General features: G+C 36.9%; 2 protein-coding genes across 4 annotated transcripts; both read right to left on the reverse strand.

The window, feature by feature from the left end:
* Positions 1–832: 832 nt before the first annotated feature.
* SLC30A9 (solute carrier family 30 member 9) lies at positions 833–43574 on the reverse strand. 3 transcript variants are annotated; one of them, XM_042807799.1, is made up of 19 exons: positions 43287–43574; positions 41561–41737; positions 37997–38059; positions 34077–34176; positions 32589–32681; positions 32114–32196; positions 30652–30710; positions 29818–29885; positions 27170–27190; positions 25029–25131; positions 22025–22080; positions 19970–20105; positions 19518–19557; positions 18999–19070; positions 18419–18526; positions 17012–17177; positions 11306–11435; positions 8712–8825; positions 833–7215 (listed from the first exon to the last, which is right to left on the reverse strand). In XM_042807799.1, the coding sequence occupies exons 1-19, from the start codon at positions 43381–43383 to the stop codon at positions 7171–7173; spliced, it is 1731 nt and encodes a 576-aa protein (XP_042663733.1). In that variant the 5' UTR covers positions 43384–43574; the 3' UTR covers positions 833–7170. The 3 variants fall into 3 exon arrangements, 2 of the variants coding, with proteins under 2 accessions (XP_042663733.1, XP_042663734.1); XR_006167010.1 differs by lacking the exon at positions 11306–11435 and having other exon boundaries at positions 43287–43477; XM_042807800.1 differs by lacking the exon at positions 27170–27190 and having other exon boundaries at positions 43287–43504.
* Positions 43575–53731: 10157 nt separating this feature from the next.
* On the reverse strand, positions 53732–62782 carry TMEM33 (transmembrane protein 33). Its single transcript, XM_042808081.1, has 7 exons — positions 62584–62782; positions 61475–61569; positions 60845–61032; positions 59827–59894; positions 58895–59028; positions 56893–56976; positions 53732–55524 (listed from the first exon to the last, which is right to left on the reverse strand). Exons 1-7 carry the CDS (start codon positions 62638–62640, stop codon positions 55395–55397), a joined length of 756 nt encoding a protein of 251 aa, XP_042664015.1. The 5' UTR covers positions 62641–62782; the 3' UTR covers positions 53732–55394.
* Positions 62783–72089: the final 9307 nt, after the last annotated feature.

Raw genomic sequence — 72089 nt, forward strand, 5'->3', positions numbered from 1 at the left:
CTTTCCTGAAATATGATGCTTGACCACCTTATTTCTGACATCTGATACTATATAGACAAAAACTCCAGTTTTTCAAGTTTCTCCACTTTATCGCCCAGACTTCTTGCATTTTTCTCTTCTTTCCAGCCACGTATAGATTTTTTTTTTTTTTAGCCCAATTAATTCTTTCCATAACTGGATAAATCACCAGTTTTCAGCAGTATTAGTGATACAAAGTGGCACTTTAATGAACCGGACAGTATGTTAAATCCTTTCAAAGCTGATTAATTTCAAGTGAACAATAGCTAGCTTTTTCTTAAGAGGCTGGGACAGCTTTGCTGGGATTGTCAAACTACAGTTATTATGCAAGTCTAATACATAAACCCAGCCCCTTCAAGAAATTCACCACACCCTTGACTATACACCGACATGCAACCCATCTGTCTTACTACCTTTCTTCACATCGTCCTTACATCTGGATCAGGACTGGTAGATCAAACTGGAGCCAGTCAGAGAGAGCTCACTCTGTACTGGGGAAGGAACTGCGCTCTTTGGGGGGAAACAGGACAAAAGGCACAGTTGCCAATGAAGTACAGAGTATAAATACAGCTTGGCTATCCTAGACAAGGATAGCTCACGTACTGAGTGCATGCTATTTAACAGAGTGTGTACTGTCAACATCATAAACCAAATAACTAGTACAAATAGATCGATAAAAACTTTGTTTTGCATCCATAAAATACTGTTACGTCTATTTTGAATTTGGAAACGTAAGAAATCAACTGCTTAAAACCAGTGTTATTGCTTACCTTTACAATATACATATAATCCCTTGAATTAACAGAACAGAACCTTTACCAGCTATGTAATATTTTACTGAGTAATTACAACTTCCAGACGTTTTACAGGATGCACTGTATTCAAGTATAATTACAAAAGAAAGAACATATGCGGAGAAATATTTCAATGTCTGCACCTCACAAATCAAAATTACTTCCCCACACTAATAGGAAGTAACCAAGACACAGAATGCAAAAGCCAAAACAACAAAAAACACTGGGGGATGGGGGAAAGAAATACATTTGACTAAAAGGCTGCATGGAAAAACATACTTCATACTTTGAGATTGCCCTTTGAAAGTTCTACCACCAGTCAAAATCCTCACCATTGACTTTCAGATATAATACAATTTTGGCAATAGCCAAAATGCTTTCCAAATGCTTTAAGCATTTTCCAAGTGTTTCTTCTCACATAGTTCTTCAGCATCTTTAACTTGAAGAGAAACTTACCAAAAAAACTTTATATTACATCATTTATACAACATCTTTTTTTTTTTTTTTTTCATCTTCAGATTTGAAGCAGCTGATCACAACCTCAAGTTTTAAATACAGGTTAAATTTAGGTGACAAAAATCAAATGTATCCTAGAGTGTGGAGCTGTATTCCACTATTTTAACAGACACCTTCTCCCCATAACAGCCCTAGGAGCGCTAGCAATACAAAAATTTGACCAGGCTTACTATTAGTGTAACACTTATAAAAAGTAACCAAGACATTTTATTTTAATTGGCGGCTTTGATTTACACAGAAAAACTTGTCCTCAAGAGCCTCATGTAATAAAGGATAGAATGACAATTTTCTGCCTATGTGTTATAATCTGTTATAGTGGCTGTCTGTGGTATTTAAAAAATGTACATCCTTTTCACATTACGTTTTCTTTAACTCCTTTTCAGAATGTGATGATTTAAGTAGAAATCTTGCTTATCCACAGACATTTAAGCAACTTGAAAAATATGGACTAACATTCACCAATTATTACAGTCCATTGCAAGAATTCTGTAGACCTGATAACACTGCACCTTTTTTTTTTTTCCACAACATCTTCAGTATAGTGCTTCAATCATTTTCTGGCTGAAAGAATCAATTCATTTTCTCTTCAAGTCACTCCAGCTCCCATTTCCACAATTAAAATTACTCACTCTCCACTCACCAAATACGTACCTCACCAACAAAGCTCCAGACTGAAATTACACCATCACCCTTTGCAACAAGACTAAGTTTTCAGAGGGCAAATAGGTTTATACCTGCCAGACTGAATGTCATATTAAGGAAGAGCTAAATGGAGGTACTGATTTTCATCACAGGAAAAAAAAAAAAAAAAAAAAAAGATGCGTTTTTGCTGGGGGTGGGAGGGAGGCATCACACAACTATCTGAATATTGCTAAAAGAAAGACATACTGCATAGTTTTGTGCATTCTAATCAAATATAATTTCTTACTGTTCTTTTCCTCTCCCATCATCATTTCTTATTTCTGGCCACATTTTTTAGATTGTGTTCGTCTTTTCCTATTCCCGAGTGCTCAACACCTTCATTTTTTTCCTTCCTTGTATTCCTTTCTTTTTACCACACACTTTGTTATGGTTTCTTTTCTTTTGCTTCAGCAAATCCTGATTGACTGCAGTTTCTATAGTCCATACAACCACTTCGAGCTCCTGGCACATTTTATTTTCCTCAAAGGACATGCATTTCAAGAATGTGACTATTGTGCTTTAAAGCTTGAATTCCTATTTCTTTTAATATGTAATAAAGATATAGTCTACTTTTGATCTTAATTATTTGTGTCTCACTAACAAAAAAGTAAAAATTACTTAAGCTACATAACCCCTCTACAAAAAAATCTTTTTGGTACACTTCTACTTCTCATTTACATTAAGCAGGGAAACTGCAAAAGAGATGTTAGTTGTACTCTCTATTCAGAGCTAACAATAAGAACAGAAGCAGCACAATACTTAAGATAGAAGAAAAAAAAAGCACAGTCATTTTATATTCAATTCTGCAATGTAAGCCTTTAGGCATTCACGTAAGTTCAGTTTTTGAACTTTTCGGTTTAAAGAAGTCAATATTAATCAATTGCTCTATTCTACCAAACCAAAATGCCTTAAGAACATATGACCATAAAATGAAATACTTTTCTTTCAAATCTTAAACAATATGTCTCTGTGGGTTCTTTTGTAAGAAACACACCTAAATCAGCTTTAGAAAAAGGATTACTTAATTGACAATTTTCAAAAATTGCCACACTTTCAATATACAAAAGCCTAAAAACTCTTTGCAGGAAGCCTGTATTTGATGCATTCATCATTAGCAGAGGTACTTCCATAATGTGTAATTTTTTCTTTGTTAAGGAAAAAGATAAGTCAGCTAAAATGGTAACAAGTAAGAAGAACACAGAACTGCAATCAGTGAGTTATCTAGACAAAACATACCTAAAACTCTTCCCTGTACTCCCCTTTATCAAAAAGGGTCCAGTAAAAATTTCTCAATAAAAACTGAGTCTCCAGATATAGCTGAAAAAAACACACCTGCCAGAATCAGAACACTCTAGTAGCTTTGGCTAACATGATTTGTAGCTTTCAAAAGAGCAATCACTGTTGTCAACTATCAATGAACAAGAAGTACAGTACAAAATCCAGAGACCAAGAGTAACATCTAGCCCTGCTATTAGAAACATAAGATGCTCATAATGGCTTCCTTCTCTAGAAGTCAGTTATTAGAAAAAAAAAAAAAAAAAAAAGAAAAATATCTGTGTGAGTTCAAGGAAGGAGAAGAGGCTAAAAAACCTTCAGCTCGAGTATGAGTCACAGAGGATAAAGCAAGCAACTTGTCCTTAAAAAAATATGTACTCCTGTTGCCTGAGTCCCTGCTACTTCTAGACCAGAACACACAGCAAACAGTCTCTGTAATAGAGTAATCCACTGAAGTATTTACTACTACAATATGCTTAATAAATGCTTTAGAAAGTGGAGGGGTAGAGGGGCACTACGTCCAATACTTAATTCCACAATATATAAAGGCAAAAATTTAGACTTGAAATTGATTCATGGGGGATTCAGAATTTTATCTTCTATGGAAAAACAAGTTCTACAGGAAAACACGTATTGTTAGTGTCCAGCCAACTTTAACTTAAAATACATTAAGATCACTCAGTATATTGGAACACTAAGACAATTTTTTTCAAACATTGCAAGTTTTACAGAATTATGAGACATTGTGCACCACGTAAGCAATCTTTCATGAAGCAGAGGACAGTAGTACTTTGAACACAATGTGAAAAAACAGAACCTGCAAAGCCAGTCTACAAAAATAATTTTAAAAGACCACACCTTAATTGAAAAAAATCCTAGAATATAACTTTATTGTTAGCCAAATCCTCACTCCTTTTCCTTAAAATCAATCTAAAAGAAACATTACGTAATTTCATTTGTGATAAAGAAAAAATCCACTCCCCCATATATTTATTTTTTTTTTTAATTCTGAGGATTCTGTCATGTAAATGTATTAGCTAAACATTTTCTCCAAAAACACTAAAAAGTAAACTAAGTACTACTGGACCCACATCACCTCAAGTTTTAGACCATGAAGACAGTTAAGAAAAAAACAGCAGTAAAAATGTCAAAATTGTTAAAAACAATCTGCAAATTAGAATATATATTAAAATGTAACAGCTTGGAATTACTTTTCCTTTCCAGCCTGACAGGCTCAATTAATCGATATTTTCATCCAACTGCAAGACTCGTAAACTTTCAAGGTACTCCAAAACCAGTCTGCCTGCCTTTTTGTGGCACATCACCATCCAGTTCATTTTTTAAAATGGAACTGGGTCTGCGAACTATGCAACTGCTATGTACCCAAAACCATTCGAGTTCTGGCTTCTTAAACTTAACATATTGTGATGCTATAATCAACAGCATAACTGGGAGACAAGGATCTGAATTTTATCCTGGAATACAAACAAAAGGTGTATGGATGGGATGCTTCTGACTCATATAAGGAAATTAAGATCTGAATTCATACGAATTACATGCCTGATAAATACAAAAACATTCTTACAGGCTTTTGGAGCAGATGCCCTGTAAGAATATAAACTCATGTCTCCTCTTAACTGAGATAACGTTTACTAACCTCTCAGTGAAATTTCTGCCCTACAAAGTGCATACTGACACTACTCATTCATCAGTAATTCCAGCAAACAAACCACTTAGGTCACACCGGCTGTCTCCACTAACCTCCCTGGTAAGAGCATTTTCTCTTTTACTTCTCTTCAGGTTTTTAAGATTTCTGGAATAACGGGTTTATTAAAGTGTTTATTCAAATTCAAAATCCATATAAATATTCTAGGAAGAAGGAAAGAGGTTATGCATTACCAGATTCCAGTGCTCTTCATGAGTAAGGCTAACATCAGCAGAGTGCATACCGAGCTGAGATTAAGTTTACATGGAAGGGTGAGGAGAAAGGTAAATACCTTATAATGTGCTAAAATATGCCTTATTTACTTGATACAGTACACTTCCAAATTACCTTAAAACTGCAATTCAACTCATCAGGCTTAAATATACTAACTAGTTCTACAGCAGGAGAAAAGTAAACCTTCTTTTGGATTAGCCATAGTAAACTAATATGCTATAAAGAAGCCACTGGTGAATAGGGATAATGGACAAGGGTACTAAAGAGACCCCTTCACCCACAATTACTGTATGTGAAGTCCTGTCTGTAACTAAACTCTGGAATGTCTTTCGACTTAAAGTGACCAACACGCAAAGTGCAGTTGTCAAAAATATTTTAAATTCTCATAATTCACTGGTAAGTGACTCTAAAATGAAAAAAATTCTACAAAGCTTTTAGTCAAATCTGGACATACTGGTCTCCACAATTTTTATTTGCTGCAATACTTATAATTGAATCTTAAATTGATTTTTGAGGACCTGTGTTTCATATCAACAATTATTCTTTCAGCAAGTCAGTCATTACTCAGCAACTGAGTCACTAGGAGGGTCTTACTACCACCTCTCACCCATGAGCAATTCTCATTTTACTTAACTATGTTAAAGTGCATAAAGGATTTTCCTCAGAGTTACTTATATGCCGTTGTTTCACTTCTATTTCAACTTGCATGGTCAGTACTCACGGCCTTTATTAATAAAGACTGGTCTCAAAGAATCCGGTACAACTTGGGTGCCTATTGCAGAAAGCCTTGATGCTGATTATATACAGTGGTAGAATTGAACATTTCAAAGTTATAAACTCCAAGGACTTATTTCAGGATTGTGGAAGACCACTGATAGAATTACTTTACTTTCCAAAAAAGCCAGGTCAATTCTTAGAAAACACAAAGTAGGCAGTTTAGAATTCAGATAATAGATAATGCCTAAAGGTAAATAAATTAAAAATACAATGTATTCATTTGTTTAATTATAAATAGTTCTAATACATTTTTTACTATTATATCTTCCAACTACATCTCTTATACCTTCTAGCAAAGACCATAGCTGGCAATATAGTCTATTAGAAGTATAAATAGCCAAAAATGCCAGGTAACTTTTAATAAGCACTATCATAAATATCTCTCAGATTACATCTGAAGATATTTACAAATAAGAGAACAAGTGTCAAAGTAGAGAAAAAAGAACAAAATTTAAACAGAGGAAGTTCACTGAAATCTCTACACAGCAACTTCTTCACAGTAAGTTGACATACTCTGGCTAACCACATACAGCTGACGCCACTGAGGAGAAAAACCTTATTTTTCTGAAGTGCAGCTGGTAATCACAATAGTGGCAAAAAGAAGGTTTCCAGGTCATGGTACTTGAGAGAAGGCCAGTGCCTGTTTGAAAGAACTTATCTCATAAAAAAAGAAAAACTGTGAAACAATCACACAGTTGAAATATTACAATTAGTTTAAGGTTGGCAGGTTCCACTGGAACAAACTCTTCCTAGCTAATCTTAAATATCTCCCAAGAACCTTGAATGATATCTTGAAAGAAACTAAAGAAGTGCAAACTGACTGCAAAGGGACACAAATGGAAAAACTAAGTGTGTTGTATATTTTCAGGCAGCTATATTTGCCTAACTAAACCTCAAGTCTTAAGTTCTGGATTGCAGTAAATATACTCTGACAGACTCTCCTGTGGAATTTAAGTCAAGCAGCTTTTTCAAATTCATTTTGCCATGGAAATTTTTGTCTGTGAATCTAGAGCTCTTCCAGAAACAGAAGCAGTGCTAACAGTCCAGGAAGCCTACAGCAAAAGTAAGCGAGGTATGGTGCTGAGGTCACTGCAATTTCAGAAGCTTTTTCAGCCCTTTACACGACTTCTTTCTCAAATGGCAATAATCTGAAGATTTCTTCTGCCACGTCTATAGTATCTCCAAATCCACATGACGAACATCAGGATTTCGTTGCTGAAATAAAATTTTTTAAAAATACTTTTTATTGAAAATATTCAAACACATTTTCATAAATGGATACAAATGTCTTTCTACAATGATGTTAGCAACTAGATCACAAATCCCCTCTTCTGGTAACATAGGGACTATTTTAAAATAAGGAATAGCTTCAACAAACATTGCCCATATTATAAGCAATTTCTGGAAGGCTAAGTCATCTTTTTATCTGACAAATACTTTTCAACATCACAGATAAATTAGTTCGTATGCCTTATAAAGTATGGAGCAGCTCTCTTGATTTTAAAAAGGCAGTTTTTATATAAAACAATCGAAGCAAACATATATATCTCTCACTTTAAAAAAGTTTTAACAGATGCTTTCCTGAATAATGGATAAAACTGCTGAAATAATTTGTTATATGTCACTGAAGCTATTTATAAAGACTCAACATACTGCTTCTATTAAGAAATATGCATTTTCTGATATTGTAGAAATGTTATCATCATTACATGGACAGTATAATCCATGAGAGGTTTACTGAAAGTCACTGACTTCAAAGTCATCCATCTAGTGAATCTAGTAGTGAATCTGATCCAAGTAGTGAATCTGACTAGTATATTTAGTAAAGCATATTCAACAGCAATATAATCACTGAAATCCCTGCCTATACCAACAAACAGTATTCATGTTTACAAAATAATTAGTCGTGATCCTTCTCCTCAAAAATCATGAAGAACTGAATCTGCTGGTGCCAATGAAACCCAAAAATCCTATTTTTCTTTTTAAACAGCACCACTCTAGGGATAGAAACTAAAAATAGAATGTTTATCAAATATAATAATCAAGGACAGACATACTCTTGATGTGTCTGTCTCCTGATGACCGGAAAAGGCAGTCACAACAAGATTGTTTTTGTCTGGCAGTCAGTACACTTAATATTTCTGTATTCATGCCAGAAAAGGTAAGATTAAAAATGGAAACAATCCTTTGTTGTACCTACCAAAGTGTATTTAAATTACAGAATGAAAAAAAAAGTAACGATAAGAAAGTTACAACAGGCTTATGAAAGTAGTAAACACTGTACTGCTTCAACAAGAGCAAAAAATGTTGAGTAAAGCCCTCATCACACATTGATATATTTGATACAGTGTTAAGTACCAGATTTAAAAAAAAAGAAAAAAAAAGATTGAAATTTGCTTCTTTACAACCAGTCTACAAATAACCACATTCTGAGAATACTGTAACAAAGACACAACCAGGTCTCATTTAATGAAAATACTGCTCTGCAGTGATGTAAAACTGAACAAAATACATAACAGATCAATGGCAAAGTAAGGGTCTGCTGATGGTCAGAACTTAGTTAATGATACTACACCAAGAAGATGTGCATTAAGATTATCAACCTCTTCCCCTCTCCCATATTTGTAAACAAAATTCCAAAAGGTGGGTGCAGTGATATTGTTTAAAATACATCACAGAATAAGCACTACCTAATACACAGCTAAATTTACCTTTAGGTCCTTCTCAAGTCTGTCTACTTCAGCTCCCAGTGTGTCAATGATATTCTCACCATGTTTAAGCATGAAGGCTTCTAATTCTTCAAGGGTTTTCACTTGTTGAATTTCCTAGGAAGAAATCAAATTTAAGAGGTTGAGATGATGGAAAGAAAAGAAAGGAATAAGACTGCAGACAGTCAGGACGTTTCAAGTGGGAAAAACTAACAAACAAAACAAAACAACAAAAACCAAACCAACCATCCAAACAAAAAGTCAAACCCACACGCTTTTCAGCTTTTGCCATTTCCTTTCAAAACATCATCTGTTCTTATGTCTCAAAGACACAGAAGAGTAGCACCTATTCAATGAAAATAGCTGGCTTACTATTATACCTGCACTTGACAGAAAATCTTCTTCTATCTTTAATGGATTTCTTCCTTCATTTTCCAAGTAAGTTTAGAGAATTTCATTCATTTTCAGAATTTTCTGGGGTATCTCTTGCTCACAGCAAGGCAGAGCAGGGTAACCCCGTGTATTCATTCCTCATTTTCATGCTACATTTCACATTCTTGCTATTGCATTACATTGTTTACTCTGGGTATCACATTACTAACTCATCTGAAAATCCACAAGGATTACTATGAATGCTTCTGTAAATACAGCTCCTCTGTAATTTCAAAAAAAAAATTAAAGATAGTTGATAGGAAGTCAGACTAGGAGACTCATTGCCTATGAGACTGAAGGAATAAGGTTAAGGAAGGTAGGATGCTATGCTCCTCCCTCCAAAAAAACACAGACATCAAAAGCACCAAAGCAGGTATTACAGCATTGTCACGAGGTTTCCTTAGAGGTCTCACACCAAGATGTCCAGAAGTCATTTGCCCTGTAGTATCTCTGCCACAGTTAAGGTGACACAACTGCAGTATGTTTAGGACAAATACATTATTACTAACAGACAGAGTAATTCTTAAATAGCTAATTCTTATTATGCATACAACTACAACGCATCAATTTATTCCTCACCCCCATTACTCTAAAACCGAAGAGGAATAATAAAATTGAGTGAGCTTAAAAGATAGCCCAACCACAATAACCTATAACCACGATGATGGCAAGTCTAACAAGAAATGAGATTAATCTAAATGACAGCATTTCAGCCAATATTTCACAATTTTAGAAAGAGTAATGCTGATAGCAACCCTAGTTGAATGAGCTAGTTATTTGAAAAACTATACATCAAAAGGCAAGCACTATGCCTGCCCTTGACTTAGGTGGCTGAGTCCTGCTGAAAACCAAGATCCTACCTGATACAATGTTATCTATAAAACTACAATGACCTGTGTAAGAAACAGTTGCCTGCCTAGAAACAATCAGGAAGAACTTTCCCAGTAATACTAGTTGGAAGAACCAGCAAAGGCTGTATGCAGTGACCAAAAGGAATAGGGGGTAAAGAACAAAAGCTAACAAGGCCTTGAAAAGAAACATAGTACACTAAACAGCTGCAACAGCAGAGCAACTGAGACTTGGCAATATAAAACCAAGCAGCACCTCAGCCGTACAAAGCTGATATCGCTGTTCCTCTCAAAAATGTATTGAATTGAAATCGAATACATGAACTTATTGCACTATATATATATAATATACACACATCCTTATTTTGACATTAAAGGGTGGTACTTTTTAAAAACTGGGACACTGACTGATGGTTTAAAAGGTTTAAAAAACTGCAGTAATTTAAATGTAAACTCAGATAACTTCCAAGTCATGTTTAATGGACAGACATAAAATGCAGACATCTGAAATCTACTTTTCATTTTGAAAGTGTAGCAAAGAAAGAAATCTTGTACACAAGCAAATGTATACAGGTGAGTTACTGGTGAAAATTGGTAAGCAAGGAAAACACTTTGCCCACTTAAAACTCTCCCTGTACTTAGATAAATTATTCTTTCCTTCATATTGCATAGCTTTGCCATGTAGATTCCAGCCAAAAGAAGTTTTGCATTTCTATGTTAAAAGAGACCAAGAAAAGGTACTCTGAATGACACTAAAATAAGAGAGAGATGCTTACTTAAGGGTGGTTAATTGTTAAATGCTGTCAAAATGCTAAGTCATGTGATGCAAGCAATCCATATTCAAGCCCAGTCTAAACAGCAGGATCTGTAAACCTGCATCTTCACCTTCTAACACTGCACCTTCAGCACCTAAGGCAAATGGCTCTGCCAAAACAGATCCATATTCTCAGGTGACAGGCTTCCAGTTTTAAGTAGAGATCTTGTAATTCAACAAAAATTTATTGGAAGAATTACGTTCTCATCAAAATTATTTTGGACAAATCTGTATTTTTCTAACAAAAAATTGAATAAAAAAATTCTGCCCTCCTCCTACCCAGTTCCTACTGAGCCCAGAAGTGGCTCTATTTCAGCAGCTCACACTACGATTCCGTGTACAGATATTTAACATGCTAACACGAAGTAAAAACATCTGCAATCCTTCAAAATGAAGAAGTGGAATATACCTCACCTACTTGAAAATCTTGGGTTTAGACATACTTGAAATTGGAAAGTAAATACCAAAGACTGGAAGTTACGAAATCATTTTTTTAAACATACTTGTAGCAGCTGTTCAATGTCTTGTTTTTCCAGGTAAGAACGAGTAACAACCCGTCCATCAAAGTCTACTTCTGCCTTGAATCTCACTTTGCTCATTCCCATGTCTGTGGCTTTAACATCATGAATTGCTCTGAAACACATAATTTTTAAAGAAATGTAGAACAAGATAAAACAAACAACTACCTAGTTTGACTTCTGAGGTTAACAATATCGTCACAGTAAAATGATCCTATAATTTCAAAAGGCCGCTACCTTTAACTAACAAATCCTTGTTTTGCCACCACACACTTCTGTTAAATACTGATTTATATTTAACTGGTTACACCACTTCCACAGGTATCTACTATACCAACACGTCTATAAATTGCTTGCTGCAATAAAAGACAGACTACAAGAAGCATCACACATTTAGAACTAGACTTATTTAAAAAAAAAAAAAAGTGATAATTTCCCTATTCTGAGTTAAAACTTTTAAATTCAACTTACTTGCAACTGCACAAAAGTTTCTGTGCATATACATACACAACACTATTTACCAATCTCTAAATACCCTCAAATCTGAGGTAAGGAACAATAACCTATTGTCAGTTGCTGAAAGCACACAATGCAATTACAGAAGTGTCCTTTCCTAGGTAACTACAATTTGTAAAGGTGTCATCTTTTAGAGAATCTTCTATTCAAAGTTACATTTGTTATAAGAAAAAGTTATGGATATTGTGTTTGGAACCAATTTTTGATTGTACTGAATTATTGATTGCAAATAATCACAATACAGCTGTTTGTAAATGCTGAAAATGTATATTCATTTAAAGGTTCCTAATAGATGCTAGAACATGAATGTTGCAATATGCTTATATTTTGGTCCTTTGAAAACTTCTGTTTTCCTATAGCATAGTTCTGTTCCAGTTTGTTAGATAAACCCCGTGACATATGAATACAGGTAATGAACAAAAAGGCCTCTATTTTTCAGGGATAATAAGACAGGAGGCAAACTCAGAACCCAGACATATTGTGGTGCATTTCACTGGTGGAATAAATATAAAATAAAATCATAAAATAAAATACTCTAAGTTTTTTCTAAATAGATTAACACAAATTTAGTTTATCTTTAAAGCCCAGTAGACTTTAAAATTGCCATTGCAGAGAATGCTTCCACATTTTTCCAGCTATGCCAGGAAAAAAGTGGAGACTAAAATATGGAGCATAAATCACAAAGAAGTTTCAAATTTTTAAATTCTTTCTTCTGACATTTCCAATGGAAAATAATTATCTGAGGTCAACTATAAAATACTCCAGACTTTGGTTTTATTAACAGAAAAATGCAATCTCGACAATTTTTAAAATTCTAACACAAAATTTAGAATCGGCAATAAAGCTCGCTTGATGGAAAGTGCTAAACTTTTTTTCGACCTTCATTTTACTAAGTTGTGCAATTTCACAGCATCTTTAAATTTAGTATGCCCTTTGTCTTAAGCAAATTTACTCTTCCCAACTAGAAATGTTTCTTCTCATCTGAATGTTTAAAAATCAGAACTAACTTCACGGGCAGTGCAAGAAGAAAGCGGAAAGCATGTATTTCAGACATACCCTGCTAGAGTGAACAGCCAACAAAGAACACAAGGCAGAAATTTAAGATGAACAGTCACAGGGAATGTTTATGGAATATTTCTTGTAATACTTTGGGTGGAAGAGGGGTAAACACATTAAAAAAAGAAATAGAACATGAATTAAATATAGAGACACCAAAAAATACATCTCAGTAAATATTTAAACAGATTAAAAGAACTATTGGCTTACTGGTAGCAATAAAGAATTCCAGCTCCAATCAAATTTACACGGATATTCTGTGGGAAGCTACCAAATCAAAACAGTATTAACTGGAGCAACTTAACCAGCATCAAACTACCTCCTCACACAAGAGGGTATTTAAGATAACGGATGTGGCTCATTGAGAGTTATTGAAGAGAATTTGAATCCATGTGACTCAAAAATGTTGAAGATACTTCAAGTGCCTATCAGAGCTAAGCAAGAAGATAACAAGAGATATCTGAGATTCTCATTAAGCAGTAACCTGATAAAATTCTGTGGAATGATGCATATACTGTAAATGTGAAGAAAAGAAGTCTACCTTACTGCTTATATTCTGTCCAGGAAAGATAAGACAGTGAGTCAGGAGGAGAAAAATCACTAACAATTCAAAAATATAAATGTGTATGCTAAAACTTAAACTACAAAGCTTGCTTATGGAAGCTTCTGGATGGCTAGTAGACACCATCAATTCACACTAGGGAAAAGAGCAAGTTTCACGTTAAAGAAAAATTTGTCAGAGGACATCAAGTTACTGATTTTGAGCCATCAGTTATAATACTTTTTTTTTTCCTCCAAATGAGAATGACAGATTTTCCAGCACAACAGTAGCACAATTACTGAATAGTTGTTACAATGAAGTAAAAATTAAAGATTAAACTGTCACTTAGAATAGTTTATGGCCTAGGAATCCGAGATTACATTCCACAAGAACTGAACCAGGACATTCTGTACCACATGATATATTTGATTTCACAGTTCTGAAAGCCTAATCTCCTACACTTCAGTTAAGCTGAACACAAGAAAGATTTAGGCAATCACAGTGTGAATAAGAATTAAGAATGGAATGTTTGTATAGCAAAAAATAAAATTAAATACTTTTCCAACTGAGAAAACTCTGACTGAAAGTCCATTCTGGATCACAAATTAAATAAGGGCTACAACTAGAAATTAGCAAGCAAAGTTAAAGGAAATGGGAAATAAATAGCCATGAGACTAAAAAAGAAATTATGAAGTCCAGCAAATTAATAGGAAAAGAGTAAAAAAGGGCACTGTGTGTGATGCAAACCAACATTTTTTAAGTATAGTAAAATCAAAGGATAACCTGGAAACAAGCCTGCTACTAGATGGAAATAGTAGAATTGTTACTGATGATACAGAATAGTAAGGAACATGCAATAATCACTGTTTTCTTGATCTAAAAAAGCAAAACAATATGTTAGTACAACAAAGCATTTCCCTATTAGTAGCAGAGAAGCATACTAGATATTTAAAAGGAACAAAATGCTTCTAAATCAGCAAGCTATGTAACTTGCCTTCAAGAGTGAAAAGAACTAAGAATAACTGTGAAGGCCAATTGATTTTTCATCCTGCAATACTGATGAGAATCAAAAAAAAAATAAAGAGTAGATTAACAAGACTGTGCCAAAATTTAAGAACAGCAAATGAGGCAATACATTTAACTAAAGACAGCTTCACCAGACAACCCAAGGGAAAATAGTGAAAAAGGTGGGGAAAAAAATAATATATTAGAAGTGTCAATTCCAGTCATTACAGTTTTAAAGAATGTAGGTCTTGTCAAACAATTCTGTATTTCAAAAAAAAAAAACCAAAAATCAAGATTTATCTGACAAAAAGATCAACACCACAGATTATTTATTTTAGTAGTATAGCAGTCAGTACTGTCTGATAAATCAATTGCTTTATAATTAGCAGCAGAACATGATGTTCAAGCAAGCTACTGCTGGAATTGTAAGTGTGGTGGTAGTGCTGACAGGGGCAGGGGAGAGCAGAAATCAGAGCCTCCGGATCCTTTGGTCAATTTGGATCTGAAAGATCTTCTGATGAATACTAAATGATTCCTTAATATATCCCCTTCATATCTGGCAGAACATATCTGAAAATAAAGATTCCAAAGCCTCCCTGAAAGAACAAAGGAGGACTATTCTGGGAAGCAACAACTACAAAAAGGATTGCATTGAGAACTCAAAGCTTGATAGATGAAAACCCTGAAAGGTCGAAATAAAAAGGACAAATATTAGTCACAGCTTTAGAAGCAGACCAGTACTCAGGAGCTTTTTCTTTTACATTTGGTGTAAATAGAAAAAAGGCAAGAGTAGGACATACTACTAGACAACTCTGTTTATGAAAATGGGAGAGGATGAATGTTCAAGAAAGTGCTGAAATATTTACAAGTCCAAATCTATGTTGATAAAGATGTACAAGTAGCCTTTTGAAGAAATACTTGATGCTAAAAGACGTCCTTATTTCACAAGAAAAAGTTGAAAACAAACAAAAAAAAATAACTAATCAAAGGTTGGAATAAGAAAAAAAAATTACGAGTAGCTTTTTCCCAAAATTATGCTTAGTTACAAGCAAGGGTAATATACATTTACATTTCAGAGAATTCTGACATCAAGACCAGGTGTTTTATTAGAAGATGTAAGTTACCCAAGCTCAATATATTAGGCTTGCTACAAGAAGTTGGTCAAGGACAAAGTGTGCGCCAGAAGAAAACAAAGTGGATAAAGTAAGGATCTAAGAAAGAGATCAGTCAAGACTAAGTGCATACAGATGGTCCTGCAAAATCTGTTATGAGAAGTACCTAAACATATTTCAGCTTCTAACCTTAAGAGAAACATGCAGTTTCTTAGCGAGTCTTCCTTTTTTTTATTCTTTGTGCTTTTTAAAAATTGTTACTTCCTGTTTTAAAGAAATGTCTACAGCAAGCAGAAGATTAACTAAATCTGCTCTGTTGAAAAGTTATAGCCATCTACAAAATGGAATATAACGTAAAATGGTGCTTGGGATAGGAGAAATTTTATGATTCCAGCCTGAGGCAAGCAAAAGCCACCTGTGCACTCTGGAAGAAAGAACTACAGAAGCCATGTACAAATAACCCTGTGAACTCACCTACCCCAACACAGCACTGTTGACACACATTCCACCATTCAGACTATTCCAGGGCCACCGCAAATACTTTAACAGAGTTTAGTTACTGACATGTGAAAATTCTAACACAATTCTATTCCAAATCTTGTTTAGCTTCTGGAATGAAGGGCATGTCATTCAGACCTGTTGCTTGCAACTGAGATGATGCAGCACTTAGTTTCTTTCAAGGTTTCTGGTGTTAACTAATGGGCTTGATTTTTTCCCTCCAGAGCTCAGTAATGATTACAAGTAAAAAAAGCACTAAAATATTCCAGCCAATTTACACAGAGATATAATCCTGAATAAAGATTAAGAAGAAAACAAAAAGGATTTTGCTTCTAAATCAAGGTTAATAGGGTTAAAACTAAAATAGTTCCTTAAAAAGCATTTAAACAAGATTTCAGAATTACAAAAAGTATATCTCACTACAAATTGTACATTTCCAAAGAGAAATTAGCATTGATTCATTCTGTAAGCGTCTAACATGCAGAATCTATTACATCACAATACTACTGCAGCACTTCACTTCCAACTGCTACAGAATTACAGACACTGAATATTAACAGTAATAGAATTTAAATATTTAAGTGCTAATAAACTACAAATGTAACATTACAGTATCATTTAAGTGCATGAATTTCATGCATTTGCAAATAGTTTTAAGTTTGTGATGGCTTTCTCATTATGGCATTGTCAACTTCTGTAATTAATGTAACTTAGAACATATTTGCAATTTTATATCAGCTGTGGAACATGAGTGGTACGAGTATTCACTTACTGAAATTTTTAGCACAGAAATAGAAGTTAATAATAATTAAGATTCTAAAATCTCAGTACAGAAGAATCTACCCTAAAAATACTCAATCTCATCAGATTTCTCTCATTTAATGTGCCTGAACTATTTTTTCCAAATGTCATTTTCCTGCTTTTTGTTGTTCTTAGTAGAGCTTGAGCTGTAAAGATTCTTACCTTACTACAGGATCACTTTCCAGTAACTCAGTAAGTCGCTGCAGCTGTTCAGGTTGAATGGATCGTCCCAGCAGGGCTTCAGTGTTAGTGTAGATTAGAAATGCTGACACAGTTCCTAACAAAGTTCCAACACCCAGAGACCCCACACTGTCATAATAAGGGTTTCCTAAACAAGACATGTCAAATTAGTTTCACAGAACACTTCCAAAACACAGCAAATAAAATTCAGATTTCACACTGAAAGGAATACATAGTTTGGGGGGGTTTTGGTGAGGTTTTTTTGTTTGTTTGTTTTAAAGTTTGTTTGACGTTTTTTTTTAATGCACTGGCAATTCTCTTCTACTGAGGAATAAGATGAAGCTGGAAGAAAACGAGTTATGTTAAGATAAAGCTTCAAGTCCCTCTTGTCCCTCAGCCACTCCTGTCTTCTGTAGGACTAATAAATGAGTAAACTCTTGTCAGCTACTTGGTTTTCTGTGTACAGACTGACCTTTTTTAATATAGAATTATATATGCCTAAACACAGGTAGTAGCACAAAAGTCTGTGTTCTTTTATCAGCAACTCAAAAACTTGTAAGTATTAACCATTTCTAGAATACAATACTTATGTGTTCATGCAGATTTGCAAAAACAGTAATGTATTTTTAAGTTTATGAAGGAAATTAGAGAGGGAATAAAAAATTGATTTCTGTATAAAAAAAATGAAACTTGCAATTAACTCATTAGAAGCCACAAAGAAACAAAATTACCATATTTATTTAACAATTGAAAAGCCAAAGCCAATACATAAAAAGGGACGAATAATCTTTCCTCTTTAAAAAACTCATCTGTGAAAGAAAAGACTTTGAATCAGTTGCCATGTAGAGATCATCCTACCTGCATGAGTTAGGTTTGCCACACTTTTCAGTAGCAGCTATCGTAACCTGAAGATAACACTAATACCACTATATATCAAAAGGAAGAAAAGAACTGCTTCCTTAAATCCTCCCCACATGCACATGGAGCTAGCTGCACACCACTGAATAAGGAAGCTCAAATTATGTAATCCCATCATGAAAAAAAGTGATTTATATAACTGCCTACAGTAAATATACCTTTAGTAAAAAACACCTTAGCTTGCACGACAACATACCTCAAAAGGAAGTCAGACCCATCTGTGTGTACTCTTTTAAACTTAACCCCACCAATAACAAACACATGAAAAAAAACTTTAAGTATTTTCAACTCAAATTACTAGAAAACAGATCAGACAACAGTATAAATTTCCAGAGGCTAACATAGTACAATTATCAGAAAAAGAGTAGAGACGTATTTAAGTCAACCAATATAAACTAAATGCTCTGTGTTCATATCATGCACAGGAGGAAATTCACATCCTGCTTGCCCCAGTTTGAGGCAGAATTTTACCTGTTAAAGAAGTCAGACCCATGCAGGTAGCAGCTATGGCCACACTCAGAACTGCTGCAGCATCCTCTAGTAACACCACATTTGTACTAGGATCACGACTCTGCACAACTGCGTATACAACAAAAGAAATTACATTGCTTTGGAAAGCTTAGCTTTACTACATTATGCACAGTAGTTAACAAACTACACTAACACCAGCAACTAACTTACAAGAAAAATTTCCATTAGTATATAGGTATATACTGAATGTTTGCACATGCACACACTTCTGAAAGCATTCATAAATACACAGAACAAGCCCTGTGCCAATTATGGAAGCTCTTTCAAAATATTTGAAAAATGTAAAGTGGCATTTATCCTGAATAATGCAACTAGTTTAGTAAAAATATCTAAGTAGTGTTACTTAAATCAACAGGTTTTCACCTGATTTATAAAATGTATTTGTTACTATAATAGAAAACAGATCAGTAAAGCAAGGGGAAAAGGAAAACAGATAAAATTGTTTCTATCATTATGCAAACACTGGTAAATAGATTCTGTTTTACATAACCACATACCTTATTGCTATAATGACACATACCATATTGATAAAATGACAGACCCTTGGCTCGAGCACTCCTGCGAATCTCATTTATAGCAACAAGAAGGGTAGCTGAAACAACACCAAAGTAGTTGCTGAAAATGGTTAGAGGCAAAAAGACTCGTTTCCATTTTGAAAAGAGGGAACTTTATATCATAGCAACAGGTCATCAAGAAAGCTCTGATTATTGATAATCTGAATAATGACAAAGCATAAAGTTACCTTCTCTTCTACGTGTGTGTCTCCCATACAAATCAGAACAGTTATATTCACTGATAGTTTAATATCAAAAAGGCATTCTATGTATGCTTTCCAAATTATGTATTCTTCAACTTCTTATTATATAGACAGGTAAGAAAAAAAGGTTTCCCACTTTTTTTTGTTTGTTTACAACACAGGTATTTGCAACAGAGCTCAAAACTTGACTGTGTAAGCAAGGACTAATTATTACTGCCATTACTCACAGTTCTCTTAGAGATTACTAATACTTAAACAGAAATACTTCTGGAAACTGCATACCTCCTTCAGATACCAACGACCCTGCTAAAATGCAGTATGCCTGTATAAAAAAAAAGTCTCAATTATTATGTTATATGCATATTTGTACAGATCTCTTCACCACAGACTATCCAAACACAGCATTCCAGAACCTCATTACCCACTGGGCTGTGTAGCTGTCCCTAAACAGAAGGCAACCAACAATATATGAATCATGCAATATATTGCAAAATAGGAAAGGAGGCCCTCTTGGGAGGTGTGAAGGGAAGATTCGGGGGTTAAATAACAGCTCATTTTGCTATATGATCAGCTATAGTTTAACGGGTGTTTTTCTTAAAACATACTCTCATTAGGGATGGTTAGAGTTAATTGTGCCAGGTTTCATACTGACTCAGAAAGTGAACTTCACACTGTGTCACTACTTTCTATTACATCACTAGTATTAGATTCAATATGAAACAAGATTAGCTTACCCAGAGAAGAGATTCTATAGGATGAGGGTGGAGTAAACCTATGATCCCGTGATACCAAGAAAGTCCTGCACCCATCATGAAAATGCCCACCCCACTAATCAGGGAGGCAATATAACGCATGTTTGTGAAACCATACCTAGATGAAAACAAAGAAAGTGATTTAGGAAAATAAGATTCTCTATCTCTGTAAACATATCTACAAGTTTTTTCCATTGATTTTTACATGTCTTAAATTATCATCATATGACTGGGCATCAATTTAAGACAAAGCTGCTAAATCCAACCTAATCCAAGAGGGAAAAAAAGACACCTGGAAAAGGATATCTAGTACACGCAAGGACATCAAACACAGCCATTTTTCTAATTCATTTTTAAACAAGTTATTTACACAGCTGTATTAGCTCTTGTGCAGAGACTGAGGATTTTACTACTGTAAAAAAAAAAAAAAAAAAAAACAAAAAACAACAAAACCAACAACATAATTCATGTGACTTTTACTGAAATACTACCTCTAAATGAAAACTCTAGCCTTATAAAATATGTCAACTGGCTGCCTACAAGGCTAATTTAAAGGGAATCAAATTTCACAGAATTATAGAATGGTTTGGGTTGGAAGGGACCTTAAAGATCATCCAGTTCCAACCCCCTGCCATGGGCAGGGACACCTTCCACCAGACCAGGTTGCTCAAAGCCCCGTCCAGCCTGGCCTTGAACCCTGCCAGGGAGGGGGCAGCCACAGCTGCTCTGGGCACCCTGGGCCACTGGCTCACCACCCTTACGGTAAAGAATTTCTTCCTTATATCTCATCTAAATCTACCCTCTTTCAGTTTAAAATGGTTACCCTTTGTCCTATCCCTACACCCCCCGATGAAGAGTCCCTCCCCATCTTTCCTGTAGCCCCCTTTAAGTACTGGAAGGCCACTATAAGGTCTCCCCAGAGCCTTCTCTTCTCCAGGCTGAACAACCCCAACTCTCTCAGCCTGTCCTTGTAAGGGAGGTGCTCCAGCCCCCCCATCATCTTCATGGCCTCCTCTGGACCCACTTGAGCAGGTCCATGTCCTTACTCTGGGGGCCCCAGAGCTGGACAGAGTACTGTAGGTGGGGTCTCGTGAGAGCAGAGTAGAGGCCAAGCGGAATAAAGGGGGAGAATCACAAATCTGTAACATCTTTAAGTAGTTCAGCTAACTGCAGATATTCAACACTTGCAGTTTTTAAGAGCAGTGGGAAGAGCTAAAGCTGTATTAAATGCGTACTTTTATTCCTTTTTTTTTGTATTAATTGCTACTACAGACAGTACATTTCTTTAGCAACATTTAAAAACCAATAATACAAAAGACTATATTGAAGAATAAAGGAAAATATGGGAGGGGAAGGAAATACAATGAATATTTAGGCAAATTTAAGATTAAAATATTTTTCAAATTACCTGATGCTCTTAATAAAGAAAAGCTTTATTAATTCTGTAAATTAGACATATTTGGAACTGGTATTACTTCCCAAACATGTGAAGCATGAAGCAGGTCAACACCAAGAAAATATCATAGAGTACAGCTTCTAACTTTCATGAAGTTGTTAGAACTTACCAATAATATCCCTATTACTCAGATAAAAACAAAGAGTAGTTTAAGTGAAACACAACTCCTTATGATACAAATAGCTGTCTTGCACAAAAGCACTTTGTTGAAAATAGGAAGACAGCTTTTTTTATTTTTAAAAAATCCTGTTGTTCATATGAACAGTGTTTAAAAACAAAGTAAATCTATCCATCAAAAGAGACAGAAGAGCCCAGAATAACTTGAAGAAAAAATGTCAATGAAAATAATACACATCAAAAAGCATGACACAAAAAAAATCATTAAATAGAACATGCATCAAGCCACTGAAGCTACAACTCCTGCAGTTTGGAAATACTTTCTTATCTATTGTAAAAATCAGAAACGATGCATTTCAGAAATATGAAACAGAGGATTAAAAAGAGCAAGGTGACATACAAACAAGAACAGATCTTACTCCTATATATAAATACCAAAATCATTATTTACTCATAAAGCTTACGGATGACTAGGGTCAGGTGTCCTTGCAGACTGGCTGATGCCCAAAGCTAGCAATGCCTATTTAGGACAAAAGGGAAAAATCTTTGTTAAAAAAATAAAAAAAAAAAAAATAGAAACATCCTGTATCAACTAAACTTGAAAGATAAAAGCAATTTGCTGATATGCACATATGCTTTGTTACTCTTATTTTATTAGAGCTGGAATATAATCCTCAAAATTTGTCATCAAAATCTACCACCCCCCAAAAATTGTTAATTATACCTATATATATAATGTATAGGTAATTCTCTAGTTTGTGTGGATAGACATATGTAATTACTGTTAATTATGATTTTAAAATTGTAACCAAAAGTGAACATTCCATGCAATCATAAGTGTTATTGCTCTGCTTCAGTGTGAAGGAATTAAGTTGCTCATGGAACAAAGCTATTTAAAAAATGCCTCTTGAAGAGACATTATAGACTATGATGATGGCATACTACATTTAAACCAGTAGTTCTACATTGCAGCTTCTTTCAGTAGTGAACTTCATATTCTACAAACTAAAGAAAAAAATTATTTTGAAGGAAGAAATAAAAAACCTCTTGCTACCTAAATGGCATGTTTGTGATATATTTAATTAGGTATGTATTAAAACTATTGATGCAGTGACGTATAAATCTAGACATCAATTTTGCAAAGCACATGCTTTATTTTAGGACTATGAATTACTGAAACATAATCAAAAGTATTAAAATTTAGACACTTTAGTCTTCACAGCAGCACGCTGCTTTGAGGCAGCAAGGTTTCTCCTGCATTCTTGCCAAAAGACCATACCCGAAACTTGAGCAGAACACTCCCAGTGTTTCCAGTGGAACATTTAACTTTCACATGTGAAAAACAGAATACCTCTTCCACATACAAGTGGTAGATAATACTACTATCAAACTTGTTTCACCTATAAATTGACACACCATACACATAAACACTAGTTTCTCTAGGAATGCTAAATAGCATTGAGCCTAGCACTGATTCCTGTGGGACCCTATTTGTGACCAGTTGCTGGTTGGAAAAGGAGCTATTTACCAGCACCCTCTGGGTGCAGGCTGTCAGCCAGTTCCCCACCCACCGCACAGACCACTTGTCTAGACTGTAAAGTACCAGTTTCTCTAGGAGGAAGCTGTTGGGTCTGTATCGAAACCCTTGGAGAAATTCAGGTAGACAATGTCCACCACTCACCCCACATCAACCAAGCAGGTTAGTCACAGAAGGTGATTGTTTGTCAAGCAAAGTTTGCCCTGGTGAATCCATTCCCAACCACATGCTTCATTTAACCTGTGACAGCCCCCAGGAGGATTAATTCCACAACTTTCCCCGAGACTGAAGTAAGACTGATGTCTTAAGTTTCAAGTCCCTCTTATGATCCACAAAGTAGCTGAGTTCTGCTTACTACAAATCCTTTCAACTCATTTCTAAAACAATCTTCAGAATCTGCATTCTGACTTGTCTCATTCTTACATTAATACAAATTAAAAACCACCCATTTTATTTTTTTTATTTTCTGGACAGTCACTCAATAATACTTTAAGATGACCAAGACATCATTCTTGTCCAGGAGGAACAGGGAGCAAGGCAGAGAGGAATGAACATGTAACCCAAATTACTGAGATCTTGTTCTGACATCACTTCCTAAAGATAAGGCTGGTCACATTATGCTTATGAATCATGACAAACAAAATTAAACCTGTCTTGGGACTTATTTCCTAATGTTCGTATATTTGACTAATATTGTAGCCCTTTTAACCTTTTTTGGTACACTTTCATCTTGACAGTTGTAAGGAAAATAAATTGCAACTGAAGTATGGAACAATCTATATGAAAAACCAATAGTTTAGAAAAGAAGAACAGAAGTAATTGGGGCAGGCTGTTTGAAATAATGTAGATGTATTACAAATAGTATTACATTAGCAGAAATACTAGTGCAAACACCATTCAAATAGATTTTCCTTATAATTACAGGTGACTCTTTCTAGATTCCTTCTGCATTTAAAGCTTCTAGACTAGGTCAGTTATTTTACTGTTCGCTTATAAATCTTCCATCAAATTACCGCCATCAATATAAAAAAATAAAAGAGCAGCTAGATAAACTGGTAGAAACCACTAGTTGAAACCACTCATTTTGGCGAGTAAATTTGCAACACAGTAAGAGCATCTTTGCACTCAGATTAGGGAACAGCAGGAAGAGGTCTGGTCTTAGCAATATTTCTACAGTAATGTGACTTTCTGACAAAATATGCCTTTGTCTGTCTACAGTTTAACAAAAACTGTATATAACAATAACATTGCTTTGTAAGTGAGATTGGCTTTTGTCTCTGGGAAGCTAAAAAACCATACATTTATCCTACACAGGGAAAAGAGTATATCTTCCTCCCACTGCGTGCACAAAGAGTTTGCCACACTCTGGTCAGGCTTTGTAATCTGAATGACTTAAACAAAAAATTATTTAATAATAAAGTAAAACAGAAAAACACCTTCTCCAAGATGAACCTGTTTACTTAAAAAACACCTTTAAGACTGTTTTGCCTCAAAATTATTTAAATGGTCATTAGATTAAGTATTAGCTTTTTTCCACCTAGAATATATTACTATTAATTCTAGGAAGCATGTAGACCATACAGAACAGAACAAAAATGATCACGGGTACTGAACAGGAAGAGCACTGTAAATACACACCACAGCACTCACAGACTCTCACAGAGAATCATTTTTACTCAGAGTTACGGCTAATAAACTTGGAATTTCTAGGCTTCTCTACAATGTCGACGTTCTCCATGAGCAAACTTTCGCCATGCGTTCTAGTCCTAAATAAAATACTGTTTTCATTTCTCTGGTGTTTACTATATAGAGACTAACACTAGTAGACTGAATTATTGCTTTCAAGTGTAATACAACTACTGGAAGTATGTCTTTATTCCTGAAAAATTATTACAAGTGCTAACTTCAGCAGAATGGAAAAAAATACTCACCTGGTTACATGTGTCTGCTAAAGAATGTATGGCTTCTGAAAACATACTTGCAGAACCAGTGTAAACCCAAGCAAGTAGCTTAAAGAAAAAATTCAACCCATTTCTGAAAATGAAGAGAAGAAATAAGCTAAAGACAACAGAATATTTGGTGTTTAATATTTTCAGCAATACCACAAATGCTGTATAATCATGCGTTACCTGCCTGCAAGTGGTGAAATCAAGTATCAGTTTAACCATTAGAGACCTGTACAGGCAGATAAGGCATACACATTTTCTGCATGGTTACTGTTAAAAAGCCCTTTCAGCTACACTTGATACGTAAAGATACACAATTTATGTTTCCAAAATTCTAACTTCTAAGCAATTCTGAGTAAATTGCATTTCCTGAATACTAGCATCACATTCACTACTCAGAACAACTAAATGCCTACCAGCAGGAGTATAAAAGCCTTAACTGTTTCCTTTTCTTTTTCTTCAATCCTTTGCCTCCTATACATCCCTCCTAATACTGGAGTGCAGGGTTCCCCACTTCAGACTCACCTTGTGCAATCCCCAGTAGGATACAAACGTAAGACAACAGACAGGAAGACAAGGCTGCTGTCATTAGATCACGCTGTAAAAATTATCTATGAAACTTTTCCATTAAGATGTCCAGTGTGACTTGTCAAGTCTTTTTTAGGTTATGAGCTCACTGGAGTTAAGCACTGTGTTATGTTGTACAGAGAAAGATAACAATCAGAGCCAAGATACAAGACTACATTCTCACTTCAAACATTCATTATCAGAATCAGTAGGTTAACTGTTACAATCATTGTTGCAGAGAAAATCAGACAGGAGGATTATAACATCCTCTTCAATCTTTTTTAATATATGAGTTTAGCTTATTGGCAATTTTTAAAAGTATTCAAATTAAGTTTTATAAATAAGTATTAACAACATCTTGTAGTTCCATTTTCAAACAACCACATGCCAATAAATTATATTTAGAGGAAGCACAAGTCCAGCCCCTTGCCATACACCAAATTCTACAGTTGATTAAGTAACATTCATTCCCAAGCTCATCCTTAAAGAATTTCTGTGAGGGTACATCCACATCTTTAAGCAAGAGGTAATACTGTTTTCTACACCTCCCTTCTATCCAAGGATCTGAACATGCTCTACAATATTTAATTTAGTCTCATTACCCCATGAAATGGTGAAGCATCACCATAATTTATAGGTGGAAAGTGAAAAGAAAATGCGTAAGTTAGTGGATAACCCAAGAAGAAAGGAACGCTGTTGTAACACTAAACCATAATTTAAACTCCCTGTGTTAATTACAAGTTCTTCCAACTCACAGCATAATGCATCTTTAGCATAGAAAGAAAACGGAATAAATTACAGTGGGATTCATGAGCACAGTCTCTCAACTTTTGTATTGTTCTTCTCAATGTTGTATTAATGGAGTTGACAGCTTATCTGAAGATACAATTCAGTTGTGGGGCCCCCACCTGTTCAGATGACACAACAGGCACTCAGCTGGTATTTTATTTCACCCCTACAAATTCCAAATTTGTGGGGCGATTTGACATCCTAGAAATCTAAGAAGAAAACACACTAAGATTTTCAAATATCAGGCCCAGCAAAATCAACCTTTAAATGATGTCCAGTAAGATGGAGACATAGGACAGAAAGACGAAGTGTGCTACACGGGAAATAATTACAAAAAACCTAGTGAGTCTACAGAGCCATCAAGGCTATTCTGTGTTTCCTGTCAGACTGGATAAAAATTGTGAGGAGGGATGAAGGGTGGAGGGGGGGCGAAGGGGTGGAGGGGTGGGGGACAGGGGGGCACAGGATGGGACAGCGAGTAAAGTCAGGTTTTTACTGCAAGTAAAATAGGAATTGCTTTAAAAAACAAATTCACTACTGCATTTGAAAATAATAAGCTCTATGAAAGCCTGAATTCTGTTGCAGATACACTACAAAAATTTTAAACAGCAGAGGAAAAATAATCCAGACCCAGCAGATTCTGAGAAGGCAGCTAAAATACTCTGAATCAGCTTGAAGCAAAGTTATCTTTTACATAAGAGTCCACCAATTGAGAAAGTACTTTCCCCATTGTACTGAAATGAACTGAATGAACTGATTGATTTAGCTACCTCATTTCTATCTGCACAGACCTAAAAGAGTAGGAAATTTTAACAGAATTTAAACCAAAGCTAGGTAGAGCCTGAAAAAGATCTGAAAGAAATAACAAAAAAACCCAACATGATTCATTAGGTACAATTCTCTTGCTTATTAAACCTACAACTATACAGCACTTTCTAAGAAGCCTCTTCAGCACCTAGAAAATAAGCAGTCTCACTCAACACAACTGTTTATTACTGTACTCCAAAGTCTACATAGGAGGCATTCACCAACAAAATGGGAAAAAAAAAAAAAAAAAAAAAGTTGAAAGACAATCTTCCCAGATGTCAGAAGTTTTGTCAGTTTTAGTGTAAAGTCTAAATTTGATTGGTATTTTTAAAATGTACTGATACATGAACAGAATCAGTCTTTCTTGGGAAAAAAAAAAAAAAACAACAAAAAAAAATACCCACCAAAAATACACAAATACAAAAGTAGATGAAAATCAATCTTTCAAATCAAGGCTCCTAACTTAACAATTTAAATTACAATTCAAATAAATCGATCCTGACTGAACTGTAAACTTGAAAAAATTAAAGGGCATTATTACTTGTTTTTACATATTTATGTTTCAAAGATAACCACCCCAAGGCCCCATGATGTATAGGGGGAAGAAGAATTATGGGGAATTGAGAAACATATATAGGGAATTGTACCATTATGTCATTTCCCACTTTTTATACTCTACCTCGCAGCATAAGATATGATCTAGAAGGAACTGGTCTGATTTACACAACCATCCCTGTCTACCTACATAAAATATTTAGGCTTTTGAAAAAAGAACGGTAAAAAAATAGATGTCAAAATTAAAAAAAAAAATCAAACTGAAAATATTCAGATCCACTATGAATCTATGGAAAAAAATCTTCTATTTAGGTTCTAGATTTGAGAACTAAACATATTTCATCACATCTATTTCCAAAGAAGCAGTAACATTACCAACATCCTTGACCACTGTTTTTTAAAAAATATTACATACCGTGCAAACTTTGTACTGTTTAAAAGGTAAAACACTAACATGACAAATAAATCACTTCAACAATGCCAGACTCTTAAGAATTTTTTGCTAATAATAGATCATTCCCTTTTTGATAAAAAAACATTACCTTCCTGTATTTCTCTAACAGGTTTTTCCTCACTCACAGAATTCTATTAAAGCCACATAGAGCGCACCAGTGCAGCTGGTCTATACCCTCACATGTGGATCCGTAGAGAAGAGCTCTGCTTTTGATTGAACAACATTTCATCCTCACTGAGGAAACCTGAAGTTTGTGAAAAGTCTACCAAATCATTCCAACTGGAGAAGTTAAGATAGATTTGCCTTTCTTGACTCAAAACCAGAAGCCATTAAAAATCATACTGATGTCAAGAAGATCAGGGCCACAAACAATGGAGCACTGATCGTCATCTTGACTTAAATCTCTGAAAAGTCATCAGGTATTTGAGGGCCAGGAGACCCTTTAACTTGTAAAAAAGCTCCACAAAAAGATGACTGAGCAATGCAACAGTTTCTACAAACTTCTGCTGGCATGGCTGCCAGGCATCCATCTATAAAAGTACCTAAGCATCCAAAAGGTATTTATGAATGAAGAGAGTGTAATTGTTATAGCAATGCCCTATTTACAAAGCAGGAGGAAAGGTCTGTTTCTCTAGATCACTGTAAGAAAGTGAAGGAGGTGGAAGTGACCACAGAACAACATCTCTTCTTTTTTTTATTTTTTTTCTTTCCATTAGAAACATCCATACCAGTAGTTCTTATATGTTTTTAACTTCGAAAGCTCTGAATAGTTATTAGTAGAATACTTAGAGGGAGGTTTTCAGTCAAATACGCTTTGTGTTTTTTTTCCCCCAAGCAAAATGCATATGATTTTGTAGGAAAACTCAGAGTTATTTCCTGCTCAAAATGTTTTCTGTGCCAAAAAAGCATTTTCCCCATGTTTCTATTTTGCTCCCTTACATCAATACTGTATTAGCAAATAAATAGCTTTTGTAAAATCAAATTTTTTCAAATTCACAGATTTTATGGCAAGTAAATTTTAGCCATCATTTCTTGAGAGAAACTTAACATACTTCTGTGTGATTCATGAGAGTTGCCAGTGTGTTCATTTGCTTTAAATCAGGATCATTAAATTTAGATTTGTTTCACTCCAACTCATAAGACATGTGAAAGGCAAAAACCTCCTAAAATATCCCCTTTTCAGTTAAAGAAAAAGAGTTGAATAACAGCAGAAAGAGAAAAGCAAGTTATTTTCTGTTGGTTAGATTGTTTAAAACGTATTAAAATCTTCCTCTCAAGGAGCAAGAAAAAAGGACAACTTTAGATGCCTATCTCTCCACATCCTTCAAAATTTTAGTTTTTACTTTAATGAACTGTTTATTCTGATCAACTTCAAAAAAATTTGCTTTTCTCTGATCAGACATATATTCTATTCCTGATCTCTCTGTACTGATCAGAGTTCCTAAACTCTCCCATCAACAATGAATAAACAAATCTATCACCTTCAGTTACAAAGACACGGGTATCTTTAGCTTGAATACACACACTGTTCTCATTTCCAAGATAATAAAAATAAATTGCTTTATACTTGCAGAAGCAAAACATTTATTTTTTTAAACTTACATGCAAATAGCTACCATTACGACCTTCCCTGGTCCCTTGAAAAACATAGCTGCTGCACTGGAGCGTGGCTAGATAAAGAAATAAGAGATTATTAAAATAAAATAACCAAATAGTGACCTCATGAAGGACCTACCATACGAATTATTAAATAAAAACTTTGCATTTACCTATATTACAAAAGTAAAGCTACAGTCCTTGAAGCCTTCCAATTTACTACTGAATGCTCACCCAAAACGCAATTGGGTCTTACACATTTCTACAAACGGATGGCTATAAAAAGGATAAACAACCAACAAAGCCTCCAGCAGGGGCCACTGCAACCATAAGGACAGGAGCCAGCTGTGCAGCAGAAAAATTAAGAAATCGTTATACCATAGCAGAGCACCCACAATGGGTCTGCTTAAGCAAAAAGGAAGGGCCAGTAGGGCATAAAGCAAAGAGTTAATGTGTTGGGGTTTTTTCCTTAGGAAACCTACTTTATTTCTTTAAAATAACAGCATATTTAGAAGCCATAGATGAAATCACAAATATAGCTGCAATTTTGTTAATAAGTAGGCAATTGACTGAAAAAAAAAAAAAAAAAGACAAAAACAAAACAAAACACTGAAAAAACTTACTGGTGGATTATATTTCCACATTAGGAACCCATTTAAACTGGCATCATAACATTTGCCACTGCATTACAATCAGAGATAGATCTGGTATCTTACAAATACATCTTCCAATAATATTCAGTTAGATAAGCTTATGCAACCATTTCACTTTTTCCTTCAAAAGGTGTCATAGTGTATCTCATAGCATTTTTCTATCCAAAGCCTTTAAAACATCTCTTACCTTAGTATTTCCAAAGAACTCCTTGTATTCCCTCAACAGCCTTTGATTTCTAAATAGCTCTGCAATACAAAATTGTTATCATGAATACGAACTAGTAACCAGTAGTTTCAGGAACTGAAATCTATTCTTTTTATGCAGCAGCCAACCTCTAGTAAGACCTATATGGTCTATCTTTCTTTGTGAAAAAACTCTTCTCCTGGTATTGTTAAACAGAAACACGTATTGTTACATACTCATGCAAAATGCTAAATACAATCTGTTATGATCCTATACATTGTTGCCATTTCTAACAACAAAGGATGGATGACACACAGAGGGAAAAACTCAAAATACACTGCACCAAATCCAGGCATTCTACTGCCTCCCTCCTGCCCCTTAACCACACAAGAGAGAGGGAAGGATGCTTCAAAGTAAGTTTCTTAGCATCAGTATTTTTCCACCCACTAATGAAGTTCAGTAACTTCAAGATAAACATCAGTGTACTACAGTATCTAGAAGCTGTAGCACTAGATTCTCCCCTACAAAGTTATACAAAATACATTGTATACAGTAATTTAAACAGATTAAAACAGCCAGTAGAGTACAAGGATAGCCTGTAAAAAATGGAAGTTACCACTTCAAGCATACAATGTTTCAGTATGCTATTATGACTGAGTAGTATTTTTTCAATCTCATTTTTTGGGTTATGTCCACGAATTACTTTGCTGGTCACTAAAAATTCTGAAGCTACTGACTGCACTCTCAGTACAAACACTTACAGGTACCTTAACAAGTGCCTGCAGCTCTAGGCTTTTTACTAGGAGAGTGTTTCAGTGGCACAACTGTTTCAAAAACAAAATTAAAATACCTCTGATTTTAAGGTGCATAATTGGAACAAGTACCTTGAAGCAATATTGCCTCTCCTGTAATTTTAACTGACTAGACAGATAAAAATTCATTACCAACTACTGATTTGACTGTACGTGTTATTGAAAATACCAGCAAGGATGACGACAATAATTTTAAGCAAAAAGGTAATTTGAGCGCATTTCCCCCCTTTCTGAAGCACAAGGGTAACCTGAACTCATTTCAGAGGAAAAATAAATGAGTAACATTGAGTATGTTATAAAGATTTGGATTGGGTTTAAGTCTTTTCAAACTTCTCTGTGAAAAAATCCAAACCCACTCAAGATGTTAATTGTAATCTAAAAATTGAAACAACTCCCCCCAAAAAGCAAAGTATGACTACAGATCTCAACTGAATGTATATTCTTGCTATATTACATTATAAATTTTAAGATAGTAACAGGTTAAATCTGCATAGATAGTAATGTGTTACTCTAACACTATGCTATAAAGCCTTATCAGCACTTGCTAATTCCAAATTTGTATGCTCTCAATGAAATAACACACCACCTTGTGGATTTCTAACAATCATACTTTCTTGTTTACATTTGAAGTTCTCTGAAAATTCTATACTCACTTTCTCTGTACTTGATCTCTGCCTCTTTACGTCGTTTTCTTTCCCTAGCAAGAGCCTCTGGACTACCCCAAACTTCAAGAGACCTGCACAGAGTAGAAGTAATTCAACAATGGTTCCATTTATGCAACTTCTATTCAGTTTGACTACATTACAAATGCCTCTCCTAAAAGCAGAACATCACATCATTCTTTCTGATAAGAAGCCAGGTAGACTACTTTACAGAATAAAAAGTTGGGCATGAGGGGGCTGAAGACAAGTGCTTAATCTTTGCACACATAAAACATAACCTCCAGTTTTATATACACCATGTAATTATTACAATAATGACAATATAAAATGTGTTCAGATAGAAAATGGAAAACATTATTGCCCTTTCACATTGGAAACCTGATTTTTAAAGGTGTTTTTTTTCTCTCTCTCTCATATAATCCATTTTAAATGATCCAAACATTTTCCTTCATAAAAATGTTCTTACTTTGCCTCAACATCTGATCTCAGGTACACAGTGAAAGTCTCGGTGTCATCATGGGGGCTTCGTCGTTTAATTTTCCTCAGCTGGTCTAAATCACTAAGGAAAGTGGACAAAAAGTTTAGTGCAAGAAGTTGTTCATATTTTCACTTTTTTTCATAATTTTATGCCTGGGTGATCTTCCACAGTTTTGATATTATTAATTTGCAGTACAGAAAAAACTGAGGTTGTCTACTTGAGCCAAACGGAACGATACGCAACATGATGCAAGCGATCTCTAGGATGCTACTGAAAACCACTGTTTTCCACACTCGGAAGTCCAATTCTTTCCCTCACACTATGAAACACTATACATAGAAGACAAAGTAATAAAACATTGAAAAATAAAGCATCCAGTGAGTGATCTGCATGTAACTGATAATGTGCACAAGCACTGAACAAGAAGGTTCATGGCTTAACATCTCTAAATAGAAAATGGAAGTCATGTGACATAAGAAGTTAAGAAATTTAACCTCAAAACATACACACCCAGCACAAGTTGCAAAAGGTACGAGATAACAAAACTACCTGGGGGCACAGCTCCTGTGCTGAGCTACACATTACGGCATCTATACTGAGAAGCATCAGGGATTTTTTTTTTTTTAATACAACTGAACATTTCAATTTTACCTCAACCAATTACCTAGTCCTTTTTGCCTTTTTTCTTCTTTTTTTTTTTCCCCCTCCTCTTTTGGTTAATCCAGCAAAACTGTATCTAGTTAATTCTCTGTGCAACAAGCCAGTTGTTATAGAAATATGGCAGAGGACTAAGCATAATTTGTCACTGGATTTTCAGCAAAGACCAAGTTTGGTGACATACCCTATATGTAAAAACTGGAGAGGAACAGTGACAGCATAAAAAGTTACAAACAAAGCTGCTATGCCTTTAGATTTAATATGGGTTACATACATAACATGCACGAAATCTGACAAGACACCTCAACTACAACGACACTCAGTATGACCTGCTGGCAGGCACGGCATATAGTAAAAGGCAGTAAATATTAATCAAGTAACAATAGTTCGGTTACAATGAACCAGATTATATTTTATTCCAAATTACAGACTTTACATAACATGAAGTTTCCACAGATCTTTTAGAGATGTTCACCTCAAACCATCATGACCCCAAAATGCTGAAACAAGAGTTATTTGCCATTCCCCCCATAACTAGCTGCTCTACAGGTGGACTCCTCCCAACTAGATTTATGGTCATATAAGTATAAACAAATTACTTTAAGAAGCAACTACGGAAACATGCAAACTAAGTGCAAGTTCCTAATCCACTGTAACACACTAAGTATACAAGAAGTAACCTCAGCCACTTATGATTAGGTATACCACAAAAGCATTTAGAAAAAGTTGTTGTGTAAAATCACTCTACAATCACAATTACTTTTGAAGCACATACGAACAAATAGTCACAATTTAAATTTCAACTCAAACCCATCATACCTGGACTTAAGACAAAACTCATTTATTGCTCTGACTCCAGTGATGAAGTTATTCTGTGTGTATTTTGGTCCATACTCTCTCTTTTTAAGGACTGCTTTCACTTAAAAACAGAAATAGATAAGCAAGTTAAATCACTCGCGGAGACTACAGCTGAAACTACAAAAGTTAATTCAACCTAGTGTCATATCATGATACCTCTGCATGGACACCTGAAAAACAATGCTTGTTAGTGAGATAGAAAGCTTACAAGTGAAGAGAAAGGAATGTTCTTCATTGTGAAAATGAGTAAGAGTAGAATGATTTACCTCCAAAAATGCTACTTGCTAAGTTTTAGTTCAGGGCTCTCAAAGATCCCACACACTTAACTGCCACTGTCAGAAACTTCTTCAACTTTCATGTCAGAGATGGTGTTTGGCTATTAGGATAGCATTTAAATATGGCAATTTGGAAACCCTCGCTCTAGCAACTGAAATGGCAACATAAAGCTCCATTTCTTTTTTTCCAATACTTAACCAATTCCACCTTCTTCAGATAAGATTTTTGACCTTTGTAGACCACACAGAGAAATGAGACACACTTTATAAGTCATTTTTCTCAACTATTACTTTCAAAATTTGCACCCTTAGTATTGGCTATTTATAACAATTAAAAACATACATTCTTTATTTATAATGCTTTCTGGGTTTAGAATATTTACTGTTAGCAGATTTTCATGCACAGGAAAAAGAATACTACATGTACTCAGAAAAGGACAAATGGAATTTAAAATTTACGCCATTATTTCCTGCTTGACTATACATACATAACTTCATCTTATTTTCAAGTGTAAGTCACTATACACTCACTTCCATTAAAAACGTTATGCTTACTGGAAGAAGAGTTACAATTGCAAAAGGATATAAGGCTAAAGAACACAACTGAAAATTATATGCTCAAATTCTGTAAGTGAGAAGACTTGTCAGCACACATGAACTTCCTGCGTATCACAGGATTTATATGATTTATATAGTTAGTCCAGAATTTCTCCCTAAGTCACAGGATAATTACAGAAAGATACTGCATTTAAAGAATTTGAGAAGAAAACTTCCTAGAGTTCTATGTTGTCCTATTTCTGAGTTTTGAAAGCTTAAAGGTAAAATACATTTCTTGACACTCAACAATACAATAACATTACAGATATCAATATTTACCATCACAATCTGATCTCTGTCATACAGTTTGAACTTAGACAATTTTTGAAGTACTTGATAATCACATTCATCCCACAATGCTCCTGAGCAAAGGTGACAAGAAAAATAGAGATTTACTAAAACCAGTCCATCATTTACTAAGATTAGGCTAGGATGAACATTTTTAAATAATAAGAATGCTTCCCATCTTTTCTTATTTAAAACAGATATATACCCATCTTTCAGAAACACAGGTAAATTTAGTTAAAAGAAAATACCAGAGCCAGTTGGACATTGCAGAATATCTCAACAATCATACCCTTAGTTCCAATAACTATACAAAATTGGCAATAAATGTGGGGGGAAAAAAAATAAATCAATTTTGTATTTCCAAGAGGACAGAGACCAATAAAAGATGATGTAAATAAAACACTTTAAGTAACACAAATTTTTAAGATTAGTGATCTTTTAAAAGTGTTATTGTCTTAGTAATACTTGGATCATTAAGTTTCTAAGTCACCGCAGCATCTGAAGACTAGAATTCCACTTTTCTTGCTTGCACATCTATAATCTACAGAGCCAAAACTTTATTCTCATTGAAAGATATATATATTTTTAGAATTATTTTACAGTCTAATTTCTCCTATCTACCTTGTATGTCCCCCCTGCATGCATACACTGACAACAGACCCAAAGAAATTGACATAAAGGATGCAGACAAAAGTGTACAGAAAATATACACAGAGAGACACTGATCTCATGTTGTTACTAACAAGTATTATGATTTAATATTTCTTTAAATTTGGAGAAAGACAGTAGGAATTCTGATACAGTTTACAGCCTGTTGAGTCACTTTCACTGCAGAGATTTTTTTTTTTTTACATAGTTCAAAGAGAAATGGCAATTTCTATTTTGATAAAGTTCTTTCCATACAGCACAACAGTTTTTAAAAGCATAATTCTCATAATAATATAACAGAAACTATCAGAGTGAAGATGGAGTGAAATCAAGTCATGATAAATTAAGGACATGAAAGGAAGTTACACTCATTTTATCCACTTATGTTTCTAAACAATGTAACTAAAGACAGAAGCATGTATTTATTTGGATTGGATTTGTGCGGCAAGGTTTTGGTAGTGGGGGGACTACAGAGGTGGCTTCTGTGAGAAGCTGCTAGAAGCTTCCCCCATGTCCCATAGAGCCAGTGCCAGCCGGCTCAGAGATGGACCTGGCGCTGGCCGAGGCCGAGCTCATCAGCAACGGCAGCAGCGCCTCTGGAATAACACATGTGAGGGAGGAAAAAAATCTGTAAAACAGCAACTGCAGCTGGAAGGAGGAGTGAGAATATGTGAGCGAAACAACTCTGCAGACACCAAGGTCAGTGAAGAAGGAGTGGGGAGAGGTGCTCCAGGAACTGAAGTAGAGATTCCCCTGCAGCCCCTGGTGAAGCCCAGGGTGAGGCAGGCTGTGCCCTGCACCCACGGAGGTCCATGGTGGAGCAGATCTCTGCCTGCAGCCCATGGAGGGCCCCACGCCACAGCAGGTGGATGCCCAAAAGAGGCTGTGACCCCATGGGAAGCCCAGACTGGAGCAGGCTCCTGGCAGGACCTGTGGACCCATAGAGAGAGGAGCCCACACTGGAGCAGGTTTGCTGGCAGGACCTGTGACCCCATGGGGGACCCACGCTGGAACAGTCTGTTCCTGAGGGACTGCACCCCGTGGAAGGGACCCACACCGGAGCAGTTTGTGAAGAGCTGCAGCCTATGGGAAGGATTCATGTTGGATAAGTTTGTGGAGGACTGTCTCCTGTGGAAGTGACCCCATGCTGGAGCAGGGGAAGAATGTGAGGAGTCCTACCCCTAAGGAGGAAGGAGCGGCAAAGACAACAGGAGATGAACTGACCATAACTCTCATCCCCCTGAGCCACTTGGGTGGAAGAGGTAGAGAAATCTTGAGTACAGTTAAGCCCAGGAAGAAGGGAGGGATGGGGGAAGGTGTTTTAAGATTCCGGTTTTATTTCTCACTACCTACTCTGATTTGATTGGTAATAAATTAAACTAATTTTCCCCAAGTCAAGTCTGTTTTGCCCATGACAGGAATTGGTGAGGGACCTCCCTGTCCTCCTGCCCTTATTCCCACCCACTTGCCTTTCGTTACATTTTTTCTCTCCCATGTTTACTTGAGGAAGGGTATGACAGAGCACCTTTGGTGGGCACCTGGCATCCAGCCAGGGTCAACCCACTGCATCACTACAGGCACAAATGGGAACATTACAAGACTCAGATTAGGCAGTTCATGTGGTCAAAATATATTTAGGAGCAACACTGATTAGATTAACTCAGCAGTAAAAAGAAACAGAGGAAGACTTAACAAGTAACAGGGGAAGCTCAAGTATTCAGCTTAGCCACATTAAGTCTGAGATGGTGAATGGACATGCCTAAAAACATACAAGGAGGACAGACTGCAATAACAGATGAGGAAGCAAATCAGTCTTTTCCTGACAAACTGATCAACTTAAATGAAACAACTAAAAAGAGACACAGAAGAGTAATTAAAAGGAATACTGCTATATTTGATTTTTTCAGGAGTCATTTTCAAACAACTGGCTAACAAACAAAGCTGACATACAAGTGTGTTTTAAAATGTTATTCACGTAACTTGTTACACAACTTAAGAGAAACCACTGTTTCCTTACACATATCCTTTTTGACTATTAGCAGACATCAGTAAATACAGGAAGTATCTTTTTACCTTTTACTTGGATTGGCTCTTTAAGGAAAGACTGCTTTTGACCTGCACTGGTTGTATCCTGTCCTGTAAAATAAAAATAAAGCTCACTGTTAATATGGAAGTATCTACTTTTCTTTTTAGTAGAGAGTTTGGTTGACATAACAAAGTAAGAATACATCTTAATATTGCTTTTGAACCTGACAATTAAAAAACATTTTTGCTAGATTTCTAACACTTAAAACTCTCAAAATAAAAGACGGAAATAGTAAAAAAATAAATAACAAAATAAGATATTAATATAGCGTCAATCAATACATTCCTAGCAGTTTGCAGAAGAGCACCAACTTGCAACATATTTGAGAAAGTATGTTGAATTTTTAAAATATATTTTAACAGTATAGTTATAGTTTGGGGCGAGTTTCATGCAAAATTGTAGATGAGTAAATATAATGAATCCTATATAGTTTATAGCTGCTGATCATCTGAGTCTCTCAGGCCTTTCAAGCTGTAATTCAATTTTAAGGGATGGAAGCTTTTTCACTTACAAAAAAATAGCTCCTTAAAATATAGACTATTTAAACTAAAATCCACGACACATGTCACAAGCTGGAGCTAGAATAAAGACAAAGTATTTTAGGTGGTTTTGAAATTTGAGGATATGACTCAATAAAAAGTCAGTAAAATATAATTTACAGTACTGTTAAATTAATCTTAATATTTGAAAAATAATATATTCCAGTAATTTCAGTGCGATTTCTACTTAGAAATCAGAAGTACTACTTGAAAATACAAATAGTGCATCCTTATCTCATACATTTCAACATAGCTTTCAGAACAAAAACCTTATAATTCTAACATGTCAAACCAACATACCCATTCTTGTGTGCCCTACCACTCCCTAACATTGAGGGTTTGCTACACATCCAGAGTCATTAACAAAAATAAAACTGACCTTATTGAAGGTGATAGATAAAAAAGAAAATAATATTATTCAAGCAGGTTTGTGTTAATTAATGAGATACTCCTACCTTAGCATGCTACTCAAATTACTCAAAGGTCAGACATTCTTGAAGTGTGGACTACATAACTATCTTTCCATCAGGCAATTAGTTATTGCCCTAACAGCAACTGGGGACTAAGGCTAACAACAATCCAAATATACTTTCTTGGAAAAATAACACTTATAAATTTATGAAACTGATCTTATTACACAACAAATAAGGCTGGACCATAAATTAGCATTCCTAAAACAGTCATCCCCATCAGTCACTGTTTGACTTCAAAACAAAAGCAGAAAACCCTTTGCTGTTCCTTTCTTTTCTTACCTGGTTTAAAACACCAGGCAGCAGATTTATCAATATTCATGATAAAAAACTTCAGCTAAGATTGCTTAGCAAAAACTGAGTAGTATCTTCTTTTCAGAAATTTCATGCAACCATTTATATCATTAAAAGAAATATCACCAACATTACTTAACAAAAAGATTGGGTCATAAGATCACAGGGGGTGGGGACGTGGGGGGAAAGATACAAAAATAACAAGATTTGTATCTATGCACATAAATCTATGTATATCAAGTACACTTCTAAAGTTTACTACCTCAGTCTAGAAACTGGACAAAATCACAGTGTACTGATGAGGGGAAAAAAAAAAAAAAAACAAAACCTTCAATTCACAATTACTGTTTTTCAGTCAAGCAGAGGTTGATATGGTAGAATTTTCAGGATTAATACATTAATATTTTCAATATCCCATTAACATGAAAAGCATTTCCCAAGTTTACTGATAAAGAAAAGGAAGTCCAAAAGATATCCATTATTTAATAAGTATTTAAGTTACTGGAAAAGTAAGGCAATCTTTACAGGTATTATATTACCTTTTCAGAATTCTACCAAAATACCATTTTTTTTAAATAAACAGTAGTATTATGCCCATAATACATACGAACGTTCTATCCACTAGGCCCTAGAAAACACTCCCTATATGAAGCATGCATATAACAATATGAATTCCAAAATAAACTTCAAAGCAATTGTTCATCTATGCACAGTATCTCTAGGCTGCAGTTTCATATATGCTTGCATACGTCAGCCCCCGCTTTCAACAAAAGTTAAGCCTCATGGTGTCCATGTGGTGTAGTTCCACTCAAGGACTTCTACGACTCAAGGCTGTGCTGCCACAAAGGGCAGCATCTCTCCTCCAGACATTTTAGACAGTGAGCAGGATCAGCTTAGTGATCCATCCTAACTCTACCCTAGCTCTGCAAAACAAGCAAGAAATTAGTTTTCACAAAACAGGCCTGAATGTCACTAATACCAGCACAAGAGAGGGAATAATGATAGGGGTGGGAGAAGGTGGGAACATCCCTTCTGATGACAATCAACAATTATATGAACTCAAGGCAGTCATAAAAGCAATAGTGCTAGACTATTTTCGCATGTCCTATTTTTAATACCTTTAACTCCACATTAAGAACCCAGAAAAATACCAACAACTACAACTGTCCCTACAGTCTTTCACTGTATTCAGGCAGACATTCTTCTGCAAGGATCTCCACCCTTCAGCAACCATCTTCAGCTCAACACTTTCCAAGAAACTTAAACGGTCTAAAATTCAGTTGCAGACTTAAGAAACAATATCTAATTGTTACACTTAGAACAACATTTAAGATCCGCTTTTGCACTTCCAAACATCAGGACAGTAATTCTCCTAGCTGGCTATAGTTACTAACTTTTGAAGATTGCTGCAAGTCTTAGCAATTTACAAGTTACTGAAGAAAGAATGACTACCTGATAACCTGACAATGACGAGAATGAAATTTTCTTTAGTAAGACACTTAGTTTTAGACAAAAGCACACAGAAAGAGAGCTTTCATTTTAAAAAATAATTTGTTATCTGTTAAGCATGGTCTTCCAAACATATATATCTGTGCAGTCCTACACTTAATAAGCAGAAAAAATAGGATGATAGGATGCAGCAAGGACAAGACAGTTCTGAATTTCACAAGCACAAGATCAACAATCAAACTGAACAGCAAGGAGGGTCAGGTTATGTCCATTATATCAAGCGTTTAATGTGAATGCTGCAGTTCTGACAACTGTCAGGTTAGAAAGCTCCAGCAGGTGACAAAGCTCAACCTTCTTTACCATCTATAGCCTGACCTGGAGAAGTCACATTGCTCAGTATTCACACTCATTCAACCTTTATCTCTAGTTCATTTCATACCACAAACCTGAAATTCTACAAAAATAATTCAAGTAAGCATGCAAAGTGGTGAAAGACAAGTAATACATTCAATTTCTTAACCCTTAAATTACCTAATCCCTTCTGAAATCCACCTTATCACCACTTTAAATTTGACTAAACTTAAATCCTTTAAATACTAGAATGACAAAGAAATAAATTTCAGCATTCCTCCCTGCTTATACATTTGAAATTCATATATAGTTGCCCACAAGCAACAAATACTAAGAATTCTACAACCATAATACCATACAATTGAAAAAAAAAAAAAAAGCTATGAACTGTTCAATACATAAAGTTTTTACATTTCTATAAATATTCTTTATTTTAGCTTAGTACCACCTGTTCCAACTTTACGCAGGGTTTCTTCAGGGGTTGATCTATTTGTACCTTCGGATCCAAGATCTTTTTTCTGACCACTGGAGGTATAAACTCTCACTTGACTCATCAACTGCACAGGCAGACGATTGCATGGTAGAATATAAGACAGGCTCCCACTTTTCATTGAAGCTTGCCATCCTATCAGGGGGAAGAAGAAAAAAAAGAGGTTTCAAGCAATCATTTTGGAAGGAAAAAGAAGGAAAAGTGGTCCAGCTAAACCAGCATAAGTCACACAACAAAACTATTAGCCATTTCATTTCACTCTTCGCACACCCTGTACAAGCCACAGCTTACCAATTAAGAAAAACCAAACTGCATGCATTGCATTACACTACAGAAATTACATAGAAACGCACACAACACTGTATAAAAAATTTTATTCAGAAGAATCTTAAATTCTGCAAAATTTACAACAGACAAATTACAAGACAAATATGTAAAAAGCCTACTGAGAAATCACCCCAGGTATGCAATCTTCAATGTCTAAAGACTAGCCAAAAGCAGTTATACGCGGTACAGGCCAACCTGTATTAACAACCAGCTTCTTTTAGGCAGCACAAACATTTCTGTAGAGAGGGTATACAACTCCTCCAACCAGAAATGCAACAAGCAAATTGGCTGCTTTGCAAAGCACTCATTAAAAAATAAAGCATAAAACAACAACAACAAAAAATTAAGCAGTGCTGGTAAATCAAGTCATACAAAGTATGCCTAATCGTATATGAATAATGCATCTCTTACAAAATGATATTTTATAGACCTGTTTATAAAAGCCTCAACAGCTTTCCTTTTATTTTAGCAGCAAAGCATCTGCACATGTGCATGCACGAATTTGAACTGTACAGAAGAACAAGTTCAAAACGAGCTCAAAAGAAGTCTGATAAGCTCTTATTATTAGATGTCACTAACGTGACAAAATCCCAGAAAAATCAACTCAACACAGCTCAGTGAACTTAGTGATTATGACTCATGAAACACCACAATAACTATATGGCACAAGATGAGAAGTGTTGTTTCCTGAACTTTGGTGATACTGGAGCACTTGAGAAAGGGAAACTTAATCAGCATGTTTAGAGGGCCTACCAGTCCATACACATACACACACGAAAAAAAACATCAAAGAAAAAGGGTATTTGCTGCAATTCAACCGTAAGTGATTACACGAAGATGAAGAAAATACACGAAGATGAAGAAAACCGGCCAGAATTTATATTTCGTGGGATCTGTCGCCTAAAAGAAAAGCCAGAGCTCACTCCAGCAGGAACCCTGTAAGACCACGCTTCGTTTTCTAGAATTACCGCAAACTCCAACCCCGACGCGGGCATGACGTACTAGTTTTACGTAAGACCGGGGCTGAGAGGGCAGCAGGCCTACACCGGGCGCCTGAAAACACCCGCGATACGGCACTGTGCCCGTCGCGATACGCCTGGCCTACCGAGGCAGCTACGACCTGGACGACTTCCCTTCTTTTTTTAAAGGCGATCCGCGGGAGGCCGCCCGCGCGGTGCGGCGGCTCCCGGCCCCGCGGACGCCCCACAGCCGGGGGGTCGGCGTCACTTTTCCCCACGCAGCTCGATCACTGCTTCCTACGAGACTCGAGCGGGGAGCGGCGGGGGCCCGCCCCGGGGTGGGGGGTTCCCGGCGGCCGGACCGCAGGGCGCAGCGGGCCGGGCCCTGAGGGACTCACCGTGGCAGGCGCGGGGGAGCGGCGCCGCCCGGCACCGCAGGTACAGGCGGTAGAGGCCGCGGCAGCCCCGCCGCTGGGCGGCCAGGGCCGGCATCATGGCGGCGGCCGCAGGCGGAGCCCGGCCGCTCCCCGCCGCACGCCAGCGGCCGGCCGGCGGGCGGCCAGGCGCATGGGAGAAGCCCGGCGGGGCGGCGGCGGGCGGCAGCCGGCGGGGGGAAAAGCCGGCGGTGGGCGGAGCCGGGGCCCGGATGTGCGGAGGGAGCAGGGGCCGCCGCTGCCTCACCGGCCCCTCCCGCCGCGCCTGCGCGGAGCGGCCGCGCCTCGGTTGCGCGGGCGCGCCCGAGGGGTGGGGAGCGCGTCCTGCTCGTGGGGAAAGAGGGGAGAGATACCCGTGTGTGTGTGTGTAACACACGTGGGCCTGCTCGATGTGTTAGCACGGGTGAAAAACCACCATAACCCGTGGTTTTTGTAGATGACATTAAAACACGCTTGCAAGATTTTTATGGGAAAATACTCTCCCCTCAACTCTGCTTCCCCTCTCAGTGCTGATAGACCAAGATCTAATTAAAAAAAAAAAGACACCACAACAAAAACAAACAAAAAAAAAACCACCACAAAAAAAAAAAAAACCCAAACAACTAAAAACTTCTTTCTCCAGAGAGAGTGGGCCCTGCAGAGGAACATGAGGGCAGAGGGTCATGATGTCTTCTTGTACCCAGCCCTGCTGTGACACCTTCTGCTCGCTTCACCTCCCATCTGGCTCAAGACCATGCATGTGATCAGTCCCAATGGCATCAGATTACACACTTTTTTAATAAAAAAGCGTTTGGGCAGTTTTAAGTTTTTCCAGAAGAGCTCTGAGATTAGTTTACATGACTCTGACAGAACATCTCAGGCCTCCTTGTCTTGATTTGCACAGTGGGAGGAACGTAGGAGCTCACCAGAAGTTAGCTTGGCAGGGAATGTGGATAATTAATGTACTTGATAATCCACAAAGCATTTGATCACTGAGGAGAACTATTACAGCACCTGTCTTTAACATACCCAATTAGATTTTGAACAAGGTTTGCTGGCACCTAACTTCTTTACCAGCCAGCTAGCAATTAGCATTGCCAATACAAGTTTTCCTAGAAACCCAATGGAGGCAGACTGAAGTAAAATACTTGCATAAAATAATTAACATCCATCTTCCCAGTAGCACAATCACAGCCATACCAAGTGAATCAGGAGTATTGCAACAGATGCTGTATCATTAAGTACCAAATGTACAGCAATTGAATTAAATACTAATTCACTGCAAGTCATAAAGTAACAAAGGTGAGGTCAATTCACCAATTTCAGTTGGGGTCTAACACACAGCTGATACATATTTTGCTGGCTTCTTGTTATTTTGGCAAGAGCCTAACAGTGAAATGAAGAAACACAAGGTTAACAGTATTCCCTTTCTTTTCCCTACATAAGGATGTTTGAATGACTATAGAAATTCTTGAAAGATTTGTAATTCCTGAAGATTCTCTGCTATACTCCAGAGGAGATGCTAAGTGTTGCATTACTTTTAAAACTATTTTTCTTTAGGTTTATCATTTCCTGTTCAAAACTAAATGGGATTACTAAACTATTTCATATTCTTTTATCCAGCTGAGTAACCGAGTTTGCCTTGTCTGGTTTTGTTGTAAATATGAAACAGGAAGGAAAATAAAGCTGCAATACCATAGGTGAATTAATAGATACTACTGGTGTGGTGGTCAACTAGGATTTACATGATCAAAGGCTCTGCATGAACCTTTCTATTGATACATACTGAAACGGGAGGAAGGAGATAAAGAACAAGCAAAAAGAGCATCAATAACAGCCTATTCAGCATGGGACAGCCAAGTACATGAAGCAATTGATAATGAATTACTATGCCTCACGGCAGGTAGCTGCAACACCCTAAGACAAAAATCTCAAATCCTTATTTATGAGCATCACAACCAGTAGTTATCAGTCACTAGCAACAAATAGAGAAACACCCTAAATGACTGGGCACTGTTTATGTATATTGCTCATAAGAAGTGGGAGGCTGGCTACCATACCGGGGTCATTTCCCCAAGCATCCTTTTGCAAAAACTCAAGAACCTTGTTGTATAAAGCATATTACCTTGCCAGTAAAAATTTACAAGGTTAAGTTTCTTTACCAGGTCCTCAGGAAGAACACAAAAGGCTGTACCCACACAGTCCAAGATTTAGAACCTGCTTAGTGGAGACACTTGAATAGTTCCTTGATCCGTAAGCAGTTCTAAGTAAAGATGGGCAACTGGATTGAAATATAGACCTTTGGAAGCTTTTTTTCTCATTCCTATTAAAACAAAACAAACAAACAAACAAAAAAAAAAACAAAACAAAACAAAAAACAACTAGTTGGATTATTCAAACTACAACAGTACATCATTATGAAATTCTCCAATGCTACTGCCTAGCAAGAAATCTGTGGTACCTGAAGGCTACACAGTGAAAGATTTGTGTTCCTTACATGAAAAAATGGTGGAATATAAAGTCAATTTGAATATTTTTTAATCTGAAATTCATTAAAGATTTCAAGTTTATACAGCAGAGGAGACTCGCAATGTTCCCAGATCAGCAGCAAGAGCTGAGATAATGACAATACCGTTTAAGTTACTCTTTGGGATTCCCATAACATCCTGCCTTGTGTGTCTTTCATACAGCACAGCAAAGTTTCTAAAAGGGAAAAACTGCTTTGATTTTGTACCTTTTATGATCCTACACATATATTGTTAACAGTAAGCAAATACATACCAAAAGTTCAACAAAAAAAAAAAAAAAGTATGAATGCATGAAGTGTCCAGTGATCCCAACCAACCTTTAAGATTTTTAGGTAAAATATTTAAATTAACAGAAAAAGTATTTAATGGCAGGCAGGCACATGAGGGGAATGACTCTTCCACAGCACAAAATGGTAAACCTACAGAAGCCTGTGTAACACCACTGAGTCACGTAGGCCTGTAAAGTTATTTCACGGTCACTGGGCCAAAGATCAACATTAAACTAGAAGCAAATATTCATTTCCAGCACGCGGGTAAGCGTTCTCAATAATTCACATGCAGTTCATTCACTGGAACACCAGCAGAGTCCTCTTCAGTCTCTTGAACTGCACGCAGCAGTGCTCCGCCAGCCCTGCCAACCCCAGCCGCGGCCGGGCAGCTCGTGACGCCCGGCTGCCGCTGGAGCCGCCTGCCTTCCTCTCGCAGCACGGCCCGGCGGCCACGTCCCTTCCTCGGGAACCCAGGTCACGCGTGCCGGATCTTCTGGGGGGCTAAGCTGGCATCAGTCCTGCAGAATCGGTGGAAGTGGGAGTACGGTAAAGCAGAGGAATGGAATTCCAGAAGCGGGAAACAGTTTCACGAGAGCAGGCAAGAACAGAAGGTAGGGCAGGTCAAAAAGGGAAGGAATACCAGGATAAGAGAAAGATGGGATAAACTTTGGGGGCTAGAGACTGACAGTAGACATGGAAGCAGAGATATCATTTGGCCCTTACAGTGCTCAAAAGGCCTCAAGACACCACACGTCTCCGTGGTTTGGAAGCCCTCCATTGACACATGCACTTGGTACACACGGAAGAACCTGGCAGGAATGCAGCCCCCATACCGGTCAGACCCTGTATCCCTGACAGAGACTAAAGCTCATTAGGAACGAGCCTAGAGCAGACACTCCAGTTTGGTTTCATGGTAAATAAGAATGATCAGGAGATTTGCCTTAAAAAAAAAAAAAACAAACTAAAACAAAAAAAAAAAACAGCACAGTATGGCTCTGTGCAGGCACCCCTCTTACCTACTCAATGCTGTTCTCCTAAAGGGAGGCATGATTTTAAAGAATTTGCTCTCCCGCTGGGGAATGGAGAGTCACTTGCCTAACTCAACAAAAATCAATGGGAGTTATACTGGGACATACACAGCTCAAATCAAATTAGGGAAAAGGGAAAGATTCATACAACGTGTATCCAAAAAAATGCACTTCATGGTTATGCAGAAAAAAGATGAAAATATTACTGTTCCCAAATCAATAATCCCATACCCACACATGTAGGAAGGACTTCAATTATAAAGCAGCAAAAACCGAAGCAAAGGAATCGGGATTCTGCTAATATAATTACCATGCTTTGTGACTGCAAGGATTTGACAATAAATGTTTTAAGACCTTTATAACAGGATGATCCCACAGATCACAGGGTCTTCTATCTTGCCAACAATCACAAGAAACACCTGGCCTTGTGAGTAGTTACTTCTTTAAAGAAACCTTAACCATAAATCTGGTTTTCCTTTGATGTCCTTTCTAATGAATAAGGCAAATAGATATTTGCAAAGCCAAAGTAGAATAAATCATGAAGAGGCATTATTCTCCTGAGCAATTTAAAGGGAAAAAGACTCTCCCCTGTAGCCAGACAGACACATGAGGAGCACATTAAATTACTGAAATGTTTTGCTTCATAGTTGCAAATCAGCCACTAGAGGTCAGTGGTTTGGAATAAAATTAGCACATGGAATAATTCCATTTAATTTCAAATGACAAAATCATATCATCAAAAATTTCCAGCCTTTGAGTAAGGAGAAAGAACTCTTAAGGATAGCAACACTTATCTTCATCCTAAAGCAGAAAGCTAGCTTAAAATTCTTAAAACCAATACTAGGAACATAATATATAATATACTTAAACAACTACTTTTATTCTGTACAGTAATATGCAGACATACATAAGAACACAGGACTGGAGGAAGCTTTCTGGATCGCCAGGTCTAGTCTCCTGCTATTCTACCTGTCCTACAATCTCTTACATGAAGAAAACAAGGACCAGGTTAAAAGCAGCTTGATATTTTTTGCTTTCAAGAAAAAAAAAAAGTGAAATAAGCCTGACTTCTACTTTTTAACTGTACAAAAGCACCACCTATGCAGTGCAAGAATCTTTAAGATTTAAAGATAGAAGATTTAAAGAGAAGGCTAGCAGAGTGCAGAGAGGCTTTTTAATCATAAAGAATGAAGTAAATGAACATATCCAAATGGCAAAAGAACTTCAGAATATTGAATTTCAGTCATTTATCTGCTGCTATAAGTATACATACACACCATCAATGCACAGCACATGCACTGATGCAACCAAATGTCTTGCTTACCTCTGTCCCAGAGTGATGTTAAAAAATTTGAGAATTAAAAATGTGAATAGAAACACTGGATACTCACATACTGAACTAATGCTTGATGCTGTAACTCCAGTCTCTAAGGTTTCAACATTTCTCTGTATTATATAACTATTCAACTGATAAAATGCCAACAAGAATTCAGAAAGTCAACTTCAGACTTCCATCTGCCATTACAAAAAACCTTGCTAATAATGGCTTTGATTTAAACTTTTTCACCAAGAGGATTCGCAATGATTTTTGTTGTGCTTTAGTCAGAACTTAACTGAAATTGCTATAGCAGAAAGTATGTCAAGAGGGATTGTAACAGGCAAACATCTGTCATCTCAAAACAGTGTTTCATCAAATTTTCTAGATAAAAAAATTAAATCCATAAATATTAAAATGCTTAGTTACAACTATTATATTCTGTATGTGTCTTTGCACACAGGAACAAACATACATCAGAACAAAACCCTATGCAGTTGAACATATGGTATCTTCCCCTAGATAGCCAATATAAAAATGTAGCAATGCAACATGGAAAGTCTTAAAGAATCAAAAAGAACCAAGAAGCCCAGTAGCAATACAGATCATAGCAAGTGTTTATTTCTCTACTTTTCCACTACAGGAGCTTCAAACACAATGGACAAGAACACATAATTCCACTGCAGCTTTTTCCATTTTAACTAAACCAAGATCAGCCTGTCAGCGCTTGCACAATGTGGCAGCATCTGAACACACTATTCCAATAGTATTTTAATAGAGACTAAATTAGAAATAATTTACAGCTAGAAAAGTTAAGTACTATCCAGAAAATACTGATGACAATAGTGAATTGGGGTTTGTGAAAGCAACAGAGCATGCAGTAAGATTTCCATATCTCTTTTTATCACATAGAGCTGAACTCTGTTATTTTTCTCCCCATTCTTCTTCCATTACATTTCTACCTTTGAAAGCTATATAGTTGACATTCTTTAACCCTCACAGATAATCTAGCCCTGTACCTTTATAACTTCTGATGTAGCTTAGTTTTCCTGTGAAATATCTCAACCAACTGATGCACCATCTTCATCCAACATACTCTCTAGTTCTTCACACCGGTAAATGTGCATGAGTGAACATTCATAGGAACACACACAGCAAATGAAAATACCATGATGTGCACTTGTTCAGAGGAACCAGTCAGAAGTCTGGACTGCTGCAACACTTCACTCTCGTTGCAAGCAAGATATAGTCGGGCACATGGAAACCAGAATAAAGGGAGATGAACTCAAACTAACCACTGCTTTCTTTTAAGAGAAAAGTCCTTCATGGCTCCTCAGAAGACAATCCACACTGCTGTTTTACAAAACTGCAGCTGTATGGTAGTAGCCAGTTGTGGTAGAATAAAGCCCATCTGGTTGGCACCAAGGTTGAACAGAAGTCAGCTATTTAACACGCCATCACGGATGAGTTATGCCTAGCTCTCAAGAGGGTAACATGGGGTCACATTACCAGCCACTAGTTGCAAAACAAGATTTTATTACACTGATATCTATTCCAAGTAATCAAGCACTAGCTACCGCTTGTTTTCAGTTCAGCAGTGGTCCTTATTTAGGTAGTGGGATGTAATCATAGCCACAAAGTAACCTATGGATCTAAGTAACCTGCACCCCCCCCCCCCCCATAGCAGGGACAAGACTCCTGCCAAAACACAAGTGTACAGTCAACTTTCTCTGTTAATGCCTGCACTGAAAATATGGCAGTAAACCAGGCACATAGGTAATTTTTTTCATAGGACTGGGTGTTACCTATGCCAGGTGTAAAGCAGAATAGCTCCAGTGACTTTAAGACAGAGATCAGCTTTTTTTAGTTTCGATATACAGCTTAATCTCCCTTTTTCTCTAGAAAAAGACAATGAGAAGCCGCAGTAGCTCACTGCATCCTGCACTAAACACACACACAAAAAAATCCCACAACACCGAACACACACGCAGAACATGTAACATGGAAAGCTGTTGGTCAGTAACTCAAACTCAGAGATCTGAACTTAAACAACAAATGCTGTTTTGCAACACAACATTGTTAATATTTTAAATCCAGAAAAAAACCCTATACAATCTAATTTCAAGAACATCAACAAAACCATCACTGTATCAATACAGAAAACAATTTAATTTGTTTTGAAATAAATATTTGATGTACAAAGCACATACAGTGAGAAAGGGTCACAATAAATTACAAATTGAGATACTTGCTCATTCACTGAGAAAAGCCCTTGATATTTCCAATTTCATACCATCAAATCTATCATTCTTGCTGATTTAAGCAATCCACTAAACAAATATGGATCCCAGTGCTTTCTTTCACAGGTACTGCCATGGATAATTTACTGCAGTGATCCAATTTGAAAATCAGTAGGGACCCGTAAATCGCTGCATAAAAGAAAGAGCAAATGAGGTGCTTCTTCCTTAGTGTCAGCAGTCTGTGATTACTATGTTTATTAGATTTTCTTGAAAGGGCTTCACATTTTCTCAAATATGGAGGAGAACTATATTTCCCCTTTGAGCCCTTACATTACCATTTTGTGCCTCAGTCCTTGAATACAAGTAAAAGATTAATTTTTCAATTCATTTTAGAAGTTTGTACCATCTGGATAGCATAGAACGAAGCAATGAAACTCCCTTACCTGCAGAATATCTGCTATTATCACAGAGCTAGCTTCTGCAGAAGAGTTAATAAGTAATGCTGACATTCTATGAAAAAGATATTTTTGAATCCCCGTTTAAGATTAAATTCAATTACATTATCCATATTGATGATACATCTTTGAAATAAAGGATTGCTTAAGGTTCTATCCTTAAAAGACCATTTAAAACAGCAAGGCCTGACTCGTCCTATGATTAAGAAAATTGTAGCACAAAAGTTACAGTACAAAGATAAACTATATATACTAAAATTGGTTAGTGTAACCACAAATACCTGCACTGCATCAATTTAAAATTACAACAGATCAGCATACCTAACATCTAGCAGGTAAGTGCTTGCAATCTTATTCTGTTGCATTATTTTTCCTCACCAGAACGATGGCGATACCAGGGGTCATACCTAGCTCTTGCACATGGGAATAAATTTTTGACATAATTTTTTAAAAGAACATGCTGTTCTAGTTCAATGGTCTTTGCTACCCTTAATCTGAGCATCATAAGGTACAGTACTTCCTGAAACTGTTTAAGCAACAGTATCATTTTGGAAACAGGACCAAGTAGTCATATGTGGTATAGAAACAAATCACAGTTCACCCAAACCGTTGTCCAACTCTCTTTTTTTCTATTTCCTGCTCTGCCAGAGCTCTTACATCGCCTCAGGCAGTTCCTGTCTGCAAAATGGTCAAGAACTGCATTTCCTGAATTAGCAATGGATCTGTACAGCAAATGTTGCAATACCGGTGCCCAACAATAAAAAGGCTCAACACAGACTGTACAAAATAACCAGCTACATTATTCGTTGGACAATACTATCACATATACAGTTAGCAGCTCAAAAACTGCTGGAACAAATAATGGCTCATGATTATAATCCTTAAAACGTGTAACTTAAAATATTAGTGGATATTACTCCCCTTGAATATCCATCAAAAAAGAGAGCAAAACATAAAACTGACAGCACAAAAATTACAATGAAAGTTTAAAATTAAATTAAAGACAATAAAAGCAAAGCATGGGTGCCTTATGAATTACTTTGTGTGTAAGAAATCCCCACTGGCATCAGCTACTCCAACAGATCCAGTGGTTCCTGATGCTTTATTTATCTACAAGTGAGAACAGACGAGCCATATGCTGAAGAATCACTTCTACAGAAAGCTTGTGCACAGCAAGGGCCAGGTCTTCCCACAGAATCTATGCAACAGCACTTTAACTTACCAAAGCAAAGATGATAAAAACAACCACCAGTGTGATTTATACCAGTGGAAACAATTACCACATTAGGTAGACAACCTTTTAGGACAAAAACTCCTCTGCTTCGCATTTAGGGTTGGCAGGCATTTTGTAGTCAGTTGCAAAGCTACTCTACTACTACAGACTTCTGTTACAGCTTCTGCATCGTGGCTAGCTGTTGAAAGCACAGCAGCATGAACACAGTTTTCACCAGAAAAATCTTAAGCTATGAGGACATGACCAGCATTTCATGTGTTTAATTTAACCATTAGTATAGAAACAGTCACAAACTATGGCAAGGAAGCAGGCACAAGGACAGAGTATTTTTGCCAGCATTGAGGAAACTCAGTGTTATCACTTAAGCAGCCTAAAGGCTGCAGTAAAAATCAAAGTTGATGCAGAGTGCAGATAAGTTGTCCTGTTATTTTACTTGGAAGTTATTCTTACCCCATCATTCCATGTTTTCTTGGCACATCAGAGATAAGTTTTACCAGGGCACCAGTAAAATCCAGGCCTCATCGGTCAAGCAACTCTTTGCAAAGCCAAGAATATAGTACTGGTCAAATCAAGTTCCATTTATGAAACAGCTTCCTCCACTTAATCTTTTTTAAGACTTATTAGAAGAAGTTAACAAGAAATTCAGCATCCACATATATCTGCTTCATGACATTGTCTTCCAACTCTCTACTTACTGAAGTCTCATTCACTTACTCCTTTTAATCTCCCTCATCCACTCAAGAGTTGGATCTCAAGACTAAGCATCCTTTAGTTACAGTTGCAATACATCAGATCCAATTTAGACTCAGCTCTAATAACAGTATACAATTAAAGAAACAGTAGACTGAACCCATAACAGCAGTCTTAAACCACAAAAATTTGCTCATAACATGTTATTTTGCTTACAGTAATTACAAAAGTATTTATTTGCCTTCCACTCCTAGTATGGAAGACCAACTTAGATGACCAAAGTAGTTTTTGAATCACAGTGGTGCAACAAAGCTGAACAGAGCCTGAGGTCACCACTCAAAATATACCATGTAACATGGAAAAGGATTTAGAATTGTGCTGAAGAATTTAAATGGTAGTATGTCCAGATTTCTGCTCTGATTTGGTATGTTGCAGTGCTTATTCTTGGGTTAAATATTGAAGGAAAACGTCATAAATTTTTGCACATTAGAAGGCAAAAATTCCCTATAAAATAATGTCTTGTGCATTTCTGAATTATGTCCCCATTCAGAAGCAGCAGTGAGGAATATAAGAACATGCACACATACGTACAGGATAGCATTCCGCTCAACTTCCAGGTTCAAGCATCAGTATGTTGTTAGAAAGAAAATAAGCTTAAAGAGCCTAGCAAATTACATTTAACACTCCTTTTATTGCAGTAGAAATTTTAGTTTTTATAAAATATTCAAATTACAGGATATACATATTGTGAATCTCATTGCAAGTCTTTAGCAGCTGTAGAGCATTACTGCATGCAGTTGCCTCTGCAGTGTGCAAGTGTTCTATAAATAGCTAATCATGTCCAGAGAGCAAGAAAATTAAAGAATATCATATTCAATTACCTATTGGTTCATTAGTACCAAGAGGTTGAGCAAAAAATGAAATAAGTTTATAAATACATGGCTCTGATCTAACAAACTAATACTACTGGGAAGTCTGAATGATACCCACATCACAAACAAGATAACTCAATGGTTACAGAAAAATACTTTTCCTCAAGACTGTTTTCAAAAGTGTTTCACAAGATTTCTCTGATCAAGGAAAAATGGTTAAATACAGTACTATAGAAGTTTACAAAAAGCCAATGAAACCCATTTAATTTTATGCAATTAGAATACTAACTTCAGATAAAGCAAATACTTTGCCTTGAATTTGTAGAAATAAATTATGTTCAGACAGATAATATTTTTTTCCACTACCTATTCAGCTGCTGGCTGAATGCACAATCAGCACTCAATTTAATATTCACTTCTGTAGTCATGACACTGGCTTCAGATTGGTCATCAGATGGATTTAGCCAAAAAAGTCCTATGCCCATTTGTTTCAGAAGCTGCCTAAACAGGTGTAATCCTTTATGCAAATTTCCCATGACAATGAGAGTCTCAGAAACTGGAAGAATAATTTATATAAAGCTAGCTACAGATTAATTTTCTAAGAAGTCAACATGCTTGAATTACTGCAGTCTCACATTTGTGTAGACACAAGAACAAATCTGCAATGATACTGCAAAAGTTACTTAATTTACATTGATTAGTTCACTTAAGGGATGGTTAAAAGTTTAAGCATTGAATCTTTGTCTGAAAAACCTACAGGTCAGCAATTTGGCTTGGTAAAACATCTTGTTATGACAAGATAACTGCACAGTTTTCCATGATCAGAGTCTTGGTATTTCTTCCAACAATGTAATGTAAGACTATGTCACAAGGTAAGAAACTTTTAAGAGATCTTTTTAAGTAGTATTAATAAAAATAGCCTCTCCTTCAGAAAAGGTATTACCTATGTCAGCTTGACTGATTTTAATCCCTTTTGTTAAATTCAGAGGGCCATATTTTTACATGGAGTACAGCAATTTAGACAAAATGGTTCTATGGATAAATTTGTAAGCAGAAGAATACTGTCCAAAGTGTACTGCATAGATATTTGTACCAACTGCTACCCACTGGAGACATCCTACAGTAGCTATAGTTCCAACTAACATAAGCTTACTGAGCACAGACTTCTTAAAGTTTTAATCAACCTCAAACAATCCTTGTTTCCTAGAAGAATTCTACATGACTGGGCATGTTTTGGATAAGATGCAGCTACCTTTTTTCACCAATTAGCAATACAGCACAGTAATTTTAAGTTTCAATGACTTGCTTTTGATATGCTAAATTTCATATTATCCTCAAGAAAAGCATGTACACATTTTTATACAGCCGGGAGTGAGATCAGTGTAAAACCAGAAATTTTTATTCATCAGCAGAAGTGCCAGCTGCTCATAATGTTCACAAAACACAAGTGCTTGAAATTTGGCTATGCAACAGTTGGTGCCAATCTGCTTATAAAGGAAATGCTGCTGAGGCATAGTCTTCTTACAAAAACAGGGCATGAGGGCTTCATTATTAAATGTTCAACAACAATCCGCAGCTCCGTGAAGAGAGTCCTGAAAAATCAGATTTAAAGAGAGTTTTAAAATCGTACAGCATTTATTAGAAGTATAATCTAAATCTTTCATTCACTTAACACCCTACACACTCTAGTTAGCAAGTTCTTTAGATCAACTCAGTGTTGCAGTATCTTGCAAGAGCTTCAGAATTCTTGTCCTTTAAAGATTAACATTTTAATTAAGTTTAGTTCAGCAGCTTCCAGATGAGGACCGATATAAAGACAGCAGAAAAATTATACTGTCAAGAAGAAAAAAACAAAAACAAACAAACAAAAAAACCACTTCAAAAGGAAAGAATAATGCTTTATCAGAAATAATGTAAGGAGTTAAGAGGTAATTGTGTGTGCTGCTTCTTGCCAGATTGAAAGATCCCTGCCCTCTAGAAGCAACTATTAGAAGACAGATGAGAAATAAAAACCACACCAGTTTCCCTTAAAACTACATAAACACCAGTAGATCACCTTGGATAAAGCAATTCTATTGAAAGTTAGTTTTAGTATTGCATAACTTAAATTATTTTTAGATACCAAAGTAGTAAAGCACCTTCATAGATTTTTTGTTGTTGTTGTTGTTAAAAAAATACATGTACTAAAATGGAACAGTTGATTCTTACGAAATAGTAGGGAATAGGAGATGATAAAGTTTATGACTGTCAGACCTGTCTTTGCATACCATGGCAGCCAAAGCCACTTCAGCAAGCCATTTTCTGATCTAGTAGTGATCAGACTGGAAAGTATGTTCACAAAATCTTACATTGTGCAACACTTATCATAGGAAAAGTTCTGAGGAAGCACTGACCTGAGCAAATCCTTATAGAGGTTTCAAAGGTTAAAACAATAGTATTGGCTTGACCAACTTTCAAACAAAATCAATAAGACTCTATTTCAATTGTAATTAACCTGACTTACAAATTTAACTAAAGCAGGTAATGAACATGTTTAAGATCATCCACAGATTTTTTTTTTTCTTGTCAACATTACACAAGTTCATAAGTGCCAGTTCATGTAGAGACTTAGCCTCAGTTAGACCTGGAACCTAAAAATAAGGATGTCTTTCTGGTAAATTGTTGCAGAACAGTTAAAAACTTTCTTCTCCTAAAGTGTAGTTGTAACTGCACAAGCATGTTCTTAAAGCTCCCATTCAAGGATGGTGCCACATTTCAGAAAAGTTCAGTTATATGAAATAAATGTAATCTTGAACCCGATGTTCTTTTTTTCTTTAGCATCCAGGTATATTCCACATTCTGTAATTACCATTTGCAGATTTAGCACTGTAAGTTATATGTTCATTTTAGAATAAGAAATTTATGAATGCCTAAACACGATACAGTTAAGCATTAACTTCCAAAATCAATTTAGTGCTTACCGACAGTATGGGTTTCGCCGAGAGGAGTAGCGTAATGTAAGAAACCGATAGTAAATGAATGGCTGGAGCAGACTTCCTTGCCCACTGAAAGAGAATAGAGAAGTAGAGTTTAATACTGACCAAAAAAACCCCAGGAATTTTCCAAATAAAATCAAGCAAACAACTCGGGCACAAAAAGAACAACTACATTAGGGTCACATTGGTTCAGATAATCTGGATCTGCAAGTACATAACCACACACTTAGAAAAGCAGAAACCTACATTACAGGGTAAAGCCACTCAATAAAGCAGTGAAGGAAGTGCTGTTCTCGTATTGATTTTATATTTACGAAGTTTTGGTTTTTTACATGCCTCATTTCTGGTGGTGGGCAAAGAATCACAGAAGTGACAGTGGACACCTGTTCAGTATTAAGGAAAAGCTTGCTGGTCAAACACAGACATTGACTGACATAAATAGTCCAGATACAGCAAGCTTTTTCAGCTCTAAGCATAGCACTCTGAATATGTGGACCATATTTCTAGTATCTTTTGCAAAACTGCTCACACTGGAGACTGTTATAGATGCACTGAAACATTAATGACAAGGTGGTAATTGACTATTTCAGTTACAAGGAAATTAGGTTTTGATTCTTCACAAAGCTGCTGTTTCACATGATGCTGTAAAATAGTGAAAGGGTAGCATATAAACCATACATAGCAAAGCACAGAAATATCACAAATTTAATGACTGAAGCTTCTTTATATAACACATATTAAAAAGCTCTGTTTGAAGTTGAACTTGACAGTTTCAGTAACTAGAGCTCCTTCAAGTATGAGCAATATCTTTACCCAAACGAAACAATATAAAGGGAAAGGGAGCTACAGGAGGGGGAAAAAACAAAACCTTACACCTGTACAGTATTTACAAGCAATTTAATATGCTCAAACCATTTAAAGAACAAATTCTCACAGTACTTGCATTTAACCATTATACAGTTTTAAAATTTAGTATGTGATTTTTTTTCATAAGCTTCAGTACTAGATGATATATCAAGTAGCAACACTTCACACACTAAATTCTCCAGAGAAAGAGGGGGAAAAAAAAGTTATCCTAAAGAGAAATTTAAAGCACTTGAGAGTTTCAGATACTGGATACAGAGTGCATCTGTCAGTTGGTAAGTAGCCTTAAACGAAATGGAATCCTTCAGGGGTGAACCACTGAAGTGTTCAGCTGACATATCAAAAGATAAAGACAAATTATGTGTTCTATCAACTTCCAAGAAGATAAAGCCTCCCTTCTGCTGACTGTGAGACCACTCAAAACAAATGCTCTCACTGTGCTATGACTTGTATAGAACAGAGGGCATTATTCCCCCTCCAAATATTAAAAGGCAATGACCCAAACTTCAGTGACTGGCAGGTCATTATGCCTATATGACTGCAGTAGGATTCAACATGCATATGCTCAAGATCCCTAAACCAAATTCCACAGGCTGCACAGCAGGAAAAAACAAATGGAAATAAAAAAAAAAAAAGACAAGGGTCACTGGGCAGAAGTAACACAGGAGAGGACATAACCTACTCCTGCTTGAACACTTTTAGCACAATGAAATTTCATGCCACTTAAATTTCTGTAACCCAACAGTCAAAAATAAGAGTTCGCTTTCAGTGAAACTGAAGATCTTAATAGTCTATTACAATGACCAAAATTAAAGTTACTGCACAATGTAGGAGAACACAGGTTACAGGCCTGAAAAAACTTTGATTTGACCCAGCAATGTCACCCATGATATGAAAGGAAAGGGGTTTTTGGTGCTCTGTTATATCAGAGTGAATGTTTTTTTTGATTTCACAATGCACCAACTTGGCAAGTCTAGGAATCAAATAAATTTAACAATAAATTCAAGCCTTGGCCAGCCAGCACCATACAAATGGAGATCTGTGACCCACAGAGAACTCAATTGCAAAAAGTAATCTTGTGTGGAAAGTTTCCAATTCTGAAAATATTTATGGTAATTCTTACCTGAAGAGCATAAAAACTGTAGCTGGCATCAGGAAAATTTCATTGCAAGCAATGAATTTTAGAATATTCTGTTGATTAGCACTCAGTTTCTCTAAAAGATTTCTCAGGAAGGGCAGACTATTTGAACTTCGTGCCTTTAAAGAAAAAAAAAAAAAAAGATTGCCAGAAAACGTACAAGTTACACCTATCTTCTCTAGCACAAGGAAATCAAAATGCTAACAATTATAATTTCTAACTCATGTAAGCATTTTAAGACTAGAACCTTTAAAGGTATGGAGATTAGTATCCCAAAGAAAACTACTGGAAGCTTGGAACTCCATAATTAGAGAGTTCAATCAAAACCACGGGGTGTTGCAATTCCCTCACCCACTCATTTTAGGTTCAACCACACAGAGATGGCCACCAGCCTTATTCTGTCCACTCGGAGGAAGTACCTATGGCAGCAAGATGGCCCGAGTAGGAGCACCAAAGGTTGGAGTTACATTAAGCTGCAAAGGCAGTTCATTGAGCAGCATGTTCAACTGGCAAGTATTTTGCTTGGTTGCCTCACCCTGCAGTTTGTTATTTTACCACTGAAATAGAACATTAAATTTCACAGGCTATGGTTTGGCTTGAAAAGACATGTCTTAAGCTTCAACTTAACTGTTACACAGCATTTGCTTCCTTCAAAGAACAGCGTTTGAGGAAAAAAATAATTAGCGTCAACTCCAGCATATCATTGAGTCATAACAGAGGGGGGGGGGGGCAGGGAAAAACCCACACACCACAAAACCACCCAACCCAAAAAAAGACTTCTCAGACTCAATGTGCTGAGATTCCACACTACAGTTTCACTCTAATTCCTCCAGTGTAGCTAAAGCAAACCATAGCTGCAACTCAAAGCTGTTTATAAATCCCAAGAGTACCAACAGTATTAATTGTATCATACTTACATCAAGAACCTTCTTTGTATATGTGGCAGCATGAAGCAAAGAGAACAGCAGAACTGGAAAAATACTCACTGAAGCAAGCGATAAGGAAAATTACAGGCTGCACAAGTGCTTCACTGCTCTGTGATGTTACATTAATGCACAAGTCATAGGTTGATGGTTCTTTGCAAAAGGCTGGCTGGAATGACCTATACTGCATTAAGACATGTATAGGTCTAACATCTGTATTTATAGCTCCTCCCTATGCATTTTTATTAACTTCAAAATGTGTATGCATGCAGGTATGCAAAAGCACAACACACAACATTACACACCGGTGCATTTCTACTGAAATGCATTCTTTCTGCATGAGACCTGTGAGGTTACCTCTTAAAAAAAAAAAAATCTATCAAATACATGTAGTCATCATTTTTTTATTGAGATGCTAGAGAACACATTTCTTTACCAAGGAACATGCAGTTGCCAGCCATTCAGGTTTTAGAGAGCAAGAACGTAGACATTCCTCTGCCAGAGGCATTTCAAGAGTAGGACATGAAGCATACATACGGAGTGGCACAAAGAAGAGTCAGTTCTTACGTCACCTTTGACAAGCCACAGGAGTATGTCTTTTTGTAAGACTGTTTAAGTTATCTGAAAGAGCTACTACTGAAAAATTGTGTCTCTAACATGATACATGTCCTAGTTACAGTGAGAATTCATATATAAACCCTGAACTGGTAATAAGTGAAAGTTACCAACTTCTCTTAAAGTATCACTTGAGGCTGGTCATAAAATCACTGAATTTAAGTCTCAGGAAAAGAAAAAGTAAGTAGCCAGAGGCTGCAGTGCAGTAGTTAGAGGTGGTTAATCTGAATATGGATCAATAAACATAAGCCTCTCCTACTTTACGTAGAGTACATTCTATGAATAGCAAACCTATTCTAGTTTAAACTAGTTTTTCAAATCATGACACAGGTGACAAAAAGAATCAAGTTTTTAAGATCTTTAAAAACATTACCATGATGACATAAGTAAAGGATACTTGTAACAGGGTAGGAATTTACAAAGATAAGAGAGTACAACAGGTAGTGGCAGCTGTCCTCCAGCAAAGCCTGGGCCAGAAATGCCCTGCTAAGCTGAAAGTGCGGTAGCCTTTGGTGTAGTCGGAGGGCACTAGTAAAAGCATTTGCCAGCAAGGCACGCTGATAAAAGCTTGCTGCTTCATGCAACCTGCAAATCATCAGAGGAGATGTTACCATATGAACGAAGCCCCTGCAGAGAAGTCATCCACCCTTGATAATTGCATCACAATTTCACAATACCTTAGGTATTTCTATTATTATTCTATTATTTCTATGAGTACTATTACCAAAATACAACTCAAAAACTGGTAACATTGACCTACTTCAGGTGCCAAAAGTAAAACTACTCAATATATTACTCCATAACTACATCTAAACCCATGCATTTGCCACTGCTTTACAGTTGCTCAGCACATTTTCCAAACACATCTACAAGTGTTTTAAACCAATCTGAAAATCTGTAACCTGTTCTGAAAAAAGCACACAAGTAAGCTGAATAACAGAAATTTACGCTTACATGAAAAACTCTATGAAAAGGGAGTTTAGTTACTTTGGTACTTTTAAATGCTCTTTTACATTATGATACATACCCCAGAAGAGGCAGGACAAATAAAGCTGAGCAGTAAACCGTGAACAAGCGGGAAATCCACATTGCTGTGTCCAACTTGTTAGCCATTAGAAATTGCTACATTAGAAAAAGGAAAGAACAAACCCAACCCCCAGAGAAGTTGGTATCTTAGTATTTGCATACAACAAACATTCTTCCCTTCTATATGGAACTGAAAGTCTTTCTCCAACCTTGAATAATTACAGCTTGAAGCAATGACCATCTTTTTGTCCTGTGATATTTGATTCACATGATGTTACTAACCAGATCAAAAACATCTAGGCTTCCTCAGAACCAGAAGGCTCCTTTGTACACTACAACCAAATCTTGTGGTAGAGTCTTCTGTAGAGGTGGTTTTTCAACACAAACCAATCTTACTAAACATCCAGCTTCAAAAATGTTACCATGCAAGGTCTTTAGACCTGACTTTTCCATTTGTTGCTTCAAGGTTCCTTCTAGAAGGAATACTGCACATACCTGGAACTAAATCTCCATAGTTCTTACTGAGGGAAGAAGGAGGAGGAGTCTGGTAAAGTTAGCATAACTACATCATAAGGAAGAAGGCATCATTTTGGCCTACATATTTTTGGCCTCAAAAAAGCTTTTATCAGTAATCTAACACCTCTCCTGTCGTTGGGCTCTCCTTAACCACAGCCCTCCTCACTCCTGATACAGTCCCGGTACCAGCAAGGCTCTAATGAAACACAGCACGCTCTTGACTATTAGGTGCCTAAGAGTCAAAACATCAGTTGCCTTCTACCTTAAAGAGCTCAGGATTCTTTTTTATGAATTCGAACCGTCTTTTGAAGACTGCTCTTTTCCTCCATATTCCTTGACCCTTTTAATTAGAGGGACCAGATTTTAACTAACCTGCAACCGTCTTCATATCATTATCGATTCTTATTTGCACAATATAACTACAGACGCCATATAGTCGCTGCCCCACAGAACCGGCTTTAACCGAGACGTTTTCCGAGAAGCGGCGGCGCAGCAACCGCCCATTTCCAACCGAAAACCCTAAGAGCCGCTGCCCGCACCCGGGCGCGCAGGCCGCCATGCCGCCGCTCCGGCAGGGCCCTCGCAGCTGCTTACCACGGCTCCGCCGCCCGCCCCGCCTTGCATGGGCCCATTCTGCGTGGAGTCCGCCATGGCCAACCTGCGGGGGGAGAGAAGCGCCTCAGCCGGGGCGGGGGCGAACGCGGCCACCACCTCCCGAGCTCCGCTCCGGCTTCGTGCTCCCGGCCCGGCCGCCGCCGCCGCCACCACCACCCGCCGCTGCGCGCTCCCCGGATACGGCTGGGCGTCACTTCCGGCAGACGGCAGGGGCATGCCGGGTAATGTAGGCGCCGCGCCGCTTCCGACCACACCTAGCAACGCCCCGCTGAGGGGTGGCGGCGGGCCCGCCAGCAGGCCCGGGCGGTGCTCCTCTGCTCGCCCTGGGGGGTCTGCACGGCGACGCTTCGGTGCTGTGGCAGCTCATGCTCGCTTCGGTACCGTTGGCTCACTGAGGGTCAGCCAGGCCTTTCCAGAGCCGGTTAGTGAGACGCAGGCTGAGCGGGAACCGAAAGGTGCCCGACGGGCGCTCTCTGGTTCGCCGGTTGCACGGCGATGTGAAGAGGGAAGATTCTCGGCTTCAGATGTTACACAGAAATGATGCCATGCGCAAACGAAATAACGTGCTGTGTCTTTTAGTGTTACTGGTACCCCATAATGTAAAAAGGCAAAAAAAAAAAACCAAAAGCTGTGTGTGCCCAAACATTCATACTGTGAGTGGTGTTACATTAGAATGCAGCAGCTTTGAAATAAGTTTCTAAAACCTTTGGTCAATAATCATTAACCCTGAGAGCGAAGGATCTTTAATCAAGCACAGGTATATATACACAGGTACAGCGCTGACAGGATAGCACAAAGCAGAAGCTCCCTGCTAGCTCTGCAACATGTAGCATGTCACAAGCAAGGTCTTGGAAAGGGTTAACTTGCCATTGATCTGACCCTTGTCTGAATATCGATTGAGGTTTTTAATGATCTGTGCCAGATAGCCACGTGAATAAGTTTCTGTTCTCAGATGGAAATCTGTAAATCTATTGTAACTCGGCTGAAGTGGTATCCAAGTACAAGAAAACAAAGGGCAGGCCTCAAGACTGACACCTTTGACTTTTGTTTGGGGCTCCTGTAGCTTCATGTGGTTTGTACACCTGGGTTTCTGTTCTCAAGGATGTGCAGCAGGTTCCCCCTTCTGGCAGCAACGGTTCCAGGACACCAACCCATCTGCTCCAGTTTCTAATCCCAGATGCTTTCAATTACTCTTTAACAGAAAAAAAAAAAAAAAAAAAAAAAAAAAATGTATTTTTGTGACCAAGGATGTTGCAATCAACATTCACAATTAGCCTCATTTCTGGCAATGATTAAACTTGAAGATTGATTGGAAGAGAGTCAGGAAGACATCAAGGGAATGTGTAATGAAGTATGTTGACAGTGAAGGAGCAAAAGAAGAATCAGCTGATAGGGATTCAAATACCATAACAGTTATGAGTAAACTAAGGCTTTAGGTTAATTAACACTTATTAAATTGAAGATGCAGAACCTGATTTGCTACTTATTTTCTCAACCCCTCATCTCTTTGCTAAAGTGGCTGCAAAATAGGCACAAGAGCTACCTGCTATTTTGGGACCTTTTATCTACAGGTGGAGGTGGAGAAGGCAGTAGAGAATTATGACTCTCAGTGTGTCAGCTGGGTGTTCTCAAATGTGTAATAAAAAGACTGATGAACATTGATGCTAAACAAAAATTAAGGCTTTGAATATAGCCCTAATAAATTAAGTTTAACCATTATCAGGTTATTTTATTACAAAATAAAATATTAATATTTCCAAGAGATTTATTTAGATGCAGCTGAAAGGTAGAAATACACATCAAAGGCCACTAGATGTTTAAGGCTGCCAAACTGAAATGTCACAAGGGAGAAAGACTGGTCAATCTTCAAGTTTGTGTATTTCTTAAATGAACCTAGGATGACAAATCCATGTCTTTATCGTGTATGCTTATTTATTTCTTAGCATTTGTAATTTAGGAAGGACATACACATGCAAACCATTTCTAGAGTCTGTTTTGCTGTCTATCAGTCATAACACTAAAGTCTGTGTCTTCTTTTAGCAAAAATTGTCTTTCACAGATTGGCCTTAATTTCATTTAAATAGAATGTTAAACCATTGTTTATTCATAAAATTTAATGGCTTAAAAAATGCTATACTTTGGAAAGCTTAATAAGGAATATCCCACTTGGCCCTTTACAGCCAGGAAGTCCCCTTTGGTTTATATAAATTTTCCTTTCCCCAACTTTCCTCTTGACTTTTGTTCTGCATCTGTTGTTGCTTCTTGTTTGATATAATCTCTCCTATTGAGCAATTCAAACCACACTACTGTTCACTTTAACTTGAGAGAAGACAATAAATTGTATCTTAAGAAATCAAGTGTCAGCTATCGGCTTCTCCCTTTCCCACTTCTATGCTATAATGTTGCTGATTGAGCAGAGAGGAGGAGCAGAAATTGATTCCCCTGTTATTAATGATTTGGTTTCCAACAGCTGTAAGGGAATTCTTCTGGACCATCAAGACACCAGTTTGCTTTCATTGGTGATTGACAGTTCAGGTATTTAGGAGAGTATCTTTGTAGTTGTTGAGGACTTATCTACCTAATTAGCAATATAGTCCCATTTCTCCTCCATGGCAGTCCAATGTGATCAGCACAGACAATATCTGAAATTGTAACTGACACATCTCTCTGTTTCCACCCAGTAAATTTATAAACCAACCAGAAAATTATTGTCAGTAATGATAGCTGGGGTCAGCTCTCTCTTAATTTAAAAAATTATGCATGGGAAGGGGTATACTTTGACATTTTGCACCCAAACATATATACCTACTTCCACTAATCCATTTTGAAGTCTCAGGAAAAAAAAAAATAAACCACCTTAGTATGTATGTAAAATAATTCACATATTTTAGAAATACATGCAGGAAAATATGCAATGCTTTGCATTTGTTTAGCTCCAGCTGAGACTCTCCAGACACAGTGCAAGTTTACTAATGCCTCACAACATAACTATTCGTAAGATGCTCAGTAAAGACTTTGGGTAATTTGCTTATAGGCACAGATGCAGTATCATAGCTGTGCTAGAAATGGAATCCACAACTCCTGAGTCCCCATTGCCACTTTCCCTGTTAGTTGCTATGTGTTTTTAGATGAAATTATATGCAATTTGAAGCCAGTTTGAATATCCGAAGAAGAAGGAGTCTTTTATGGTGTTTCAAATTAATTACTGAGAACCTCATTACAGACACTATGGAAGTATTTTATGAAAAACAATTATTATTCAATAAATTTGACAACCATAATAAATAATCTATAGATCCAGTATTTTGCATTACAGGTTGTTTTAAATTTGAACTTTTTTTTTGCATTTTTAATAGCATCACCGTCAGAAGCACGCAATCTTTTGTGATCTCCAGTGGCCTCAATTTTTAATCATTTTAACAGAAGCTGGTGTAGCATTGTTTAGGTGGTGTTCACCACCTTGCAGCATGAAGCGCTTGAGGTTCAGATAATGATTTATCTATTTTGTCCTTCTTGATTTGAAAGAAGGTACTGTTGCTAACATCTGTATAAAGTTTTCATTTATTTCAAATAAAAGAGAGAACATTCCTCCAAGGTCGATAGGATTGCGGTTCCTCATAGCCAAACTAGTTCCATTATTTGTATCAGTAGTGTATAATGCAAAGCTAAAATAAGTTTTTATGCTAAGTTGTAATGAACAATTTGGTTCTTGTTTGTGGTTATCTCAAGCTGGCTGTCTAAATCTCAAGAAACAATAAAGGACATCGGGTCAAAGCCTGTTACATTTTTCAGAAAAAGAAACAGAAGTCTTCTGTCTCTCTCTACCAGATTGCTTTGTGATTTTTGCTCGATGGTCTGTAGCAATATCAAACATGGTCTTCTTTCTTTTCCCTCACAGCTGGAGTTTCCATTTACTCACCCTTCCTGGAAGGATTACCCTTTTAATCACTGAGTGCCTGCCAAAGCAGTGAAAAAGAGAAACCACAACCTTCTTGAAGATGTGCAAAATAGGAAGATATTCCTTCCAGTTGCTTTCTGTGTCAGCATTTTCATAACTTTCAGCATTTTGGTATATCCCTGTGTTATTAAGATATGTGACACAGAAGCTGCAAGTATAAACTTGAGATGGTACAAAGAACTGTGATAAATGTATATATCTCTTTTTAAAGATTGAAGGTATGGCATAAGACTTGGCATGTGATTGAATCAGAGAGCAGCCATACAAGTATACTTTATTTGCAACACCAAACCCACTAAGGACATGAAAAATATTGGAAACTTAAGGATGGGAAGAAAGATGGGCAAGTGTTCTTTTAATAAATGCAAAGAAGGCTAGGAAGATTTTAGAATTCTGCAGCAAGAGACTGTATCAACAAATGGAGGAACATGGTGAATTATAGATGTGAACTTTCGACTACCTGTACTGCCAGATTAGACATGCCGCAGCAGGAAAGGTTGATAAGCATCCTTTTGCAAGCCTGAAGAAGTATCTGGAGGTGTGTGGATCAATGCTGAACTCAGTACTGAGTTGTTGGTAAAAGGCTCCTTTTCTCCTAATAATCATCAGCTACAACAAGGGCATAAAAAGACAATGGACAAAACTTCAAAGCTGTGAGTTTTCCCAAGGAGAAGTTCAGTTCATGATGCAAGGAATGTTAGCTGTATGTATGCATAGAAATGTGCAAAGAAATATTCCCTTTCTGAAATACTGTCTGTTATATGAATGGAGCAAAAAACCCACAGAGTTTGGCGACAATAGCACTTGACACAGTACTGGACGAATAACTAAAGACTAATAACACTATAAATTGTGATCCAGTCTTTTTCAGCAGAGATATTGAACAGGGTTACATTTCTGCCACTCATTCAGTGTAAGCAAATGTTTGCAGATAAATAATTAGGGTTGCAAGCTGTATAAGCTGAATGAAAATGAAACACCAAGAAATTTTCTGCTTCTATCTGAAGGTGACACAGGCCAAAGACTTCTCTTGACGTAAGTGTACCAGTCAGAATGTGGGGAATCCCACCCCATTCACATACAAAACTTTTCTCACAACTACAGCAAATGTGGGGGGTGCACATCTTTTGTTCTCTGCACCCCCAAATCTGCCTCTGGTTTCATCCACAAGCACCTTTAGGTGTTTATTCATATCTGTCACTATCATCTGTGCACTTAAAATTGTTACAAAAGTATCTAGGCAGTAAATGTTTTACAGGTGTATATAGAGATCCCTATTAAAATTAAAGGAGGTTTCAGGGAGAAGCTTTTGAGTTTGAACAGTTTTTACACAATCTGCCATGTCTTTCTAACCAGGGTAGGTTCCAGTGATCTTATTTATTGTATTACATAAGTTCTTCTTGGTCTGTTACCACATACTCCAGGTGCTAAATTTTCAAAAGCTCTTTGCTGAACAGATAAACTCTGAAATCTGTAACTTTCTGCATTTCTTTGTGAAACCCCATTCAGAATTCAGTCCCAGAAAACTGGATGGATGATTACATGATATGGATCTGTTGAAATATTTTTAACATTTGATACTTGATATTAAATTGTTTAATCACAATGAACGGACGTGTCTTCTTTAGATTTATTATTGCTTTTTTTTTGGAAGGTGGCATTTTTATTCATCGGTGTTTATTCATTTATAGCATACCCAATTCCAAACATAGGAGGCAAATGCTCCAAGGGTTCTAGTTTATATAATTAATACCTCTATTTTTTATTTTATTCTATATAATTTAATTAGATTAATCTAGGTTTATAATCATTGCCAAAAAAAAAAAGTATATGCATATTTTATCCAACTGGTTTTTGAGGGCACTGATAATCAATAAGAGCTTAGAACTTAGAAAAGATAAAGAATACATGGAAAGACAATCAGGTTAATTAGATTTGTCCCTCCAAACAGTCATAGGTAAAGTCCATCCATTTAAATCTGATCTAATCATGTGCTGAAGTGGCGTGAAATTTAATGAAATTGAGCTGTACATATCCCAGAAAATGTTCTTACTGAGATATAAAAATCCTCAAGGATACCAATTAGTCAGATAGTCTACTGATAAGTCAAGGATAAGTTTCTCACTCAGTCATAAAGCTTCTGATTTATATATTGACCACAGTGACTGGTAATGGAAGCGTATTCTTTGAGGCTCATAATTTCTCATTGAATTCAGCCTCCCACGTTATGACTTTTGCAGAAATGAGCTATCTTACATTTCTTCTTTGGAAATCTTTGGTTGCTTATATATAGCCACTAGTAATTACTTTATTAGGAAGCTAAAATACAGGGGGCTTAGGGTTCAAAGGAGATATCTAGCATTGTAGAAAGGAAATCATAAGCAATCTAGAGAGAGTCGTTATTGACATGGTTGACAGCTTCAGAAATATAAGTTAATGGTGTATCAGTCAGTGGCATGGGAAGAGAAGCACAGGGAAATCAGGGCATGTCTGTAGAAAACTGTCTGTACTCACTGTTAGCTTCTTTACTGAGGTTTAATGAGACTTTTGGTGAGTTACACCGTTTGTTCTTGTTGATAGGAATTTTGATGAGTTGCATACTTCTGAAAAGTGAAAAGTAAGCCAGTGTCCTTGATCTCATTTTCCCTAATCAAAAGATAAAACAGAGATTCTTAAAAAAGTCTTCTTTGTCATAAATAAGGTAGTTTTACGTTACAGTTTGTCCAAGACCACTACAAATAGTTCTTGTCTGGCACCTTTGTTTTAATCTTTGTGGATGACATTAGGAAGAGGAACTTTATTAAAAGCCTTGAAATATTGAAAAGTCTGGCAAGCTTGCCATGTGACTCCTTCAGAGTCATTTATCTGCAGCAAGAAACGACGTGCAGAGGTAAAGTTTGAAATAATTCTGACAGAGGCTGGAAGAAAGTTCTGGGAGTTCACCTGATGTAACAAAATTGAATGACTTCATGGGTAATGAATATCCTGGGAAGGGCGCTTAAAGGAAAAGAAACCCAGCCAGTGCTCAGCATAATTCCTCTGAAGCTATGAAAAGTTGTACTCAGCAGGTAAATTCATGATGAGTGAGGTAGAAAAGATATGAAGTTTGGCGACCAAGAGTCATTCATGCTAAGGATTTTAAGCAGCATTCTAGGATTAAGACTGGCTGGGTGGATAAAAAGGAAAATGAACAAAGAAAATGAAAAGGGAAAGGTGTAATTTGCGCACCAATTTTAGCACAAGTAGAAAAAATCAGAGAAATAAAGGTATTAAAACAGAGAAAAGAACATTAGTCAGGAGAAGGTTGAAGTTTAAGAAAGGTGTAGCAGGTAGCATACTTAGTGACAGGAAAGTGCTTGAGAAATGGGAGATGAACAATAAGAAAGGAGAGAATAATTTACAGGCAGCAGTGTATTGCCCGGAGGTAATGGGATCTGTATCCTTGGAGATTTTCAAGACTCAGCTATGGTCCTTCAAGGGGGAGGTTGGATGACCTGGCCCCTGGGATCCCTTCCAGTCAATATTTGTATGATTCTGTGAAAAAGTGAGGGTCTTAAGCAGCAAAAATTAAGAAACTGGAACAACTAGTGATGGGTGTGACATGCACCATTGTCAGGATAACAAATACATGATGGAATAGCAGGCATGGTTGCTAAGGGGTACTGAAGCATAAGGACTCCAGGATTCATAGAAATTAAAGTGATGAGTAACAGTGAAGGTTAATAAAAGAATAAATGTTCTCAGGAATTCCATCATTATAAAAAACACTGATTTCTAAGATACAGATGAAAGAGTACAGGTTATTTGTAACCATACAGTGCAACTATTCCAAAGTATGACAGTTCACAAATTTCTTCATCAATACTGCATCAGCAAGCTAGTCTGCTGCATCAGCCTTGGTTTTGGAAATAATACAAACACTGTAAGATAACCATTTATTGAAAATAACTCTGGACTAAAAAATTGCAAGTTGATATGGTTTAAAATAAATTGAAGAATAAACAGAAGATCATAGAATCATAGGATGGTTTGGGCTGGAAGGGACCTTGATGATCATCCAGTTCCAACCCCCTGCCATGAGCAGGGACACCTTCCACCAGACCAGGTTGCTCAAAGCCCCGTCCAGCCTGGCCTTGAACCCTGCCAGGGAGGGGGCAGCCACAGCTGCTCTGGGCACCCTGTGCCAGTGTCTCACCACACTCACAGGAAAGAATTTCCTCCTTGCATCTAATCTAAATCTACTCTCTCTCAGTTTAAAAACATTACCCTTTGTCCTATCACTACATCCCCTGATAAAGAGTCCCTCCCCACCTTTCCTTTAGCTCCCATTCAAACACTGGAAGGCCACTATAAGGTCTCCCCTGAGCCTTCTCTTCTCCAGGCTGAACAACCCCAACTCTCTCAGCCTGTCCTCATAAGGGAGGTGGTCCAACCCATTGATCATCTTCATGACCTCCTCTGGACCCGCTTGATCAGGTCCATGTCCTTACTCTGGGGGCCCCAGACACAGGGCAGGATGCAGCACTGCAGGTGGAGTCTCACCAGAGCAGAGCAGAGGGGGAGAATCCCCTCCCTCGACCTGCTGGCCACACTTCTCTTGATGCAGCCCAGGATACAGTTGGCTTTCTGATCTGTGAGTGCACTTGCTGACTCATAGTCAGTTCTCCATCCACCAATACCACCCAAGTCCTTCTCCTCAGGGCTCCTCTCAGTCCACTCATCACCCAGCCTGTGTCTGTGCTTGGGATTGCCCTGACCCACGTGCAGGACCTTGCACTTGGCCTTGTTGAACTTCATGAGGTTTGCACAACCCCACCTCTCCAGCCTGTCCAGGTCCCTCTGGATGGCATCCCTTCCCTCCAGCATGTCGACCACACCACACAGCTAGATATTTATCACACAGCTTAGATAAATATCTAAGCTTTTTATATTTTGCAAGGAATGCTATCAATAAATTAAGTAAATGATTAGTGAGGTCATTTGTATGGAATTCAAGTAAAGGTGAAATAAAAAAAATAAAATTTACATATGCTGTAGCAGGATGTCTGTAATTCCTTCCCCAGTCTCTTAAAATGGCCAGGAGGAAAAAGATCTCAATTTTAGGTAGTGTAGCCTGCTGGAGTAGGAAACAGGAAGGTTGCTACTGATGCCACCACCTTCGCATAGATCTGAATGAGTACATACTAGGAAAAAGATATTGGAAATAAACATAGTGGATGAGATTTCTTAATGTAACAAACATTTAAAAAATAAATTGTATATCAGCTAAAAGTCAGTATAAATTCAAAAAAAGTGTCAAATGGAGTTGTTTTTCTATAAAAATTAAATATAGTAGATTTCATCTATCTCAGTTAAAAAAAATGTCATGATGCTGCATGGCACTGCTAGTGGAAATGGAGAAGAAGGGTATTAGAGGAACTGCAGGTTAGTAAAGAACTGGCTCTGGAAAAGATGGCAAAGATTAAAAGGGGAAGACTGTTGGATACTTACTAATGTAGTTCCTTAAAGATAAATTGCAAGGCTGTTC

This window comes from Tyto alba, unplaced genomic scaffold (assembly GCF_018691265.1).
Source record: "Tyto alba isolate M040663 unplaced genomic scaffold, T.alba_DEE_v4.0 Super-Scaffold_6, whole genome shotgun sequence".
In the NCBI taxonomy this organism is placed as follows: Eukaryota; Metazoa; Chordata; class Aves; order Strigiformes; family Tytonidae; genus Tyto; species Tyto alba.

Coding starts and splice junctions, on each gene's coding strand:
- SLC30A9 (XM_042807799.1), bottom strand. CDS start 43,383: ATGATGCCGGCCCTGGCCGCCCAGCGGCGGGGCTGCCGCGGCCTCTAC. Junction 19,558..19,969: donor CTATAGAATCTCTTCTCTGG/GTAAGCTAATCT, acceptor TTTTTTATACAG/GCATACTGCATTTTAGCAGG. Junction 11,436..17,011: donor GAAAGTGATCCTGTAGTAAG/GTAAGAATCTTT, acceptor TATGTGTTTCAG/AGCAATTCATGATGTTAAAG.
- TMEM33 (XM_042808081.1), bottom strand. CDS start 62,640: ATGGCGGACTCCACGCAGAATGGGCCCATGCAAGGCGGGGCGGGCGGC. Junction 61,570..62,583: donor GGGCGGGCGGCGGAGCCGTG/GTAAGCAGCTGC, acceptor TTTCTAATGTAG/CAATTTCTAATGGCTAACAA. Junction 56,977..58,894: donor ACAGTTTTTATGCTCTTCAG/GTAAGAATTACC, acceptor ATTCTCTTTCAG/TGGGCAAGGAAGTCTGCTCC.